At 46.7% G+C, this 72089-nt stretch overlaps 1 protein-coding gene and 2 pseudogenes across 1 annotated transcript; 2 read left to right on the top strand and 1 right to left on the bottom strand.

Annotated features, from left to right (window-relative positions):
• The first annotated feature begins 29029 nt into the window (after window positions 1-29029).
• LOC120653500 lies at window positions 29030-38364 on the top strand (annotated as a pseudogene).
• Window positions 38365-39208: 844 nt separating this feature from the next.
• Window positions 39209-40476, bottom strand: LOC120653499 (F-box protein At1g67340-like). The gene is made up of 3 exons (XM_039931232.1): window positions 40292-40476; window positions 40051-40213; window positions 39209-39958 (listed from the first exon to the last, which is right to left on the bottom strand). The coding sequence occupies exons 1-3, from the start codon at window positions 40474-40476 to the stop codon at window positions 39209-39211; spliced, it is 1098 nt and encodes a 365-aa protein (XP_039787166.1).
• Window positions 40477-47134: 6658 nt separating this feature from the next.
• Window positions 47135-57064, top strand: LOC120653498 (annotated as a pseudogene).
• Window positions 57065-72089: the final 15025 nt, after the last annotated feature.

Below are 72089 nucleotides of genomic sequence, written 5' to 3'. Positions count from 1 at the left end.
AGGTGGTCCACTAGAAAAGGTGGCATTGCACAATTGTTAGCTAGCAATACTCGCAGTTCACTGCATCTACAACCTACACATTCCATAATCTCAAAACGACCAATTGTATCAGGAACCAACGCTTTGAAACAATCGGTTGAAATGACCAAGGCAGTCTTCTGGACTATTCGCCACTACGCAAAAAGGAGGTATTTTCCAAGTAAAATTAGAAAATGTTAGAATATTTAGGAATTGTCTAGAAAGGGTACACTTAGTACCATGGTCTCACTTAGCCTATAAATAGAGACCCCCTCTCTCTTGCCATGGTATTCATCCATGAGCATGGTAGAAAAGAGGTGGTAGTGCTAGATAGGAGTGAGCAAGAGTGAAGGGTGAGTACCATTAACTTTGATAATTTTTATCAGTATATACTAATATTTTAAAAAACACTTTTGAAAGTCCGACGCACAGATTCCTAGACCTATAACACAGAAGTTAAAAGCATGTCGAAAAAATTGGACTAAGTTTCTTCAGATTTTTCTAGCTCTGTGTAAACATGTTTTAGTTGGTAAAGTGAACTGAGGACCACATGACAGATCAAATAAACATGTTTTAGTTGGTAAACTGAACTGAGGACCACATGACATATTAAAAATATTAAATTATATAAGGACACAGCTAAATTATGGTCGATCGTAATTTAAGCCTGTCCTACGGCCTTGCCATTTTTAGTAAAAAGTGTATTATTATATTATCACTTTTTCGGCAACATGCTAATCGCGCCGATCTGGTGGTGAACGGAGGGAAATTTTCCTGCCATATGAAAATGGCTTGTGCAGCGCAGGCCCAAATACACCACGTTTTAGAGGGGAAAAGGCAAATCAGGAAGAAAAGGCAAAATCAGGCCTAGGCAAATACTTTTAGCGATTGCATGTATACGTTCACAAAAATACAATGTATTGAGAAAAAACACATATAAGAAAACAACACATTTTCATCTGTAGTTTTCTAGAGCACAACACTATACATCTAGTCCCTAGAAAAAAACACACATTTCCGCATCTTATTTGTATATGGCTTGCGTCTTGCTTCTCTATGCATGGCATGCATCCTGCATGTTAAAAAGAAGTTAACGTGTGTCATAAATTTAGTGTTGGATGGAGATAAAAAGATGCATATGTTAAAAAACAAAAAACCTTATGTTGCCTATTTAGAATATATTATTGTTGAAAGTAGCAGTCTATTGCTTAATTGAGGTGCCTATGTTACCCAAATATATCCTGTTTTTTATGCTTTGTGTTAAAAACATTATGAACTTGAATAACCCTCCACCAGAATTTGATTATGATTTTCTAGATGCAATGTTTCAAGAACCAACAGATCCAGCTAACCTAATATTTGCATTCAACTACTACCAACCTGTTGACGCCTTTTACGGGCCAACACACGATCGCGCTAGGTCGCGCGACGCGAGGAGGAGCTCCTTGCAGCACCTCCTGCGTGGAGCGGTCAGACCGGTCAGAGGGACCGGTCAGACCGGTCGCCGTGCAGAACGGCGACGATCCTACGAACGCTCGCCCGGGAGGGACCCCGTCGGGGCAAGCGCATGTAGGGTTGCCCTAGGCTCGGCAGGCCAGCTAGGGCGTCCTCAAACGCCATGGAGACGAGAGAAGAACAGCATGTCGAGGTTGGAAAAGTAGGGTAAAGATAAAAAAGATAAAAGATGTGTTTTTGATAGATTCGATTGGGTTCCCTAATCGACCGTGACCCTTTATATTTATAGGGTGGGGTGGACTTATCCCGTAAGAAATCCTATTACAGATCTAAATCTATAAAGAGTTCTAGTTGTACTCTGATTCTAGGTAGACCGGTCTGACCGGTCGGACCTACCGGTCAGACCGGTTGGTCATGCCAGATCGTCTACAGACGCCTAGACCGGTCAGACCGCCTGGACACACCGGTCAAACCGGTTTGTTCAGGTTACTGCCAATTTTGGTCGTCAACATATGCCCCCTGTTCTTTGGCAAAGCTTGCGTGCCAAAGAACACTTCTCTGGACCAAAATTGTCTAAGGGCGACGATTAACAATACGTCGGCCATACATTATATTTAACCATGCTAAATAGCCGAACTAAGAGAACTAGCATGTAACAATTTCTAGCTTACGATAAGCAAACTATTTGGGCTTTATATTCCTTAGCATGTTCAATAACAAAAATCTTGTGACGGCCAATGCGGCCGATTATACAAATCATAGCTCCTTGGTAAAGTATAAAACTGATAATCATAATATGGCAGCCAAGGATTATGACCAAACCATGGATTAAGCAAACCTGAATATGCGGACCATGGTACATGCATCGACGAGATGAATGACGAAGACCAATACGATGACCGTTGATGCTTTCTTGATCTTGGTGATGAAGAATTCCTTTTTCGTTTGCCTTCCAATTGATTGCTTTGTTTTTGCGCAGATATCTTCTTGTATTTATCCAGAAGCTCCTCAAAGGTTGGCTTGATCCTATTTTTTGCACCACCAGACTTTCCAGGTTCAGACCGGTCTGACGAACCGGTCAAACCGGTCCTGTCAGAACCGATATAGATGCTCTTATCTTGCCCCCCAGCCAAACTTGAACATTGTTCGACTATATTGTTTGAAGTATGGTCTCCATTGGGGACAATCTGAGCAACGGAACTAGCCGATGTTTCTTCAACGGTCGGCTTCTCTTTATCTTGTGTCAAATCTGAATTTTTATTCAATCGCCCATCTTTTTTGACACGATAAACTTGCTTGATCACCATGTGTTTCTTTTTCTGCACAGGCCGATTTTTTGGATCAAAACGACTATATTTGTTGGTGGTGGTTTACTAATTGCCGGCTCCCTATAGGTAATATAATTTGGGCACAAATATGTAGGAAGGGACGACATATAGGAATTAAAATACCATGACGGATAAAAACAAGGCATGCCGTATGGTATATGTGTATACGACCTATGTGATGAAAACGGCACTGAATTAGGAAAATTATTTGTCTGCCGATTCCGATCATGGAATTGTTGTCTTGGAGTAGATCTTGAGTGTTTTGGATGTTTTAGCCGACTAGCATCATTATTTCGTTTTCTGAATTTAGCCAGAAGATCTCCAAGAAAGGGCTTCGGCTTTTCCTTTTGATGCTTGTGACGGCCTTTGGATTCAACAATTTTCCAAACACCAATCTCGGGTTTTTTGGGCTTAACCATCTTAGGTTTTGAATTATTTGGTGAAACCCTAGACGAGGCGGTTAGACCGGTCAGACCGGTTGCGGTGCAACCGGAACCTTTGACTATGTTTTGTTCCCCCCGAGCGTAGAAGTACTAAACTTAGTTTCTGTGCTCTTGCTAGGGAAATTTGGCTCAACAATTTCGGCTTGGGACGGCCGAATTGTATCTTGACTAGCAACATTATGCAAAATTTCGCAAGGATTACTAGTCGGCTTTTCAATAGCCGATTTTTGAATAACAGGAATTGCAACTGAACTATCTTTCTTATCAATCAAATGCTTGACAAAACTAGATAGAATGTCAGATAAAGTATCTGAAGATTGCATCTCCATTAATACATCAATGGTAGATTGTGTCTGCAACTCCTTTATCTTAACGACTCCATGCTCTGTTATACGAAAGCAAGACAAAAGTAGACCTTCGACTGCTTTGTCGTATTCTCGCCGATACTCTTCAAGTAGTTCTTCAAATGATGCTGGATTGCTAGGGTTTGACAAATCGGCCATGATAGCCTGATTCTCGTTCCCCAGCGGAGTCGCCAAAATATGTTGACGCCTTTTACGGGCCAACACACGATCACGCTAGGTCGCGCGACGTGAGGAGGAGCTCCTTGCAGCACCTCCTGCGTGGAGTGGTCAGACCGGTCAGAGGGACCGGTCAGACCGGTCGCCGTACAGAACGGCGACGATCCTACGAACGCTCGCCCGGGAGGGACCCCGTCGGGGCAAGCGCGTGTAGGGTTGCCCTAGGCTCGGCAGGCCAGCTAGGGCGTCCTCAAACGCCATGGAGACAAGAGAAGAACAGCATGTCGAGGTTGGAAAAGTAGGGTAAAGATAAAAAAGATAAAAGATGTGTTTTTGATAGATTCGATTGGGTTCCCTAATCGGCCGTGACCCTTTATATTTATAGGGTGGGGTGGACTTATCCCGTAAGAAATCCTATTACAGATCTAAATCTATAAAGAGTTCTAGTTGTACTCGGATTCCAGGTAGACCGGTCGGACCTACCGGTCGGACCGGTCGGACCTACCGGTCGGACCGGTTGGTCATGCCAGATCGTCTACAGACGCCTAGACCGGTCAGACCGCCTGGACACACCAGTCAGACCGGTCTGTTCAGGTTACTGCCAATTTTGGTCGTCAACACAACCCAACATGACGTGCCTACTCAGGCTATCGCTTGAAGAAACAAGAATAAATAATGTTCCTGGAGCCTCTATTGATGATGAGCTGGTTGCTGTTGGTGATGTTTATTGGATTGCATTTTCTTAGGCAATTTAAGTGTCATTCATCAGGAAACAATGTCTTCCTAATAGGCAATCCATGTATTCTGAAAAAGCAAGTGCACCAGTATAGAATGGTAAATAGGAGACGTGTTAAATAGGAGCAGTATTAAATAGAAGCAGTGTTCAGACAAAGGTAAGTAGCAGTGCACCAGTGCAAAATAAAATGCAACCTCAGCTATCAGTAACTTCAAAACTATAGTGCCAATTAACCGGTGCAAAATTACTAAGATACATTAGTTCATCACTCAGGTGTTGAGGTACCTCAAACCTATCAGCTATCAATTCATCACAAATTGCCAGAGGCATAAATCTAGGAGCTTATGTTCATCACATGCTTTCTAAAACATAGATATTTAATCTAAAAAGGATTAAACTATACAACACAATAGCACAAGTGTTATGGATGTTCCTGGTGCCTCTATTGGTGATGAGCAGTTAATGTTGTAGTGGATTGTATTTCTTAGGCAATTTAAGTGTCATAAATTAGGCAACGATGTCTTTCTATATAGGCAACTTGAATTATTCTACCTTGTTAATAACACATTGTTGCCTTATTCTTAACACATTATTGTCTGGATATACATATTGAGTTCCATATATGAAAATTAGAAGGAATACCTAGATATATGCACTGATTTGCCTTGTTCTTAACACATTATTGCCTAGATAAAATGCATTGAGTTGCGCATATGAAATCAGAAAAAATGTGCCTAGACAAATGCACTGAGTTGCATGTGTTCTTAACATATTTGTGCCTGGTGAGATGTATTGAGTTGCCTAATTTTGCTCAAAATAGCAGTAACCACGGGCTGTGCTGTCAATTCGTCGAGTACTTGGTAGCCGTAGCGGAGGGGACCTACCGGTCGTGGTCGTTTTGCACGAGGTAGAGGAACTGCACGAAGTTTGCGAGGATGAGCGAGTTGTTCGGCTCGAGTGCTGGCCTGCTCATCCGTGTCTTGCAATGCTTAGTGTCCCACACGACCAACTCCTCCTTTAGATTCTGGAGCCGCTTGTCAATCTGTCAACCAAAAACCCGAAAACACCATTCCATTAGAGCACACACCAGCATCACCAGGAACCAACCACTCACTCAATTCAGTCGGGTAGGCAGGTGGTTGAACGTAGACGCAGCCAGCATTCAGTGCCACTAACAGAGAGGGGGGGAGCGACGCAATAGACCTGCCTACGGAGGTCGGCAAACTCCTTGCACGAGTGCTTGAACAGCACGAGCAGCTTATCAACGGCGGGGAAGACGGTGGGGCGGGGGTGGCGCGGGCGTAGCGTCATCCTCCCCACCGTTCTCTGGGAGCAGCTCATCCACCAGGCCCCTGAACAGCGCGTCAAACGAGAAGTCCCCCTGTACGGCACAGGTGAGAGTTCGTCACAGCGGAGAATGCCAGAATCGGAGCGGAATCAAAGGGAGGAGGATGGGGAGCAGGAGGGGGACATATATACCTTGAAGTCCTCGAGGTCGAGGGTGAGGAGGAGCGTGGCGGCGAGGTTGGCGCCCATCGGCATGCCAACCCTGCACTCATTGAGGATCATATGTTGTTCGAATTCAGTCCCTTATCTCTGAAAATGTCTTCACATTAGCACCCCACAATGTAAAAATAGATGCAGCAAAAAAAATGACATAGCAATCATTGTTGACAATGTGTACTTGAATCCATAAATCACTCCATTTGAATCAGCCAAAATGCATTTCAGTGCTTCTCTCAACAAGACTTAGATATGATAATTTAGAAACCCCACGGATACTAGTTATTTCACTGTAGCAATATGCATATGATAAGCCATCTCTTCACCAAAGCTTTGCTTAGTCCCTCACTCTAGTCATCTCGGTTGGTTTCTTCACCACTTACCTTTACCTCATTGAGTAAAGTTTTGCACATCAACAATAAATTCACATCTTCATATGATTGTCTTGCTTTGCAACTATAAGCTCAATTCTCATATGTGCCAAGCTGTAGATAGAAACCATCAATTGTCATTGCATGAACACTTGTTTCTGTTCTTCACAATTTGATTCCATATCATATGAGCCAATATCATAGGCTCTTTCACAAATAAATTCCTGCTCACCATTTCTTTAACACATATGCCAGACCTTTAATAATGTTGCCATTCAACTCGCCAAAACCCATTAGGTGCCTAGATGCACTTTCAATGATGACTCTTAATTATTCTACTCTTTATATGCAAAGTTGAGGTATTATGACTGCAAGATATATGCCACCAAAATGACACTCTGTTCTGTTTGGGTCGAAATATGCTAGGTATGGTTTCTTAACATTTTATTTATTTCCTCAATTTTGGCTTGAGTAGAAAATTCAGGTGTCAATATTTTGTTGATTGAAGTTCATATCATGTGGTGCAAGGTATTTTGAATTGAACGCACTGCCACTACTACAAAAAAACATTAACCATGATCTTTAAAAAGGTCCTCAGAAGTGGGCATGATTTTGAACCGCCTCGGTTAATGCCTACGATTAACTGAGGTGGTCATTTTCATTAACTGAGGCGGTTACAACAAACCACCTCGCAAAATTTATTAATAGATGTGGGCGCTTTAAATTGTTCGCCTTGGTTAATAGACATTAACAAGGAGGTCGTTCTAACATAAATGCCTTGATTAATACATTGACCGAGGCCGGCAAACTATAAGGCCCGCCTTGGACAATACTGGCCCATCTCGGAGCCTAGACAACCCATCTCAGCCTGATATATCGCTCGGAGTATATAGGCAGGAGTTAGGGTTTCCCTCCCCCCTCACTCCACCCTCTCCCCTCACTCCACCCTCTCCCAGTCGCGCCTCTCTCCCTCTCCAAACGCCTGATCCTCTTCTGGGCTCCCGGCGCCATGTCCCCCCGGTGGCGGCCGTCGTGCCTGGCGCCTGCTCGTCCCCAGTGGCGACCCTCGTGTGGGCAACACAGCGCAGCCCCCGAGCGGGTGCGTGGCCTTCGTGCAGGCACACACCCCCACCTCCCCCCCAGCGAAGCTGGCATGGCGATGCCCAGCACCTTGGCGTCGAGCTCATCAAGCTTGAGCGCACCATCATCATTCCCTGCCGCAGCTGGAGGTGGCGCACATGAGCGGAAGCACGGCGGCGCCCTCTCTCCCCTCCCCTTCATTTCTGCGGCGTGGCTCCCTCCCCTCCCCTACATCCCAGCGAAGCGGCAACCCGGTAGCAGCACCGGAGGCGGCACATGCGAGCGGATGCAGCAGCAGCATGAGCGGAGGCACGGCGGTGCCCTCTCTCCCTCCGGCGGCCCAGCGCGGTGGCGCTAACTCGAGCTGGCCTGGCGCGTCCTCCTCCGGCACACAGGCGCTCCTCCTCCTCACGGGCTAGATCAGGTGTTGTGGACACTGGATCCGGTGAGCAAGGGCTGGATCCGGCCTCCCTCGGCGGTGGCGGCCTCCCCCGTGGATGGGCATGGTGGGCCCAAGGATGGGCTTGTTGGGCTTGTTCATGGGTGTTATTTTTTTTGTTTCCTTTATCGAATTAACCGAGGCAGGTTGGCAAAACCGCCTTTGTTAATACTTTTGCTCGCCTCCATTAATCATATTGTAGTAGTGTGCTTTTGTTTCACTATTTTGTTGCAAATTTCTGTAATATATTTAGAATTGCTATTCTCTTACGTACATCCTAAATTTCTCAGTTTTTATTTGCTTCTGAAGCAGTACTGTCCATGGACGGAGTAGTATTGGTAGAGCTTCCTTATGCCCAGCATGGTTCATGACCCGAAGGCCCCAATAGTTATTTGCCATGTCCATTAATAGGATTACTTGGTTAGGCTTGAAATTAGCCAACTAAATCTAGCAAAATGCACTAATTTCAGGTGCTCGGCCTGCGCTGAATACACTCCTAAGCTCCTCCACCTGCCATATAGATGACTGGTTCAATATGTTGTTCTGGCAGATATAGATTGTAACAGTTTGATAACCAATTTAGTGCTTAGACTTATGTGTGTAACCAACTAACCTTAGAATTTAGCATAATGATAAATAGTGGTAGCTCTACCATCCAAAATCTATAGGGATGGCCGTTTCATATTAAACAGCATGCACTTTTTTCCCGACCAACTTCTTGCACTTTTTTCTTTCACTGTTCATTTATATCATGAATCTCGTGATGTCACTGACTGTTGCTTCTCAAACAATTAGAACAACCTGTGCAAGTGCTACCTTACAGTGCACAATATGACGTGATTATTTGTATATGAGTGTATGTATATATATATATATATATATATATATATATATATATATATATATGCTCCCATTAGGTGTCTTGGTTTCATGATGCATGGATTCGTTGCTTCTTCAGACAGAGGTGGTGCTGATATTTCACACTCAATTATATGGTGGCCTTGGCATGAGTTCTTCTAATGATTAAGCTCATACTGGCTCAAGGATAGGATGTTAGGGCCCAGGAGCCGGGCCCAGCTCAGGAGCAGCCGCCGGCCCCAGCATGGATCACGTACCCATCGCAGGGGGCGGCGCTCAAGTGGCTAGGGGCCACAATTTTTGCTTTCCTTTTATGTCATTTAATTTCCCTAGACTGAGACAATTGTAAGTTAAATACCCATACTCTGGTTTGGAAAAGGATTAGGCTGAGGATTAATCTCAGTTGGCCTCACGGGCCACCCCAAACCCTTGCACCTCCTCTCTCTGCCCTCACATCACCGCCGCCGCCTCTTCCCTGCGCATCGCCCAGCCACCACGGTGCCTCCTCGCTGGCGCCAGTTCAAGCCTCCCCTTCCTCGCACGCCTATCAACCTGGTAGGATCCCTTGTCCTATCAACCTGGTATCAGCTATGTCAGGCGACGACAAGGCTGCATCACCACCACCGCTGCTGACCATGGAGGGTCTGGCCGCCCTGATGACCAAGTTGCTGGGCAGCATGGCCGACATCGAGACGCGCATGACCTCCATAGAGTTGAGCTTTCTGCCGCCGCCAACGTCGAGCCCCGCAGCGTCCATGCCCTATGGGATGCTAGGGTACGGATCTACAACCCTAGCGGGCTCTTCATCGACGGCTGCCGCCACCCTGTCCACGGCTCCCCCAATGTCTTCGCCGACCCTACCAATCACAAGCATCCCGTTCCCCCACTTGCCATCACCGCTACCCTTGTTCTACGACATCCCCCAGCCCAACCTGTCGGGCGCGCCCGGCGCACAGGGAGCTGCCGGTCCACATGAGCGCCTGGGAGTTCCGCGCTTCAGCAAGCTCGACTTCCCCACCTATGATGGAGCTGAAGATCCGCTGAACTGGCTCCATCGCTGTGAGCAGTTTTTCAGGGGGCAGCGCACGCTGGCCTCCGACCGGGTCTGGCTCGCCTCGTACCACATGACTGGCGTGGCCCAAACCTAGTACTACGCCCTCGAGCAGGACGAGGGCATGCCGTCATGGGAGCGCTTCAAGGAGCTCGCCAACCAGTGCTTCAGGCCGGCCATTCGCTCCAACCGCCTCTCGGAGTTGGCTCGGCTTCCCTGGCATGGCACTGTCGAAGACTTCCAGGAGCGCTTCAATGCCATGGTGTGCCACACCCCAGAGCTCTCACCAAAGTAGAAGGCGGACCTCTTTGTGGGGGGTCTGCCAAATCACATCCGTGTTGACATCGAGCTCCGCACACCCCAGACGCTCCAGGATGCCATGCATCTCGAACGGGCCATCGAGCACCGCGCAGCGGCCACGACGACCACCCCACCACAGCGTGCAGGGCGCCTTCCCCAGCGCCTGCCCCTGCTGCCGCCAGCTGCGCCACACGCGGCCCCTCCAGCGCCGGCGCTGCCACAGCCAGCCGCTCCTGCACCGGCCTTACCGGCGCCGCCGCCCAAACCGTTACGCCGTCTGACACCGGCTGAGATGGTGGAATGCCGCTGTCAGGGCCTCTGCTACAATTGTGACGAGCCCTACATCCGTGGCCACCAATGCCAACGCCTCTTCTACCTGAAGGTGGCCGACTACACATCCGATGGCAAGGACGACGCTGCGGCTAGGGGCGCTGGCGCCCAGCCTGCCGAGGATCCGGACCCGGTCATCTCCTTCCACGCCATCGCTGGAATTCGCACCGAGGACACAATGATGGTCCCTGTCCACATCGGCGGACACCATCTGACAGACCTCCTCGACAGCACAACTTGATCCACACGGATCTGATGAGTCACCTCGGCTTGGCGACATTGAGTGCCAAACTGCGAGTGACAGTGGCCAACGGTGACTGTGTGCCATGCGGGGTAGTGGCTTGCAACGTGGCAATGCATTTTGGCCAGGAGGACTTCACCATCAGCTGCTTCCGCATCGACTTGGGCGGATTCGACCTCGTCCTCGGCGTCGACTACTTGCGGACCTTGGGTCCAATCCTGTGGGACTTCGAGGACCTCTGTATGGCATTCTGGTGTCATGGACGTCGCATTTTCTAGCGCGTGATCAGATTGCCCCGCGTCGACATCTCCCAGCCGCGCCTGCACACGCTCGCGGCCGACCCCGAGTGCCCGCTCCTCGACATTCTCCTCCAGCAGTACGATGATGTCTTCGCCGAGCCGCGCGGCCTCCCTCCGTCTCGCCCTTACGACCATAGGATCCACCTCCTGCCGGGCATGGCGCTAGTCGCGGTCCGGCCGGACCACTACCCGCAGCTGCAGAAGGACGAGCTCGAGAGTCAGTGTGCCACGATGCTTTCCCAGGGCATCATATGACCCAGCACCTCCCCATTCTCGGTGCCAGTGCTGCTGGTCAAGAAGGCCGACGGCACCTGGCGCTTATGCATTGACTACCGTGTGCTAAACGACAAGACCTCCAAGGACAAGTTTCCAATCCCGGTGATCAACAAGCTCCTCGACGAGCTGCACAGCGCCATGTAGTTCACCAAGCTCGACCTGCGCTCAGGCTACCATCAAGTGCTTATGCACTTGGCTGATGTGGTGAAGACCGCGTTCCGCACCCACCACAGCCACTTCGAGTTCCTCGTCATGCCGTTCGGTCTCTCCAACGCGCCGGCCACCTTCCAGGCCCTTATGAACGACGTCCTACAGTCGTTCCTTTGGCGGTTTGTGTTCGTTTTCTTCGATGATATTTTGATATACAGCTCGTCGTTGTCTGAGCACTTGCCGCATGTCTGCCTCGTCCTCAAAGCGCTACGCACCCACGGCCTCCACCTCAAGCGCTCCAAGTGCTCCTTCGGCTCCCGGTTAGTCGCCTACCTCGGCCACATCATCTCGGCCGCGGCAGTCGCGATGGACACTGCCAAGGTGGAGGCGCTTCCATCCTGGCTGGAGCCACGCTCGCCCAGGGGCGTGCGCAGCTTTCTGAGCCTCGCGGGCTACTACCGGAAGTTCATCCGGGACTTCGGGGCGATCGCCGCCCCCTAATACACCTCTTGTGAAAGGACGCCTTCGCCTGGACCGCGGAAGTGGCGGAGGGCTTCACGACACTGAAGAGGGCGCTTTCGACAGGGCTGGTCTTGCAGATGCCGGACTTCGAGCGGCAATTTGTGGTGGACTGTGACGCCTCCGGCACCGGTTTCGGCGCGGTGCTACACCAGGGTTTCGGTCCCCTGGCCTTCTTCAGCTGGCCTTTCGCCGCTCACCACGTCAAGCTGGTGGCCTATGAGAGGGAGCTCATCGGCCTAGTACAGGCTGTGCGGCATTGGCGGCCCTACCTCTGGGGGCACCGCTTCCTGGTCCGCACCGACCACTACAGCCTGAAGTACCTCCTCGACCAGCGGCTGTCCACGATACCGTAGCACCAGTGGCTCAGCAAGATGTTTGGGTTCGACTTCGCTGTGGAGTAACGCCCAGGTCGCCTCAACGCCGCTGTGGATGCCCTCTCCCGCCGTGACAGCGAGTCCAGCTCCGATGATGCTTCGGAGCTCCACGCCATCTTCGGGCCGTCCTTCGACCTCTCGACGACATCCGCACGGCCACATCAACCGACGAGGTGGCCGCACGGCTCCTGGAGGGGGGCCTCGATGAACCCTGGCACACGGACACAGGGCTCCTCCTCCACGGCAAGCACATCTTCTTGCCCGCACGGCACGACCTCCGCCAGCGAGTGCTCTCCGTGGTCCATTCAGCTAGCCACGAGGGCATCCAGAAGACCCTACAACACCTTCGCGCCGACTTCTACATTCCCCATGACAAGAAGCTAGTGTAGGACTACGTCTGTGCTTGCCCGATGTGCCAGAGCAACAAGACACTGACTCAGCGACCAGCAGGGCTGCTACAGCCCCTCGTGTCGGTGTTTACCGCCAAGCCTGCTCAGGGATACCCTTAGCAGTAAGGTTTGTAGGTAGGGATCGACTGCTCTGGAACTCGACGATGCAAGGAACACAAAGATTTAGACAGGTTCGGGCCGCAAGTTGCGTAATACCCTACGTCCTATGTGGTTGTTTGTATTGTCTTAGGCGTTGATGATGTTTTGAGGGGGTCCATGCCTGCCCTTATATATCTGGGGGACAGGGTTATATGGAAAGTCATAGCTGAGTACAGTTGGAGTTCTACTACAACACAATCGAGTAGTTTCCTTTGTACTGCAGCTAGTTCTATGACTATTCGAGTAGTTACAATATAGATAAGGTGTATCCATGAGCTATCCCTTATTCTAGAACATTCTATGTCTATAAGCAGTCCCGCTGCCTTGGATCTGACAAGCCCCCGAGCTCTTCGTAGCCGAGTCCTGCAGGCGTCGAGTACTTGGCTAGGCGTCTTCGAGTACTTAAAGTAGTTAGAACATCCTTCTAGTTGCTTCCAGGTCTTCCTTCAGATACGTCGAGTAGTACTTCAAGTACTTCTGGTTGCTTCGAGGCTGTGAGGTGCTCAAGCCCGAAATCTGGATCGTATATGGTGCGCGAAGTACTCGCGCCCCATATGGAGTAGCCTCCGAGCCTTAGGTTGAATCGCAGAATCAGGCTAAGGGTCACTTCAGTCTTCTTCCTTCATTATTTTTCAAAAAATTTGAAAAATAAATCTCTGATGCACATATCCCACAGCCCCCGAACCTTAAATCAAAATCTCTTATACTGCGGGTAGCCCCCGAGCAAAGATTTGGAATTAAGGATTTAAGACGTGACATCAGATTTTATTCTTCAGAATGTTTGCAGGATTCATCAGATCCGGTATCCGAAAAGACCTCTTTTTTGGGTAATAAATCCTAGAAAAATAATTCGATTGGATATGCCACACTGAATGCACTTGAAATATCTTCAGAAATAAAACCCAGGATGTATATCTTTTTGCTGTGTGCTCACATGGGACTTGTATTGTATGGAGAATCTACATTATTACACTTGTGAGTGCTGCCACTGTAGCATCATGGATTGTCCTCCAGTAAGGTCCCTTGCGGCTATAAAAGGTGGGGGAGAGGCCTTTGCCAGAAGCACCAACATTCAAAAGCTATGGCTTGCATTTGGTGTTCTTGCTCTCGCCCTCCTGAAGTTTGTGTAGTCCTTTCCAGCAAAAGATGCTAGTAGAGAACTTGCAAGTGACAAGAAAAGTCCCTGCTGCCTCATCCAGCATCCCCAATGCTCTCATCGGATCCATTTTGGGCATTATGTCCTTGCATATTCCAATGAGGCAGGTTTTTGGTAGATGGGTTGAGTCTTGTTGTGTCACATCCTTGGGGTTGCCTGTCTCTGGGTGCCCAAGAACTGATATCTTTGGTAAGGAGACTTAATCTTGAAATTTTTCTCCCGGAATACGAGTATCATTATTCCCTTTAATGGGAATAACAAGTTTGTACTTTGTCTTGGCCTCGGGCCGATCTAGCTGCAGCAGGCCTCGACTAGAAGCTCCAAGAGATCCAGGAAGTGTGCGTGCAAGTCCGAGTCATTGTAAAGCTAGTTACGAAAAAGTACTCGAGTTGTAATATCGAGTAGTTGTACTGTGTCGAGTAGATTTCCTTTATTTTGGAATGTAATCCCAGTAGATGAAGTAAAGTCGAGTAGTTGTCAAGGGATGTGAGTGTTTTCTTTTTTTAGAATGTAATCTCAGAAAAAAGAAATATCTCAAAAAATTCCTTTTTTCGCAATTGGCAACTGACTGTTGGCCTTTTGAGTATTTTGCCATGTTGCCACCGTCATTATAAAATGAAATGGTAACTAGGTTTTTACCCCACCGGCCGCCATTCTCCTTTTACTATTTAGATCTGTTCTTGCCCTCAAGCCCCAGATCCAAAAATCCTTTGCTTCCTCTTGCTTCCCGAATCCTCTTAGGGTTTTAATCAGTATATGCGCGTGAAACGCTCCGTTGATTTTCGGATGGCCCCTAAGAAGTCGAGCAAGGGCAAGGGCGCAGCTGCTGAGCCATCCCGTGATGAAGAATGGGTCGCAAGTAAGTGCTCCAAACCTAACTTGGAATCCCTAGTTAAGCAGGGCTTTTTACCAACAAAATCCGTAATCCAATGGCGTGAAGCGCTAGGCGACACTCATTCGTATGAGAATACGGGCGAGATTGTTGGATTTCTTCCCTATTTTGAGCGAGGACTGGGTCTTCCCTGCTCTAATTTCTTTTCTAGACTCCTGTATTATTATGGGATCCAGTTTCATCATCTAAACTCCTTTGTTCATATATTTGTCTTCATACATTTGTGCAAAGATTTTCTAGGAATCGAGCCCCATTTCGACCTTTTCCGCCACCTTTTTCATCTTAAGCCCAGCCAAGCTCGACTAGGCTAGATGTAGTTGGTGGGGGAGGGATTCAGCTGCGACACAAGATGGATAAAGTTTACATCCCTTATAAATTGTCTCAAAAATTAATCGACTGGAAATCAAGATGGTTTTATGTCAAAAATCATGGAAACAGCCTTCCTTCCATCCTGGCTGGACCCCCAATTCACAGAGCTGAGTGGTTGAAGAAACCTCTTGATATGAGCCAAATTCCAGAATTACTGGAAGTAATTGCAAGTTTGAAACAAAAAGGAGTAAGTGGAGAAGCTGTGGCTTTCGACTGGATGAAGCGTAGAATCAAGCCTCTCCAAGCTCGAGTTACTTTTGGCTTCGAGTATCAAGGGAAAAATGATCTATCACGGTGTTCAGAGGAAGAGATCTCTAACGGAGAAGGTCTTCATCGAGTACAATGACTGTTCGAGAAGGTGGAACATGTTCCGCACCTCCCCAACACATTTTCGGTGTTAAATCCTCCCAAGGAGGTAAGTGATAAGTAGTCGATTTGTAATAACGAGTACTTGTTAATATAACTGACAATTTTTAGCCAATCTTTTTGTAGGATGATGTGAATGCATATAGGAGTAGTCCTCCTCTGCCAGGCATATTTCACCCATCCTACCTTGTTCCGAGTGCTCATGCCGAACCTTTGCCTGGTTGTGAAGATTCTTCAAAAATTGAAGGCTTTAGTTCTGATGATGAAACAACTGATGCAGAAGTTGGGGAATCAGCCAACGGTGATGACAGGGCACATAGTCCCAGCCGAATTGAAGATACTCGTGCGGGTCATCCGACGGGTACTCGTTTGACTGTGAGGAAGCGAAGCATCTCCTCGCAGACTACTAGCAATAGGTAAGTAGCTAGTTTATTGCAATCGAGTACTTTCATCTTTGATTTGCTGGTTTTGATTTGTATGTTTGCTTTTTCAAGTCCGGCGGCTAAAATGCCACGGACTTCAGCGTCTGGGGATGATGCTGTGGTGGGACAAACCGTCCCTTCCACCACAGTGGACCCATCAAAGGGGACTAGGACTACTCTACCGGCAAGTAGTTCTAATGTAGATAATGCCGGAGAAGCGGGTAAGCAGACCGTCATCGTGAGGCCTACCCGGAAATTTGGCATCAAGACGCTTGCCGTAAAAAGGGCTCCTACGTAAGTTCCTTGAAAATTATATTTGTAGTATTTGTCTCTGTATCGAGTAGCTAATTTGTTTCTTCAGTGATGCGCTCTTGGAGGCAAGAGGGAAAACTGAAGATGATTCAGCCTCCAAGACAACGGTGGAGAATCTCCCGAGCACTCCAGATATGGATGCTCAACAGGCGGAGGAGATGGCGAATTCCAAGATGCGGAATTCACCACTTCCGAATCCTGAAAGGAGCGAAGAGGAGCTCCCTGAAGGTAATGGAAGCGACAAGCTTCAGGAGGAGGAGGGTGGCGAGAATCTTCCTAAGGGAGGCGATGCGAAGCTGCCTGAGGAGACCCCTACAGGTAAACTTATAAAGCTTTGTACTGAAAAAGTACTTGTTCTTTACTCTTAATTTGATTAAGTAGCACTTTTTTCCCCTAAATTCCGAAAATCCAGGGTATACTGTGGGAAGGATTGAAGATGTGCAAAAAAAAGGCGATTTTTGAAGTGCAGGTGAGTACTTCCCAGATCTCATCAGGAAGTGTCTTGCTGTAGGAGAATTAAAGCTTGCGTTCAAGCTACTGGGGGTAAGTAGTCAAATATTTCAAGTACTCAAGTATAGATCGAGTAGTGCATACTGATCTTTTTTTGTGCTTTTTTGGCAGGAGCTATTGGGGTAGGAGGGTAGCCAGACTCAAGATGATATAGAGCTAAATGCTCTGAAAGAGCAGGTAAAAAATGCTCTCGTCCGAGAAGGCTACCCTTCAAGAGAAGCTTAAGAAGCTCTCCAAACCCAAAAAAGATTAGTCTTTAGCATACATGATGCAATCGACTAGATTATTCTGCCTGGTATTTATAAGCTTTTCTTCTAATCGAGTACACAGCTTGCTCAAAATCGTTAAAGATTGAGGAGAGCTTGGTACTGGATCTAATGATTCTTATGTACCGAAACGCAGATGAAATTGAAAGCTCAAGAGGATCAAGGAGGACTCTGACCGGGAGGCAGTGATAGCTCTGAAGCAACTCAAGGACCTGTCAGAGTCTCGAGACTTGATGCAGCAGGAGTTCGTAGAGCTGAGGCATGTGAGGGTTGCTGCTCAAGAAGTGGCAGAGATTATGGAGACCCCAGAAGGGAATGAAGACGAACCGCTCACTTCGGCAGGGAAGTTTCGAAAAGTACTCGAAAGTTTCGAAAGGTACGTCTACACAACCATCCGACAGTACGTGGGACATGCACTCGGGTTGGTGAAGTCTTACTGGCCACAGACTCGTCTTGATGTGCTTGGGAAGGGCGCAAAGTCTGATTGTACTGATGAACAGTTCAATCTGTATTTGCAAGAAACCTCTCTGGCTGACCAGATAGTGGAGGCTCTGAACAAGCCCGACTCCCCTTGATCTTGTTTGTAATTTGATTTGGTGTGTGGGCCATAAGTACTTTGGAACAAATGTTTAATATTTGTGTAATATCAAGTACTTGCTTTATGTTAGGATTATGCAATCATTTGATGTGTCGAGTAATTGTACTAGAAAGTCATGAGTTTTGGTGACATCGCGCCTGCTCAATCGTGATAGTGGATACAGAGAGTTGTATCCAAGTGTGCCTTAAGAGGTAGAGTATTCTCGAATAGGATCGAGTTATGTGGTTCTAATCAGAACTCTAGTGCTGACCGGTTAGGATTGAATCCCGAAGGATTAACTAAGTGGAAAAAGCACTTTAGGAGAGGGTGTTTTTAAGCCATAGATTAATCCCAATTTCTTTGTAAAAAGAAGTGCCTTAGAGCAATGCTCTTATGGACTTTATTGTCCAACGGGGGAAGCCTCTTATCGAGTACTTGGAGAATTAGGAGCTTAGGAAGTTCTTTTTCAATACATAGGTGAACAGGAGACTCTCGGCAACTAATCAAGGTACCAAGGGAAAACAGAACACTTTTGGTGTCTCGAGCAAGCGAGTAGAACCCGTCAAGTACTCGAGGCATCAAATAGTGTAATTCCCTCAGTGGTCCAAGCAAGTGGGAGGCTCGTGTCAACCTTCTAGAGTATCAAGAACTTATTTCTGCTCCTTGGGGAATTTTCATAGTTGACCAGTTAGGATAGACCTCAATTGGTCACCTAGGTAGAGTACAACTTTTATGAAGATATCCCAGACTACTCAATCCACCGAGTACCATGTCCTATACTAGGATTGGATTGATTTCTAAAATAAAACTGTTAGGATGAACTCCATCGAGTTAACCAAGATGTAAATATTTAAGAAATATCACAAACTTACTCGAGCAAGGCGAGTAAGGTGTCCTACCCAAGGACTGGAGTAATTTTAACGACAGGTCTGTTAGGTTGAACCTCGTCAGGTTACCCAAGATGAAAATGCCAAAAAAATATCCAAGACCTACTCGAGCCAGCGAGTAGGGTGTCTTAACCCAGGACTGGAGTAACTCTTAGGATAAGTCTGTTAGGTATGAACCCCGTCGGGTTATCCAAGACGAAAATGTCGAAAGAGTATCCAAAACCTACTTGAGCCAGCGAGTAGGGTGTCCTTAAACCAAGGACTGGAGTAATCCTTAGACAAGTCTGTTAGGTATGAATCCCGTCGGGTTATCCAAGACGAAAATGTCGAAAGGATATCCAAAACCTACTCGAGCTAGCGAGTAGGGGGTCCTACCCAAGGACTGGAGTAACTCTAACGACAAGTCTGTTAGGATGAACCTCGTCAGGTTACCCAAGGAGAAAATGTCGAAAGAGTATCCAAAAACCTACTCGAGCCAGCGAGTAGGGTGTCCTTAAACCAAGGACTGGAGTAATCCTTAAGACAAGTCTGTTAGGTATGAACCCCGTCGGGTTATCCAAGACGAAAATGTCGAAAGGATATCCAAAACCTACTCGAGCTAGCGAGTAGGGTGTCCTACACAAGGACTGGAGTAACTCTTGGGACAAGTCTGTTAGGATGAGCCCCATCGGGTTACCCAAGACGAAAATGTCAAAAGAGTATCCAAAACTTACTCGAGCGAGGCGAGTAAGGTGTCCTCAACCAAGGACGAGTAATTCTTAGGCCAGGTCTGTTAGGATGAACCCCGTCGGGTTACCCAAAATGAAAATGTTATAAGAACACTTGAAGTAAGCCATAAAACTACTCGATTGCTGCTCTAAAGTTGAGCATAGCCTTCAGAGTGGTGTTTATGATGGGGTATTGGCCAGGTGAGGCGAGAGCCAAGTAGTCGATTTATGGAGGAATCAACTTTTATTGAAGATTTGCAGAAATTACAATGATTGTAAGATGACAGTGTTATGAACGCGATTGGAATTGACATCGTGAGGGAGCGGTGGCGGGCGCACTACAGTACCCGTGGTGCTACAGTCCCACGGGAAATGTTCACAGGAGGAGGGCGAGAGAGCGGCGGCTAGGGTTTTGGGCGCTGGGAACGCCGGTCGCGGGGCTTCGCCCACGGCCAGCAAGAGGGAAGGGATTTCCTTCTAATCTCTTGCTTGATTAGATTGATACATCTCCTCTCTTTATATAGAGAGGTTTACTTGAGCCCTAAGCAAGTGACTAATTAACCCTAATGGGCTAAGGCCCAATAGGCCCTTGACTCATCTAACACTACACCCCACCTGTACATGCAGCTCGTCCTCGAGCTGCAACCTAATGATGACTCCACTAGACGCAAACCAAACACCTAAGAACAAGCCTTTTACATCTCGGCTTATTCTAAATAAACTGCGACTCTTTATTTTTGACTCCTGAAGATACGGCGGACAACCTCCACGTGCCAGACCTACACGTGTGTAGCGACCTGGATCCCATGGAGACCATTGGAACGAGAGGGATGCATTGGTACAGCCACCTGGAATTAGTAGGTACTGTGACCAGCGGAGACGTCCTTGCAGTGGCCAGCAGTGGAAAGCGGTGGCGCTAGGCAATGCATGGACTGGAGGAGCATTAGGCGGCTGAAACTGCACCCATTTGGAAGCTTGGTCACCACTAGGAGGGCCCCATCCACATTCAGCAAGGGGAAGGAGAGTGGCCATCTCAGGAGCTGCACCACCACAGCAATCACGTGAGCAGTGCTGCAGTCCAAACGTTGGGAACCACCATGTGCACAGGGCATTATGGCTCTGTAGCTCTTCTCTCCCACTTCTGGTTCGCTGCCCCCGCCCCCGAGGAGAAGGAACATCAGGCCAGCTCCGTCATGGAGGGGGGTCGCGCTGCCACCCAGGAGATGTGGGAGGTGGAGGCTGAGGTCTTCCCCACCAGCCCCGACCTGTGTGGCGTCCTCCGGCTTGGACGCGGTGGATTCAGCCGCGAAAGCGGCTACGGGCCCGATCTGTACCGACGGCTCGCTCCCCCCTTCGAGAAGTGGCTGGATCGGGCCGCCGCAAGGCGACGGCGACGGTGGGGCCGGCAACTCGTACGAGGTCGCCGCGATGGGGGAAGGCGGCAGGCAATCAACTGGCGCAAGGACCACCGTCGGCGGCCACCCGGGTGTGGATGATGGCGGGCACACGGGCGACGGCAGCGGTGACCAGACGTGCAGCGACGGCGGCGACCAGACGAATGCCGAGGGCGGCCACGCGACCGATGCCAGGGGCGCAGTCGGCGGCCACATCGGCGTGGGTGGCGACCATGGAAGTGGAGGAGGAGGCAAGGGTGGCGGCTGGAACAACCCCGTCCAGGCGGCCTGCAGCGAATCGATGGTGCGGCCGATTCGGTCGACCACGGCGGCCATTGACTCCAAGGTGAGGGGCGTTCCCGACGTAGTGGACGCAGAGGAGATGGTGGACGCGTTGACCGTCGATGATGGAGAAGGAGCTGTCGGCACAGGTGCTGGCAACGGAAGGGTGGATGTGGGAAGGGGGCCTGACATCTCTGATACCAGATGTTATGAACGCGATTGGAATTGAGATTGTGAGGGAGCGGCGGCGGGCGGGCTATAGTACCCGCTGTGCTACAGTACCGCGGGAACTGTTCACAGGAGGAGGGCTGCGATGGCGAGAGTGCGGCGGCTAGGGTTTTGGGCGCTGGGAACACCGGCCGCGGGGCTTCGCCCACGGCCGGCAAGAGGGAAGGGATTTCCTTCTAATCTCTTGCTTGATTAAATTGATACATCTCCTCTCCTTAGATAGAGAGGTTTACTTGACCCCTAAGCAAGTGACTAATTAACCCTAATGGGCTAAGGCCCAATAGGCCCTTGACTCCTCTAATAGATAGACACTAACTCCTAAGACCTACCTCTTGCTCGTAGACGCGAGCAATGGTTTAAATAACTGAATAAAATTATTTGGGGGATAAACTAGTTGATACAGCAGTCGACTAGATTATTGGTAGAGTCTCCTTTAGGAGTGGTGCCCCGAGGGCCTTGCGGAGGGAGTTGCACTCAAAGATTGTGTGAGAGCTCTTTGGGTGCATGAAGCACTTGCGTAGGAGCATCTTGTTGATCTTGTCTCCGTCGAGAGATGTTTCTCCGTGATGATGGGTACACGGTTTACCCTGAGGATGGGTACTTGCCGGCTTGCGCTTCTTGAAAGATGCGGAAGCCTTTGCTGGGATACGGTACTTGGAAGAAGGGCTGTAAGCCTCTATTTCTTCGCGTTCCTTTCTCCTTGAGATGATGACATTGCGCGCGTCGCGACCAACGTTGATCACATTGCAGAGGTCACAATTGGAGTAGTCGTAGTTGTCGCCTTGCTGTTCCTGCTGGCGGTTAGCGAGGCGCTGGTGCCTGAGCGCCCTCTTCTAGTTAAGCAGGCGACGACGCTCGTAAAGATCTTCTGCTGGGTGCTGCTCTTCCAATTGCACAGTGACTGTTACTGCTGGAGGAGGTGCAGGTGGGTCTTGCTTGGTAGTAGCTTGGGCTTCTGTGATTGTGGGAGGAGTGGTTTCCATGTTGTCGGAAAGATACTCGTCGAAATCATCAGAATTGTAGTCGTCGAGGTTGAGACGCTCCGTGGAATCGTCCTCAGGTTCATGGACTTCGGAGATGCGAACCATGAGGATTTTACGGCAAAGATCTTGAACTTCTTGGTCTTGTTTGCTTGAGGACGGGTCTAGTGGAGTGCTCTGCTAGAAGGATAAATCTGTTGGCTGAGAGCCGGAGGTGTTAGGATCTTGTGTCTTCTTCAAGCACACTGTCCGTCCTTGTGGCGTTGCATATATGACCAAGTTAGGGAGGGAGTCCTGATCGGACTTGGAATTATTGGTCGAGTTGGACTCAACTTGTTTGCTGTACTGGATTAGGTCATCCAGCTCGTCCTCCGAGTTGGAGGAGTACTCGGAGTCGGAATCAGTTAGGCCACTGATTTTAGAATATGTGTGCTTTGGGTGAGCAAGATGCGGGATGCCCATCTCTACGCGGAGGGCATTCTCGTTCATCCAATGTAGCCATGATTGCGTGGGAGTCAATCCTTCGGGCTCCTTAATCCAGGGCTTGTCGAAAATCGAGCTGTTGGATTGTTCTGGAACTTTGGATTTACCCTTTTTGAGTTTGGCCAATTCCCATAAGGCATCGGCATGCTGGGGTGGATTGGCCATGGCATCCATGAACAAGTCGATGTTATCTGACCAGTCTTTGAGATCGTCGAATGGTTAAAAGCTATCGAGACTGTTCATGAATTGATCAAAGTCCTGATCGAATAAGGATTCAGTTGATTCAGGAATCCGAATGTGAGCATGTTTCAGTGAAGGGGTCTGAGGTTTCCTGGAGAAAGACAGTCCCATCCGAACAAGCCGGGGGTTTGTCTTTCCAGATCCCCCGCAGATTCCTCCTCCCGATTTCTGCTTCTTGTCTTACAGAGTGCCTTCAGCTATCTTAATGCAGTCGATGAGTTTGGAATCTACTCGATCGATCCCTAAATGTATGTCACCCGACCGTTCCTGTGGTGGGTTCAATGTTTCTGGGTTCTGCTGTGATGTAGATGGACCAAGGGCAGATTCTGCCAGATTGATGCATCCCTTTATTGATCGTGAAACTCGATCTACCCCATCGAGTAGTTTTGAGTAGTTGATCTTTGGGCGTTTAATCGACTTGAGGTAAATCACATATTTTCCAAGGGTTTACGAAAAGTGAGGTTTTCCAGAGTCAGAATTTGTGTCAAACTCGACTAACCCAAGAGTTCGAGTTGGAGTTGACACGCTTTCTATGTTATCCAAACCGAGCTCGAGTAGAGCTCCTTTTTCGTCGAGATCCGTGGTTTCGCGGATGTCGGCGAGTTGAGAGGTGGTTTTCGGTTTAGGCGAGTTGGGCGTGACAAGGTGGCTGGAGAAGCCTCCCGATCCGTCAGCTGTGCAAGCCCAAGAGCCGAAAACGAGAGTTGTGCCCTTAGGCACGCTGTTGGCATCGCTTGATCCGGCCATCGAATTCGCCGATGAACTCGCCGAATCCCCTACCTGGCGCGCCAGCTGTCGGTGTTTACCGCCAAGCCTGCTCAGGGATACCCTTAGTAGTAAGGTTTGTAGGTAGGGATCGATTGCTCTGGAACTCGATGGTGCAAGGAACACAAAGATTTAGATAGGTTCGGACCGCGAGGTGCGTAATACCCTACGTCCTGTGTGGTTGTTTGTATTGCCTTAGGTGTTGATGATGTTTCGAGGGGATCCCTGCCCGCCCATATATATCTGGGGGGACAGGGTTATATGGAAAGTTATAGCTGAGTACAGTTGAAGTTCTACTACAACACAATCGGGTAGTTTCTTTTGTACTACAGCTAGCTCTACGCCTATTCGGGTAGTTACAATATAGATAAGGTACATCCATGAGCTATCTCTTATTCTAGAACATTCTATGCTTATAAGCAGTCCCGCTGCCCCGGGTCTGACACCTCAAGGTCCCCTCGCAGGTGTTGGTGGACATCTCCGTGGACTTTGTCGAGGGCCTATCTAAGGTCCAGGGGAAGTCTGTCATCCTCACAGTGGTTGATCGCTTCTCCAAGTACGCCCACTTCACCGCCCCCAGCCACCCGTACACTGCGTCATCGGTCGCCCGCGCCTTCTTTGCCGGCATCATTCGGCTCCATGGCTTCCCGACGTCCATCGTCAGCGATCGCGACCCGGTCTTCACCAGCCACATGTGGCGCGACCTGTTCAAGATGGCCGGCGTACTACTTTGCTTCAGCACAGCCTTCCACCCCCAGACGGACGGGCAGTCTGAGGTCGTCAACAAGGTGCTGGCCATGTACTTGAGGTGTGCTACGGGCAATCGACCACACACCTGGGTCGACTGGCTGGCTTGGGCGGAGTACTGCTACAACACGTCCTTCCATACAGCTCTCCATGCGACTCCTTTCGAGGTGGTCTACGGTCGGCCCCCGCCGGCACTGCTTCCATATACCTCCGGCGTGGCCCAGATGGAGACGGTCGATACGCTGCTTCATGATCGAGACGCCTTCCTCCCTGACGTCCGCGAGCATCTTCTCCAGGCCCGCCAGCACGCCAAGCACTACTACGATGAGCACCACCGCGAGCTGGAGTTTGTGGTGGGTGATTGGGTCTGGCTCCGCCTCCCCCACAGGCCGACCCACTCGCTGGAGCACCGGCCCAAGGGCGGGCTAGGTCTTCGTTATACAGGACCATTTCAGGAGGCTGAGCACATTGGGCAGGTGGCCTATCGCTTACGGCTTCCTGTGGGCTCGTGCCTCCACGACGTCTTCCATGTGGGTCTGTTGAAGCCCTTCCATGGTGACCGTCCGACGACCATTCCGCCCTTGCCGCCTGTCCATGATGGCAGGGTGGTCCTGACTCCTATGCCGATGCGACGGGCACTCTTCCAGCAGGGCGCCTGGGAGATCCTCATGGAGTGGCAGGGTCTCTCTCCGGATGATGCCACTTGGGAGCCGCGGGAGTCCTTCGCTGAGCGCTACCCCGACTTCCTGCTCGAGGACGAGCTGTTTCCTGAGGACCGGAGAGATGTTAGGGCCCAGGAGCCGGGCCCAGCTCAGGAGCAGCCACCGGCCCCGGCATGGATCACGTATCAGCGCAGGGGCGGTGTTCAAGTGGCTAAGGGCCACAATATTTGCTTTCCTTTTATGTCATTTAATTTCCCAAGTCTGAGACAATTGTAAGTTAAACTAGTTGAATACCCCGCGCGTTGCTGCGGGATATGTAGAGAGAAAAGTTGAAGTTGAGTTTGATGAAAAGAGGTAGTTATAAATCTACATCCAATTTTAGCATTAGAGATATACATGTATATAAGATATAAGATTAAATACTGAAGTCGATGTAAAGATAAGTTCAAGTTGCTGAAACTGATAAAAAGAGGAACCATAATAGGTATGGTAAGGTCGCTTTAATTTTATTCTAGGAGGCAATGGAAATGTCTGCATTATTTTGTGAAGTGATTGGACTTTGTATCAACTATCTTGGATAAGTGAAGTCTCTGCAATTTTTTTAAAAAAATTAAGTTTGAGGGGAAAAAAACAAAGTAGCAGAATAACACTAAGGATAATATTTCATCAAAGGAATCACTGCAGTGTACATGAAGTAGTACTAACCTGATTGCATATGTTTTTTAGTATTTGGGAATGCATAAGACTCAGGTAGGAAATTTTTTGATTAAAATAAAGGAATGTAGCAGCATAATACTAAGCACAATATTTATTCAGAGGAATGACCACAGTGAAAAGGAACTATTACCAACCGGAGGCTTGCCTATCCACGATCAGGAAGAGGTAGTGGGCCTGTCCCAAAATGAGATCTAGAATGGAACAGTAAACTAAATTAGAATGCAGTTAGAAATAATTAGAGGAATCATTAGTACAATAGATGGAGGAAAAATTGGTAGGACGTGGACCGGCGGCCGGGGTGTCGCACCATAAGTATGTAGGAACTCTAATAAAGAACATGAATAACAAAATAAGCAATCAGCTTGTCAAGGTGCCAACTGCTAACATGGTCGCAAGAATGGTTTACTTAAATTTAGGAAAAAATTACATCAGTAATAACCTAAACCAAATAGGAAAATGTTGTATATGCTAGATAAACATTTCAGCAAACATTTAAGAGGCATCAAAGCAAATAGAGAAAAACATTAGCAATTAGTTTGCTCTGGTTGTTTCATTGTAAGAGATTCAAGTAATTTTGGCCCAGTGTGTAAAAAATATGAATCAAGATTCAATGTATCGAGTAAGGCAGGATTCGAAGAGACTGAACAAAAAGAATAGGGGAAGGAGACATGTCCCTGCTAGAGGCTGACGAAACCGAGGGGGTCTGGAGGCGGATAGGAAGATGAAGCCAGCACAGCAGCCAACATTGGAATACTCGTGGGAGCAGCAAGCTGGGCGTCGCGGCAGCGGCATAGAGGAAGAAGAGAATATCAACGGAACAAAGGAAGAAGAGAAGAATTGCAAAAGTACTTGTACCAATTGTTTGGGGGCTGGGTGCTGGGGTTGGAAAAGGGGTCCGGGTTTGGAGGGAGGCCGCGGCTGGCAGTCGGCCCGGCGGAGGCGAGATGGCATGGTTGCCATCCAGCAGGCGCTGGAGGTCGAGGCCGCGGCCGGCAGTCAGCCTGGCGGAGGCGAGACGGCGTGGGTGCCGTCCGGCAGGCGCTGGATGCTGGTGGGGGCGAGGGTGCCATCCGCTAGGCGCTGGATGCCGATGCCGTGGCCGGCAGTGGGCCCAGCGGAGGCGAGATGGTGAGGCAGCCGTCCGCCAGGCGCTGGATGTCGGTGGGGGTAGGGTAGGAGGTGGGGCAAGCAACTGAAGGGTCGGCGAGGAGGTAGCGAGAGCAAGTGGTGGAAGTGGTCGGCCCTGCGCTCGATGACGATGCCGGCGGCAGGGGCATTGGTGGCAAGTGGGCGGTGGAAGTGGTCGGCTGTGACGGCGCCGTCGGCCTGCGATGCCCGGTCACGGTGCCAGCGGCCGAGTGGGCGGTGAGAAAAAAATCAAGGGAATTGAAACAGAGGAAGAATCATCATCTCTTAGGCGGCGTTTAGTTGGTGGGAAAGTTAGAGTTGGGCTACTGTAGCACATTTCATTGTTATTTGGTAATTAATATCTAATTATGGATAACTAGGCTTAAAATATTCGTCTCGTTCTAATTAGTTAAATTGTGTAATTAGTTATTTTTTTCAACTACATTTAATACTCCATGCATGTGTCCAAAAATTCGATGTGACAGGTACTGTAGGAACTTTTTAGGGAACTAAACGCCGCCTTACCTCAACACACAGTAGACGCAGGGGAACTGGAAGGATCCAGATGCGCTGGGGAAGAGAATTAGAGTAGCAAAATGCGTTGGGGAAATAGATGAATCATGATTTCCCATGAACAAATTATTGGGCTCCTGGTAGTTTCTTGCGGCAGTGGGATAAGAAGATGAATGGCCTCGTGTGAATGTGTGAGACGGTGGATGTTGGATCATCGAACGTACAGGAGAGATGATGAAATCTGATGGTTTAGATTTAAGTGATGATGTGGTTTCATGTGATTGTAGGAAAATCATAATTAATGATGTTTAGTGAGTTGTGTCTATATAGGAATATATAGATACCCGTACTCTGGTTTGGAAAAGGATTAGGCCGAGGATTAATCTCAGTTGGCCTCACGGGCCACCCCAAACCCTTGTGCCTCCTCTCTCTGCCCTCACATCGCCGCCGCTGCCGCCTCTTCCCTGCGTATCGCCCAGCCACCACGGCGCCTCCTCGCCGGCGCCAGTTCAAGCCTCCCCTTCCCCCCTCGCACGCCTACAACCTACGCAGTCACGGTAGGATCTCTGGTCCTATCATAGGAAATTGTTGAATTTAATTAAGTCTACAACTTGATACTCTTAACTTTGAATAGCAAAATTCACTGCCTTAGGTATTAATAAGTTTAGCATCTTTGAAATTTCTTGCTTTGTCAAATCTTGTAAATTGTTCATGACATTCCTTTGAAGTTTCTAACTTTCTCATGCTTTCACATGAAACAAAGATATGCCACAAAGAGTACATCAACAGCAAGGCAACATGTATCTTATTATTGGGTGTTCGAGCTGGATTGTCCCTTGTTTTCTCTTATTGGTTAGCCAACCATTTTTTGTGTTGCTTCCTCAAGATCAGTAATTGATGCTCTTAAGAGTGTCTTTGAATCTAGAGATACCGGCTTTTCTTGCATTTCTCCTTATTCTATTTCCAAAAATCATATTTGTGGTGGAACTGCTGTTTGGTGATTAAGCTCTAGACGTTGTACAAACTATGATTTGTATTTCTATTTAAGGAAAAAGTTTGTATTTTTGCTATGACATGGTACAATATTTCATACAATATGACTGATTCTTGAAGAAATTTATTTTTCACTCGTAGCAATGCACGAGCATTAATCTCATATAGTACAAAACTGTAATGCTATAGATACATGGCCATATTGTAATTTTTTGTCAACTCGATGATGAGAACCGTTCTTATAATTTTTCTCCGCTCTGTTTTGCACTTGGATTCTAGGGTATCCTTTTGCAGAGTTCCAGTAAATGTTTTTCATTCTGTTCTCATACTTCAACAAACATACTTCAACAAACATGAGTAAATCACGGAATTAATCTGCTTTATTTAATATGCTTAATTATAATCCATGCATCTCCCTTCGTGTGAGCGTCTGTTGTGCGCTTAGCATTTTCACCCCACCACCCGCCGTCCGGCCGTCGCGAGTCGCAACCCATTTCTTCCTCCTGCCCCTCGCAACTGCACGTCCCTCCCTCCTCCCCTGTCCTTTCTCTCCCACTCCAAAACCCTACCAATCGCCACCGCCGCCAGCCATGGCGCCGCCTCTCACCTGCGGTAAGCGACCCTCAAATCCTAGCTAGCTCCGCTCACGTGGGCTAACCCTAGCCGTAACCCCGACCCCTCTCCTCCACCTGCAGGTCCCGGCGCACCGAAACGGCGGCTCCTCCAGGCGGCGGCCGACGGCGACCTCCAGCGCTTCAAGAGTACGTGCTCGCGCCGTTGCTGGTGCTCGATCACGCGCTGATTTTTTATTTTGGGGGTGTGGGGGTTCCGAATTTTGTTGATCTGTGTCGCCCGCCGGCAGGGATAGCTAGCGTGCTGGACGCTGGGAAGGGCCGCCTCGGGCAGACGGTGGCGGCCGTGGAGGACCGTGGTGCCGGGGCGCTGCACATCGCTGCCTTCCCCGGGAGGACGGCGCTGTGCGCGTACCTGGTCGAGGAGCTCCATCAAGACGTCAACAACGCTGATGAGTCAGGTGGTTTTCCTTTCCCCTCCTTGTAGATATATATGGTCACCTCTCTAGACCAGAAAATTATTTTTTTTGGCATTGTTGGCTTGCGATTGGTGCACTTTGCTGAGGACCTGAGGTGGCATTACCAAGGCACAGCAATTTCAGTGGTAGTTGGTTTCATTAATCGGCATGTGTATATTGTGAATATGTGATGTGATGGATTCGTCGTCTGCTTGTTTGGAGCATGAAGTGGAACTGTTCATCTACTTTCAATCCATTAGCTTGAAGCTGGATATCTGATTGGGTTGAATTTCACCTGGTTTACAAGATGCGGATGCATGATAATGTGAAATGTTGCTTGTATCATTGTGGTTTCCCTATTCCATGTTCTGGTTTGGCAGGCTCTACAACTATGCAGAAATATGTTCTGTAGGATGTTATGAACTTTAGATGAACTCAGATCATGTACCTCTTCTAGTTTCTTAGTTTGCTACTGGGAAGGGAACTTGGGCTAATTCATGCCAAAACGACACACATTTTTAGTCTCTGGATATAACTTGTTATCCTCAAGGCTTAAACTTGGCAATGGACCTGGATATATAACAATTACCTTGTTTGGGTTAATTTTAGAAGTCCATTTGTTCCAGAGGCAGGCAACATATATGTTGGAACAGTTGCATAAATAGAAAGTTTATTGATGCTAGCTTCAGTACAATTTACCCCCGAAAATTCTGCCATTGTTTTTCTTTCCATGCATCAACTTGATGTCTACAAAAAACGACTTTAACTTTTTCTCCTTATGTGCACCTGTACAAGTACCTGGCCTTAGTTTCAGCAGAAACTTCTGGATTTCATTGCGTCAGGCATTTTTATTGTCTACTAATATCTGCTTGTTTTTATTCTCATTAATTAGAGCATCTAACTTTATGGCAATTCACACAGACATGAACATATTGAAGTTGAATAATATGTCGCTTATTTGATTATGTGCACATAGGTACTGTTAGACTAATTTTCTCAGTTCTTGTTAATGTTTTGTCATGGCCTTTGGTGCTATCTGTCTGTTTTCTATGTAAAGTGTCAGTGCCATGTGCCAAGATATGTTTGTGTATGGTACCTGCGACCTAAAAGTCACATCCTTTATGAACTCTGAATATCCTATTGTATATAATAATTTTCTATGTATATTTTTGGCAACAGATGCATGTATAGGTAACTTTTGTTTCTGGTAAGAACTTCATTTTGGAATATTCCTAATTTCTATTGTTTCTTTTATGAGTTTCTTATCTTATGCAGTAGACTTCTACTCTTGATGTTTCCTTGTAGGAGAGACACCTCTGGTCTATGCAGTTCGTGGTGACACTGTGGACACCGTACAATATCTTCTGGATCATGGTGCTAATCCCGATAAGCCTGATGCAAATGGGTCCACCCCTCTCCATTTAGCAGCTGCAGGAGGTCTCTCCCTATGTATACTTATCTCTTTCCTTCGTGTGCGTGACACTATGTCTTAAAGCTCTTTATTTATTTGTTTAGAGTGATGTAATGAAATTTGAACCAGATTATGGCATATAGGTTGTGGGCAATAATAAAAAGGGTAATGAGCTGTGTCTTTATTGGCTATGGTTGTGTGAAAGTGAAACTATAATAATGTCACGTGAGAAGGGATTTCTCTGATGAATGAGCTATTTAATAGCTACCTCTAAGTCTGAAAAACTGTTATTATCAAGATATATGCATTATGCATTTGTAGTCTTCATCTAACAAAATGTGATTTGTACAAAATCCAACTATTTACTTGTCCAGGTGTTGAAGCATAATTATTTAACAAGTTAGTTCCTAGGGTAACTGAATAAACTTCAGATCTGATGTTGAACATGAAAAACGTACCATATTAAGAGGAAACTTTTAACCTTGGGAGTATATTACGCACTAGGTCTATCCATATTGTAAGGCATAGTTTTATTTAAGTCTTCACAAGTACATTTTTTACCATTAACTTCCATTACAATTAATGAATAGTCTATTGCTGTAAAATCAACACCATCTTTAAAATTGAATATGAATTTATCTTGCAACTTTTGTGAACTAAACAAGCAAATATTTAACTGTTGTTGGTCAATATTATGAAGTTTTGCATTTATGAATCAATATATGTCTTGCATTGGTGGATGGAGGGAGCATAATCTTATGTTTAGATATAGGAAAGAGAGACAACAGCAAATAACGTATTGATATTCTGTATTTTGGCTATTTGCAGATAGCCTATGGAATGCTTTGTATTTTTATACTTGTTTAATTATTATCTAATAACCTGCTGTATTCTATATTTCTGATTTAGGAAATTGTGAAATAGTAAAAGCCTTACTCTCAAAAGGAGCTGATATTCATTCATTTTTTGGTATTGGATCGACACCACTGCATATGGCTGCTGCTTGTAAGCAGTATAATGCTATGAAGGTTTTGTTGGACAACCATGCAGATGTATGTGACTAGCTTGTCTATCCCTTATAATAATAAGGTCCACATTATTGATTACAAGTTTTTTTTTGTCTGGTGGAACGGACTACCTTCTTTTGTCCACTTTTTTCATTAAGGTTGGTTAACACGGTATTCTTCTTTTTCAAAATCTGATTGCAAAAACATAAAAAACACCCTGTTTCGGAGACCAAATACTTCTGCTATCTATGGCACTGATTTTTCCAGTCTTTCTTGTCAGTGTAACAAGGTTACAAACAGTGTATACACACCTCTTATGGCCGCTCTCACTTCTGGCTCACTGGAATGTGTGAAGCTTCTGGTTAAGGTATGCATTCATCTCACAGACATTGTTTTTCTTTGAACTCTTGATAAGATCACTAACTATCCCCTCATTGATTTTTTTTATTTGAAATTTGAGCTCTTTGCACATGAATGAATTAAAAATACAAAATAACCACATACCCTTGTTAAACTTGTGCATCTTCCTACCTTAGTGAATTCAATTGTCTCCTCAACCATTTATTTTCAATATTGGTGACCAGAGAGTGAATATAATTCGCCTTTTGGGGCACATATCCGATATTCTCCCCACCCCTCACCGATTAATATTGTTTTGTTTCATCTACCACTATGCTTTAGGCCTGTTTGGTAGTGTGCACACCAGATCTGGCCAACACACTTGCTGCCAGCTTGGAGCCTCCAGGGTGGCTCCTATGCGAGGTTGTGTCGCCTGCTCTCAGTTGTGTCAAATTGGCCAAACAGAGGAATAGACTGTAGGAGATGATGAGTTGTTTGACATGTGTCGAGTTTTTGAAGTGGTGGAACAAAGCAAACTTGAAAACTACATAGTGTTGGTGTGTATAGATTTGGCTCATCTAGAGGCCCATGTAATTGCTACTATATTACCCACTCTATCTAGGGTTTGGAGGAATAGATGGAAATCAACCGCAAACATGGTATCTAGCCTCTTCCCTCTCCTCCCACCCACCCTCTAGCCGCCGCCGGCGCCATGGCCCGCCGGCCGCCGCCGCCCCTCTCCTCCTTCCCTCCCCTCTCCTCTGCTACAGGCGATGCAGGCGCGACCTCCTCTGCTCCACTCTCCTCTGCTCTGGGCTTCTGACCGCCGGCGCAGTGGCCCGCCGCCCCCTGGGCTCCTGCCGCCGCCGCCACGGCCCTCGCCGCCCTGCATGAGCAAGTCGCCGATCCGGCTGCCCTAGTCGCAGGGGGCGCGGACGCGGCGCGCGTCGCCGCCGCAGCTGGCCTGGGCGTGGGCGGCGCGGGCGCGGGGGGCACCGATGCCGCTGCCGCCGCCATGGCCGTGGGTGTGGGCACGGGGGGCGCCGACGCCGCCGCCATGGCCGTGGGCGCGGAGGGCGCGGGCTTTGCCCTCCTCCTCCCTTGCGCGGACTGGGTATTCACCCCATTGACGCGCCGTTCGCCGCCGCTGCCTTCCGCGGGACGCCACCCCCAGTCACCGGAGCTACTCCGGCCAACGCAGCTCTTGCTGCAGCCCTCCTCGCCGCCAAGTCGAAGGCTTCGGCAGCTCGGGAGCGGGTCCGCGTGGCTGCCCTCGCTTGGGTACAACAACTTATGGTGGTCCTCTAACAACTTCTGGAACTTCAACATCTCCGTTTCACTCTCACAGTCTGCCTGCACATTGTGCAATGCCTGCCCCAGATCGTCGCTGGGATCATTTTCTGCTACATCTACTTCGGGCTCTTCCATGGGAATATCGTCATCGAATGCACCGATTCCAGCTTTCCCGGGAAAGTGGTCGTCAAAATCTTCTTCTTCATTGTCTTCCATGGTAACCCCCTGTTCTTCGTGCTTCGTCCAACAAACATACTTCTTCATGAAACCATTTGCGAAAATGTGGCTGTGTAGGATTCTTGAAGATGAGTAATCCTTGTTATTGTTGCAATGAACACACGGGCAGCACATAAAACCATTCTGCTTGTTTGCCTCAGCCACAGACAAAAAATAATGCAGGCCATCAATGAATTCTTTCGAACGTCGGTCAGCATTGTACATCCATTGCTGGTCCATCTGCATTTTAAATAAATCGATTTGAATTCTTTACACGTATCGAATAAATAAAATATATCAAACCTAAATTAAACTAAATGTAACATAACATGAATAATTAAAAGATATGCAATATCCATCATACATCTTGATTAATTAAAAGGAGTACTTAATCCATTACAGAACTTAACAAAGGAGTACTATACATGAAATTTAAAAATTCGGTCAACAACACATAGGTTTTCAACCGTCCTTGCGTTGGAACGCAGAATGCTCTAGCGGATTTCTTGCTGGCGCAGAAGAAGATGGCGGAGCTGAAACCTCCGAGTTTGGTGGTGACGAACTGTAACGCCGCAATAAATCCTCAAGATCAAACGGAGGTTCCTTGCCCCTTGCCATGCATTCTCTATATTCTTTTTCCAAATAACGGAGTGCTGCCCTATGAAAAGCATTCTCTATATTCTTTTTCCAAATTATTTACTATTACAATTACAATGATCAGATTAATAACTCTTGTAAATAACAATGAAATCATATAAAAAAGACGAAATGTATCATTAATCCTCAAGAATTCTCTAATTAATTGAAAGAATTCTCTATAACTTCTAATTACTTTGACACCCTTCAGTTCCAGGAGTACACTCTTTTCAATATCCAGAAACCCTCTAGAAGAAAAATAAACCTTTATTTCTGAAAATGTATATGTCAGTAACCTCAACCCTGCGGTGATGACACAGCCTTTCGGGGGGACACGGTGCGGTACAAGGATGTCACCAATCGGCCAGTCGCAGCACCAACATTTACAATTAATAGGCACAACACTTGGCACAGGCAGCATGCTTGTTGATATGCTCTCAGTACAACAACGGCCATGCTAACTGCGTCAAATGCTGTCTTCTTATCAATCGGAAGTGCTGGTAATGTGACCAACCGATTTGCGACGTCCTTATAGCGCATCGTGTATCCCTGAAAGGTAGTGCCATCACCGTTGGATGGAGATTAACGACGTATACTTGTTTCGAAATAAAGATTTTTTTAGCTTCTAGATGGTTTCAATGTGAGCCTGATTAAATACATCACTAGAGTGTCAAAATAATCCATTCATAATACAAAAAATTCTATAATATACTCATTTCATTAATTCATTCATGAATAAAAAAATCAACTATCCACAATATGGTCATATATACAAGTACATCACATGAAGTGTCTACACTCATTCAAAAAATTTCTACTATCCACATACTCATCTAAATCTAAAAGAAAATCACACCTACATATGCAATCTAGCTAGCTCATTTCCACACATTTTCTCTATTTCTAAAGCATGAAATGAGCTATACAAGCCAAGGAAGAAGAGAAAAACAAGCCCCAAACCTTTAGCGCCGATGGATGGACGAGGAATCAAAGATCTTCACAAATGTGGTGAAGAAATGAGCAAGAACTCCTCTATCCCGAGCCAAGAACAGCAAGAAAACAAGTGAGCTGAATGGCTCGGGCGGGGGGAGAGGGAAGGGGATAAGGGGCCCAAGGCCTTTTGTCCCGGTTGGAGACTCCAACGGGACAAAATGGGGGCCTTTTGTCCAGGTTGGTGGTTCCAACCGGGACAAAAGGCTACGCGGGCCTTTTGTCCCGGTTGGAACCACCAACCGGGACAAAAGGCCCATGTCCCCCCTGCTGGCCCGGCTAGCCGTTGGACCCGGGACAAAAGCCACCTATTGTCCCGGGCCCAAAAGCTGCCGGGACAAATGGCCTGGAACAAAGGCCTGTTCTGTAGTAGTGTTCCTAGTTAGCCAAAGCCACCAGATAGACATGGCCGAAATGACATGCATTATTGCAAACTTTTTGTGACTGAACCATCTACCAGCAACTTCCTTATAATTTTTTTTTCCAACACCTCATATCCTACAAATTCAGAAACATACTCCCACAGAGCTCTAGCTACAATAGACTCGTACCAAAGGTTGCCAGCAGATTCATTCTCTTAGCAATTTGAAGATTTCTCTACTTCTCTTTTCTTCAAATTATCCAGTCATTATTATGTGAGATACTAACCATAAAAAATAAATTCACTTAATTTTCCAAATAGTAGTATTATAAACATGAGCTAAACACCTCAAAAATTTACTACAGCATATTATTACTGGGTCCATCGCTTGCATATGACGGCTAGACTAAAGCATCCATACAGTGTTTATATTAATTTCGATGTCTAGTAAGGTTTATAGTAATATTAAAATGTATGCGCTTTCCTTTATGTAGTTCCATTCTGTTTAATTGTTTCTGGGTAGTTAACTTTTGTGTAGGAAATTAATAATGCTACTCCCGCACGGGCTGCTAATGAAGGAGACCACTGTTGTGACTAAGTGCCAATGCTACTAAGTTTTCTGCATTAGTAACAGGGTTGCATTGTGGAATACTTTTGACAATCTCATCATTGTTAAGAAACTTTGCTAGAATATCGCACTATAGATTTATTACAAAATTTCGATTATAACTACATCATCTTAAAGTATACTCTCTCGTCATAAATAAATGAAGTTTTTGACATTGACATGGTCTCCAGGACATAACGTTGACCAGTAATTTTTGCTATAATATGATTATAACATACATAAAAAGTATAATATTATTTTCTGATTAAAAAAGACTACCTGTGTCATTTTCAAATATCAAAACTTAGCACATAAAAATAATTTATAGTTGAAGTTTGAAATGATTGACTTCAGACAACACAAAAATGTCATTTGTTTGTGATTGGATGGAGTACCTGTAAAAAGCTATTATGATATACTCCCTCCATTATCATATGATGGGCACATTTCAAAAGAAAAAGTTTTCACATATGATTGGCATATATACTGAACAATGCCTCATGGGAGATGCAGCCTTGGTAAGCAGCACCGTCTATCATTTACTCCGTACCACGCGTGGGAACTCGATCGTTCAGCTCTACATGGACTCGTTTGCATCTGTTAGGCCATCGACCTGCACTGGTAGACCATCTTTCTTCTCAGCTCTCCCATTTCCCCGAGGAAAATCTAATGACAGGAGTAAATGGGATGATAAGCTCACTTGTTTGCCTTGGTCATTGAACCAAGAGAAAATGTGCCCATCATATGAGAGCAAGGCTAATGATTTAGCCCGCTGTTGGCTGCAAGAATATTTGCAGCTCATCTCTCAGCCGACTTGTATAGTGGTTTAGCTCTCCACCATTAATATATGGCCCACTTGTCTATCTCACAAAATTTCTTGATTCTTGTGTCGAAGCTGGCTGTAAGCTTACAGACCACTTCTCCTCTCTCTTCTCTTCTCTCTCCTCCATCTCAGCATTTAGCCTGCTTATAGCCTACCATAATACTTGCTCTGAGAATGAAGGGAGTAGCATGGACATTTATCCTAATTTGGATCTAGTAATTAAGATCTAACTTACCACTCCAACTCTAGTAAATGAGCTGCCCTACCTGTTAGAGTGGTTAACTATACTCTTTCTACTTTAATGAAATGTCATGCAGGTTTGAGAAAAGAGAAGTGCAGTGTTAAATATATGTAGGTGGTGGCAATAAGCAATTGTGGTAATTCTCATTATTTTTATGTAGGCAGCAAGGCACTCCCCAGATGATGCAACCCTGCTCTCAAATAGGAGCCTTTGCTGGCTTAAGTTGGGTGAAGGAGACAGGGCTTTGATGGACGCTCAGCTTTGCAGGATGAAGCGCCCTGGTTGGGCAAAAGCCTGTTACCTGCAAGGAGCTGCTCAAATGTTACTGAAGGTATAAAATATATCTACTTTTCCTTATAGCAATTCATCTGCTCTGCCAAATCCTTTTTTTTTATGCATGCTGTAACACTTGTATCTTCAGGACTATGAAAAGGCATGTGATGCATGCATTTCTCGATGGTCTCAAACTGGATCCAGCAAATGTTGAGATTGACAATGCATTGTGGTAAAGTCATCCCTTTCTTTCTCGGAAGACTAATTTTGCAAATATAAGCTTTCTCTGGTGTCCGTAATTCTTTCCGTTGCTAGAATAGATTTCATCCAATTGTGTAGTGACTTATTTGAAAGATTAAGAATCAGCTTACTTAACTATGCTTTTATCTGTTATTTTGTATTCTTGGAATCCCCTGGAGAATCATCTTCGATTAAAACACTTTCAGTAATTGGCGTATTTTGTTTCGCAGGGAGGCTGTTGATTGCATGAAGGCATCTCAAGCCGCCAAACAGTTATCTGCAGTGTCATTGGCTCGGTGAAACCGTGAAAGCTTTGCCCAGGAGTACCAGAACTTTTGTCAGCCCAGTTAAAAACGTTGTCAGTTTATTTTTGGCGACCCCAAATTAGGGTGACTTCAAGATTTAGATGATTCTTTGTGGGCATGGAGGTCAGCATTGCAGGGTTTTTTCTTTTGTCCCTTATTGTTGCATTGCCTGTAAGTTGGCCAAGTAATATCCGCGTGATGATGACGAGTCTAGAGTCTAGACACCAAATGAACTGGCTGTGGCTGGTGCGGCTGGCGTCGGAGCACGAGACTGGAACCTCACTCGACCACCCAAGGTATATAGTCTCGTCGCGCGTGCTCGGATGCCCAGCCGATAGATAGTGTTGTTGCGCGCTCCTTCCTGAACGTGCATCTCCAACTCCAATCCCAAATCAAATTCCAATCGGCCGGGAGGACAAGAGAGCCCAGGGAGAGCACAGCCTGCCTCTCGAGCGCTCTAACTCCAGCGGACCCACATCTAAGCCATCTTCTTACAATTTGTAAGCTCTAAAAAAAACTAGCTAGATCGGCGGGAGGGAGACGCCTCCCTGGCATTCCACTGAAGCATACTCCAGATGTTTTCGATCTAGAAAATCCCCGAATAACCCTAATCTATGGGTAATATACTTCGTGCGGCGGCTTTCACTTTTGGTGCCAGCAGTATCCGAGTCTACATGAGTTAGCGAGAGTATTTTTTTTTTGAAAAAAAAACAGCCCCGTTAATCAGTCGAGCAGTGTACAAAAAAGGCCAACTCTAACCACGGTCAGAGATCCCCTCGCACAATTTGTAGGCTCACACCCAATAACTTGGCGCAAAGCAAAACACCGAATTCTTGTGCGGGCTGAAAGAACTAGTTCCTTTAGGACAAGGATACACAACACTTATGTACAAACTTGAAACACAACGATACAAGTAATTAAGCAACAAAGCACAAGTAACCATTACAGGAACGAAAAGACACACAACAGAAAATGGCCCATATGGCTCCTCTAGAATCTAAGGAAAGCCGCCGGCGACGTTGGCAGGCGCAGCAGCAGCAGCAAGCGCGCCGTCGACATGGGCGGCGGCCTGGTTGGCCATGGCGGCCAGGAGCCACTGGTGCACAGGGATGCACTCCGCCCGGTGCCCCATCCTCCAGTGCAGCGCCTGGCACGCGCGGGAGCAGTAGCGCGCCACGGCGCACGCGGTGCACCGCCGGAACTCGAGCTGCCGCGTCTCGGGCCGCCCGCAGGTGGGCAGCGAGCACAGCAGCCTCAGGCGCGCCGGCGGCGGCGCCTGCGGCCGCGCGGCGAACCACTCGCCCAGGAACCTGTTGGCCGGGTGCGCCCACTCGAGGCGGCGCGGCGCGGCGGCGAAGCACCCGAAGGAGGTGGACAGGCAGCCGGGGGTTCTGCCGACGTGGGCGAGGGCGGCGTCCCGTTCGGGCCCCTCCGGGTGCCTGCCGCGCAGCTCCTGCACGTTGGCCCAGACGGTCAGGCGGCGGCCGGTGGCGGGGTCTGGGGGCACGCCGACGCCGTTGCTCACGCAGAAGGCGAGGTCGCGGAGCGCGCCGATGTGGCCGCTGGTCGCGGCGAGCAGGAACAGGCGTGCGGCGGTGCGGGGGCCTCGGTCGTCGGCCGCGGTGCTGCCGGTGCCGTTGAAGCGGATGACAGCCGCGGCGAAGGTCGCCTCCGCGTGGCCGGACCTCACGGCCGCCTTGATGCGCGACCACCCTTGCCGCAGCCGCCCGAGGCAGTAGAATTCGATCTGTCGGCGTGAGGCCGCAGATCGATGACGCCGAATCTTGGATTAGCGTAGAAACAAAACAAGACCAAGTTATTACTAGTTTAGACGCGCACCATGCCGAGCAGAAAGTTGGCGTCAGCGTTGCCGGCGTCGCCGGCGCGGCGGAGGAAGCTTTCCGCGGCGGGGCACCACCTGCCGGCGCGCACGGACACGCACGCCGCGGACGCCACCTTGAGCACCTGGGGCGTCATCACCAGTTCGCCGAGCTTCTTGCACCTGCGAAGCCATCACACACAACTCGGGCAACCGATCCTTTCCGGGGAGAGGGGGGAAACAAAATCAGAGCGCACTTACACAAGCATGGCCGAGAAGAGGTCCGCCGGCTTGTCTGCCGACGACGACACGGCGGCGAGGATGGAGACCACCAGGTCCTGCGGCAGCACGTCGAAGTCTCCCAGCTGGTTGCCGCCGTCCGGCTGCGCCGCCTCCACCCTAGGCCTCTTCCCCTCTGCCCTCTCCTGCTGACGCACAGCCTCCATAGGCAGGCCTCTCCCTCTCTCTCTAGCTACTAGATCTCTGATCTCCCCGACACTGCGAGTGAAGAATCTCTGATCTCTCCGACACTGGGAGTTCTCACTTGGAAGAAGATTGCTCTGGACCTTGATGGGGACAAGAGCCAAGGCAGCGAGCGCTATTTATAGGAAGCGGGGCCGGGGTTGGTGAAGGCGTGAAGCAGCGGCGGTGACCAGACCGCGCCGCGCTAACGGAGTGAGAGGGCTGCGCCGTTAAGTCCACAGCGGCGTGGCCGACCGTTCTAGTTGTATAGGTGTTTCTTCAAAATCTAATGAGTATGTACTCTCTATTTTTCTATTTTAGTAAATATACACTGAAATGTAATTAATATAAATTCTTGAAAATATCATCATCTCAACAACTACAATCCACAACATATGTCATGGGAACATTACAAAAATTAGAGGAACAATAAAGTTTCACTTTAGAGGGAATGCAATCTATATATGTCACATTAGAATATTAAAAATAACACAATTGAACGCTGAAAAAACAAAAATTTAAACACAAAAATAAATGAAGTTTCATACAATATCAAGAACCTAAAACAAAGAAATGAAAATGCAATATCTCCTAATGATCTTTGATGCAATGGTTGCGCCATGCGGGGCGCCACAGTGGGGTCAGATGCACTTAGGTTCAATTTCCATCATATCCACCAAGGTGGACCAAATTTTTACCATGAATAACACTCTTCACATGGTGTGTGTTATCGTTGTATGGCCCATTGTATTGTGAGTCATTCTAATATTTGGACTTCCTCTCATTGTGGCTAAGTTGTAACCAACAGTAGAAGACTCTAGGAAGATGACCATGCTAATGTAGAACCCTTATTCTCTAACATGCTTGAACATATTGTATTTAATTTTCTTATGTGGTGTCGGTTGTCGCCAAATATGCACAGGGCCGTCACGGCTACTAAGAGACCTACCCTAAGTTGGTGGACCGAGCAGCAACTGGAGCATGTATGTATAAGACTAACATATTTTTATTTGATGAGTAAAATGCACCAGCGGTTCTTGAACTTATCTGGATATGTTATATAAGTCTCTAAACTATTAATTTGTAGTTTTAGGTCCTTGAACTTGTATTTTATTTAAATCTTATAATAGGTATATCTACCTTTAGTCCACCATTGTACTTTATTTAAATCTTATAAGAGGTATCGATGACTCTTATGACCTCGGACTCAATGATTCACAACATGAGACATCAAATTCATAAATCACTGTGATAATTAGATGGAGGGAGTAAGTATGTAGAAATGTCTAAATCTTACCAAGATATAAGGGGTTTCGGAGGTGAGCATGGGCTATCGGCCCATTTTGGTAGGGAGGGTAAAGCGGCTCACATCATGGGCCCTCGCCAACATGTTGGCGGAAAAGAAGAATCCTAGATCAAAATGGGAAGCCGACGAGCGGATGAAGCATCATGAAAGGGGGCCTTTCGGCTATTTGGCCTGATGGATTGTTGGCCCATATGCGAGGCTCAATATATGATTTATTGAGCATGGACTTATTTATGGTGTTTGGCTGCGCGGCGATTGGCTGGGCCGCAGCCACTGCTACAAGGCAGGCAGCCCACCGACGAATGTCTGGGTTCGGAAACCGTCAGCCCTGGCTGCTTTCTAGCCCAGCCGAACAGACGTATTGTTCTTTTTTAGAACAAGCTCAATAAGGAAAGCAATGACGGGTTGCTCATATATGGGCTTGACCTGGAGAAGTATTTGTAGATGTATATGCACCTAGTAGAACTTATATGTCTTTGGCAGTGCTCTTGCTTTGTTTTTCAAAACAAAAGAACTTATATGTCTCATTAGCATATTTTTTGTGGTATAGCGTATATATAGTCGTTCGCCTTATGGAATATAACACAATCCAATTGCAACGAATGGTCGAGGGAATTGGAAGGTAGTCAGGCCTTTGGGCAAATAGATTTGGAGAAGTGAAGGTAGGCTCAATAGTTCTATATATAATCGTCAGAATGGGAAATAGTGGCAGATCCAAAATAGAGCAAGGCTAGCCCCACCTTGCTCTATTTGCCCAAAGGCAGCTAGGCAAATGGTAGTGAACCACCTAGGGTTTGATGAGGGCAAAACGTTGATTCCCAATGGGGATTATGGAGGGCAGACGACCAGCAACAAGGTGAAAAGAAAAACAAAGAGGAGGTGGGGTGCCATTACGTGCGTGCATGTGTTTTTTCCAGACTTATATTGCTAATTAAATAAGAGAACGTATCTAGTGCAAACCCCAGCTTCCGTGAAAACCCGTGCAAACCACGACAAAAAGTCATCTAAATTCACCAAAAAAATCACACATGTAAATGATACGATGATACACAACTTTGTAAAATATATTATCCAAACTCGACTTCGTTTGTGAGATATAAAAATAACAAATTTCAGAAATTTATTATTTTTATATCTCACAAACGAAGTCGAGTTTGGATAATATATTTTACAAGATTGTATATCATTATATCATCTACATGTGTGATTTTTTGATGAATTTAGACGAATTTTTTATTGTAATTTGCACGAGTTTTCATGTAGTTGTGGTTTGCACTAGATATATTCCTATTAAATAAATGCATCCCTTAAATTTATCCTTTCACCTTTTGTGTATACGTTCATCAGTAGATTTAGTGTTCTATTCTTCCTAACTCGCAAGCTATACTATATATCTTCTAATGACTGAGTTTGAAAAGTAAATATGATCCGTTCCAGCCGTAGAAAGACATAAAAATGAACAAAGAATAGAGAAACTAACTCAATATCTGTTGTAGTGCTATACTAATTATCGAATAAAAAATTTAGCAATAACTACTGTGCATAATTATTGAACAAACTATTATCGTTATTTACTCATTTCTATTTAGTTTAGATTCCGTTTAAAGTTTCTGACGGGCCGTGACGGACTGACGGCACCCAAGGGATGCGATGACGCGCGCGGCGCGTCTCGGCGCGCGGGTTTGAGTGCTGGAAAGCCGGGACGGTTGGCAGCTAGAGATGGAGGGTGGCGGGTGGGTGCAGCCCTCACCCTCACCGCGTGCTTGCCTGCTGCGTCATCGCGTCTGCGGCGGCAGGGGTGGGCGCTTTGGCCGCTGGCCTGCAGGCTGCAGCCCTTGGACGACCTCACTTCCCTTTCCGGTGGCTTTTCTCTGAGCGGCGCGCGCGGCAGGGCTCGGTCCGTGTCTGCAAGCGTGACGCGGCGCGTGGTGTGTTCCGTCCCTATCTGTCACTCGAGACAAAAGGTTGTTGAAGCACTACTAGCAAAAGTTTGTAAAGAAAGACTCGGTGCAGTGTAGAGCAAGTGATCCTTGTAAACTGAAAACTGACTTCAGTTCATCGGCGATTTCTCTCTCGATTACACTACTCCCCAGTTGTTCACTACTACTCCAGATATCAACTATGGTCATGTTTGTTTACAGGCAAGATTATATAATCTAGAGATGTAGATTTTATCCTGATGAATAAGCTGGAGTGTCTGTGTTCCTTGTGAGATTATTTTCATTTTTAAGCTGGATTATTTAATCCCGTAGGTAAATAAATAGGACGTGTATCTTCCTTGAAGAAAAAAGATATATATGACAACATGGCCTTGGCCAGTAGCGCCACCAGCAGCCCTTGGACTTCTCCAGTGGCTTTTCGGTGGGCGGTGTTGAGGATTTGTTTGCATGACACAGCTTAGCTGTTACTGCATGAGACAAAAAAAAGGACTCCTTGCCATGTGATCTGGCTACTGTGTTTTGTTATGTGAAGTCCTGAAAAGGTATTACCCCTCCGCCCACTCATTTCTTTCGATAAACAAAATGCTCATCGTGCACGCCCCTAGACATCAAATACGTACTACAGAAACAAGCTTTTGTCCCGGTTCCAAATCCCCCTTTCATCCCGGTTTTGGAACCAGGACAATGAAACCGGGACAAAAGGCCCGGACCCTTTAGTCCCGGGTGAAATAACCGGAACTAAAGGCCATGTGTAACGTAAAAAAATATTCTGTGCAACCCAAAACTCGAACTCGAGATGTTTGTCTCGCGTGTAATTTCTTTACCACCCCACCTACACACCACATGTGACTTTAGAATGAATGCATTCCTGTTAAACTAACACGTGAAGGACCCTTTTGTCCGGGTTGGAGCCACCAACCGGGACAAAAGACCCCTTTTATCCGGGTTGGAGCCACCAACCGGGACAAAAGGGGGTCCTTTTGTCCCGGTTGGTGCCTCCGACAAAAGTCACCTATTGTCCCGGGTCCAAAAGCAGCCGGGACAAATGGCCTGGAACAAAGGCCTATTCTGTAGTAGATATTTTTCTTCAAGGAAGACATTTGATATTTGATATCAAAGCACAGAAGTGTAACTGAATAAGAAGAGGACAATGAAGTCACGCAATACTCAGGAGGAGCACACCCTAGGGCCCATATGCTAGAGGGGGTTAGGTAGGAGTGGTAATGGATTATGGTTCTAATATTTTCTTTACAATTCAACTTGTCCTTATATATTTAGCTTAAAACTGTATAATATAAGAGCTCGGTCTTCTTTAAACTATAGATCCTTAAATTGTCTAAACTAAAATTTATGATCCTTTACGATCTAGAGGTATTTGTTGGCCTAAGAACCAGATACCTAGTCTATGCCATGGACCTCAGTCCCTCACCACCATCATCCCATTCTGGTCACCAGCCTCCAAAGTTCATTTATTATTTTCCATGTGTAGTAACTCAAATACTAGATTGACATTACTTGCCATCCTCCGAACATCATTTTTTTAGTTTCTTGTTGGGAAAAAAGGTTCATAGCTGTAACTTAATTACAACACTTTTAGCAATACAATTCAGAATGTAATAAGGGGCCAACCTAAGCTTGCCAATCAAAAGTGCCTTTAATTGTGTGACAAAAAATTGACTATGTTAAGATGATAAGGCAACATTTTTGACACAGATAGAGACCTGTTTATTTTAGAGAACCTTAAAAAAACCACCACTGGAGTCAAGTGAAAAAAAAAACTAGCTAGAGGCTTGAAAGTATAACATACTAGGTGTGATAACCTTTTAACCAAAGTTAAACGGCTAGCGGCTTTCTTTTGCCTCCCGAGTCCTGACCTGTTTTGCTCCCGTTCTTTCCACCTCCCTTTTCCGCCCCTCATATGTCCTTTCTTGTCTCTGGTGGCATCCCTACCCTTCAGAGCTCGAAATTTTAGTTAATTAAGTCATGAATATTTTAACAAAATTTGATCCAACAGGTGGTGTTTGTTACCTATTATTTTACAGCCGGAATTTATCCTCGGAGTTTCAAATTCCTATCAAAATTTAGCCAACTTTCAAAATTAGCAAGAAAAATAGCGTACTAGTGTTACCGGTCCCTTCCGTTTTTTTTTGTTAAACTAGTGGTTTGGACACTACTACCATTTTTCTGATAAACAATGCTAGTATTAATGGCTTCTCTCTGTCTAATAAAGGGCCTTGTACCTAAAACTAGATTTATATTGAGGCTCTGTTTCAGAAGGCTCTTTGGGTGGCTTGTCGAGTAGCTTCAGGCGAAGCCCTCCCAAACATTGATAGGGAAAACGGTTTCAGTAACCAAGCTCCTTAATTCCCGTTCTCTGAAGCCCTTTGGTGGAGAAGCAGCTCAGAAAACTAGCTCCCCTATGGCTCCTCCTCATCTCTTGCTGCTTTTGATCCTAGAAGAGCTTGCGGGTGGCACAGGAGCCTGAGACGGAGCAGATGGCCGGCGATAGGGGAGGAGGCGAAGCTGTGGCAAGTGACGGGCACTATGCGAGGAGAAAGAAGGCAAGGAGGAGAGAGAATGGGATGGAAAGAAAAAGAAGGAAATGAAATAGCAAGAAAAATAAAAAATAGGAAAAAATATAGGTAATATGGATATTTCATCTTTTCTATAATATGGGCATTTCATTTTTTCCTACATATTTAAAAAAAGAAGCCATTTATCAAACGTTTTGCCAACCAGACAATTCAGAGGCCAAAAAAAGTTGTTTCACAAGCAGAGCCACAGCCGGTCTTCCTAAATTGGCCCTGAGTATCAATCCTTCATATTTGGCTGGTGTGGCCTGCATCTCAAACCCTCTCGCCTTATAAAAAAAAACCTCTTGAAATATGATATCCCGCCAAAAGCCATCAACCATCCACGAAGTAGATACGATTATGGACCGCCCGATCCGATGAATCTGATTTGATCCGCCAAAAAAACCCGATACACGACCAATGTATGGCTAGACTCGGAGCTAAATTTTTTTTACCCAAAATCCAAAAAAACATGATCTGACCCGAAAATTATATTTGAAAATTGAATTTTACCCAACCAAATCGAATCCAACCCAATCCGACCATGTGCGGAGCCAGGCTCGGACGAAGGAAAAAAACCGCAGGTAACTTTTGACCCAACTCCACATATGATTAGGTCTATGCCGTGGAGTACCCCTTTCTCTCGTTTCATGTCGGTGCGTCTAGCAATTTTCCACCTTCCATTCCTGGACGCTCCGTCCCGCAATTCGGTCCCCTTCCTCCATTTTCCCACCTGCGCGCTCTCCATTTCCCTCCAGATTCCAGAACATCCCCTTCCCGCCTCCTCCCACTCCCAAAGCCCTACCAACCTCCACCGCCAGCCATGGCGCCGCCCCTCACCGGCGGTAAGAGGCACCATATCCCAGCCCCGGACCTGCCTAGCTCCTATCCCTAACCCTAGCTAACACGCCCGCACGTTCTGCTGCAGGATCCGGCACGCTGGAGCGGCGGCTCCTCCACGCGGCGGCCGACGGCGACGTCCGCCACTTCAAGCGTACGTGCGCGCGGGCCGCAACCTGCTCCCATTCCCCTCTTGTGGTTTTGTGCTGGCTTGCGTTTGTCTATGCCTGGCAGGGACCTGATTTTGGGCGGTTCGCTGATCTGTGCCGCAGGGATTGCGAGCGCGCTGGACGGCGGGAAGGGCCGCATCGCGCAGGCGGTGGAAGCCGTCAGGGACTGCGGTGCCGGGGCGCCGCACGTCGCTGCGGGTCGCGGGAGGATGGCGGTGTGCACATACTTGGTTGAGGAGAGCTTCACTTGGACGTCGACACCACCGACGATTCAGGTCGTTTGCCCCCCCCCCTAAAAAAAACTAAAATTCCCTTTTGATTTGTTATATTGGCGGATGCCTACTCCTGTGTCTAAAGTAGTCAGTGCAGGTTATCGATTCAACAGCACTGCAAATTGATTTTAGTTTGAGATTGGACAGTGCCTACTCGCACTGTACCGTAGGCCAAATGGCCAATTATGTCAATAGAGGTTTTCAATTCACCAGCCGCACAAGTTGATTTTACTGTTGCGCTGTACTTTGGTTGACTCATGGTGCCTATTTTAGTTGGTAATATTGTGCAGTGGAACTAAACAATCTTATTTTCTGTTTTTCGTGTTAGCAACATTTCAGTTTTGTTCATATTATTCTTGTGTCAAGCACTTATGGAAATGCAAACTTTCTGGGCATTATCATGTAATCAACATATTTCCCATGAATTTTATGTTAAATTCTATTAATTCTAGGAGTAGATCGAGTGGGTATAAAACTGTCTGTGGACAGCGTACCTTGTGCACTTGTCGGTGAAACTATAGCCGGCACCATGGCCGGTGACGAGGTGGCGTTTAGCACATGGCAGCGACGGTCGGTGTAGAACGAATTCGCCATCACTGCACGTGGTCGAAGGGGTGGTGATTGCTGGTGGCGCATCCCGCCGCTGGCAGCCTCTCCCGTAGATCGGCTAGGGTTTGGAGGTGGGGAAATAGTGGCGGCGACGAACCTCGTGTCAAGTGCCACTGGTCCCCACCTCCCCTTTATAGGGCTGTGCGACAGGGCCCACCAGCCTTGGGCTGGAAGCCCCCGATCAGGGCGTGGTCAAGGGTCCAATGGGCCGTTGAGCCCATTGGTGGAGATCAACACTAACATTCTCCCCCTTGATCTCATCTTTCAAACTTTTAACCTTTTTCTATTACATCACAAATTTGTGCATAGAGCATATCCCATCGTCACAGCCAAATCGCTGATAGACATGATAGCTACAATACACATCTCCGTTAAGTAATAGATACTTTAACTTTTGGGCCTTTATAGTCCGGAAATTATAGACTATACCATAAACCCATGTCAACTGTGTGTTCTCTGAACACACTGGGCGGTAAGCCTTTTATACGCAGATCTGCAAACACTTGTCTATTTCTTTTATGCTCCAAGCATTTCAACATAATTCCGGACTTTCTCCTTTACAACGTACAACTTTGTGTCAGTGTGTTTGGCACCACACTCGACTCGTTGTCTTAGGAGCGAAATACATAATGGTTATTGCTGTTGTCAACCATTATTCCGGGTACAGATTTTCGTAACCATTTTGCCTGTCCCTCAGCCTCATATCATGCTATAGCCATGTCGTTTTTATCACATTGATGATAATTGTTTCATTCTTTTGGAGCTTTTCCACACAAAAAACTCCAAGTGTGAAAGTTACCGACAATTGTGGATTTCGCTATACATTTCACAAGTTCTTTCTTTGTACTCACAACCTTTTGAGAGCACTTGTATAGATCTATCTTTGTACTCACAACCCTTTTGTAAGCACCTGTTTCTTTTAGCGTGAGGCCGATATCCTTGACTCCATTCCAGTGATCTATATCTGGATTGGATATTGCCAAAACAACCCGGATACATGAACTGTGTCAGGGTAATGCTATACTTTTGCATTCATAAAGCTTACAACAGCTGAAACATATGGTACCATATTCATTTATCTATTCACATTGACTCTTGTGAAACACTAAAGTTCCCAATTTCATTACCCTTTACTATAAGGACAGGCGTAAGTTTTTCTCGCATGCATACTTTAGAAACTTTTCTTAGCATGCCTATGCGACATTCCTAATACCCCTTTTCTTCTTTCTCGGTAAATCTCGATCCTTAACGAGAAATATTCTGCCGAGAACATTCTTTTGAACTTCGAGGACAAGAATTTATTTTCTCTTCCTGTAGTAAATTGACATCACCACTAGCAAGTAGGACGTCATCCACATGCGCAGGATTGGGAAATGAATTTCCCATTCTATAACTTTGCACAAATACAATTGTCCTCTCATTTTCTTTAAATCAAAATAATATCTGAGACTTTTAACTTTAGATGCCACTGTCTAGAGACTTGCTATAATCCATAAAAGACTTCTTCAAGTAGCATCTCTTATATCCTTTTACTTCCACGACCAAAACCTTTTGGGTGTGTCATGCAATCGCCTTCAAACAAACCCCCATTGAGAGTGTTGTCTTTTCTTTCATCTGATGTAACTCAGATCTTGATGTGCTACTAGCACTCACTATAGTCTATTCATTCCTTTTTTTTATGCAAAATCTTTCGATTTAAATTGTGCTTTACATCTTTACATATTTCCTTTAGAGTCACATTTGCCTTGTAGACCCTTTACAGCCTACTGTTTTGGCTCTATTGGAAATTACCTATGAATCCAGAATATAGACGGGATTCACCAATTTTGTTTCATCTCTCATAGTCCCTTATCATTTAGATAAGTAGGTACTTCTTTCGTATGGGATCTATAATCTTTTATTGCCAAGAGGCAATAGCTCTTCCAGGGTCTTGCATCACAAGATCCCGGATACATCTTTGCATGCTCTCACAGAGCCATACTACTTTATCTGGGCCATTGAACTTTTAGGTACACGATATCTGTATACCATGCTCCCCCAGATTAGTCTATAGTCTTTTGCTTTATCTGGACAGCCAAACAAAATAGCTCCCCCAGATCAGCCCATCTTTATCTTATCTGGATAGCCATCAAACTAGCTCCCCCATATTTCATATTTTGGGTTTGTTCTGTCTAATCTTTCCTCATATGGCGCTTTAAGCACCATCTTTGACTTTCGAAAACCGTCCATTATGAATACCGACTGACTGTGCTATCTTCCAATCGGAATATAACTATCTTTTTACTTTAGGGGTATCGTCATTGTGACTGTCGTACTCCCCCGACAATCATATTCATCATAGATCACTTTAGACGCATCATGTGCATCACATCATATAGGGGAGTTTCATCATTCACATTTCTTTCTCCCCTTCGAAATGTGGCAAGAAACTTTCTGCCACAATTTCAAAAACCATTCAGAACTCTTGTGAATTGAGGAAACTTTTGATCATCTACTTCATTCACTTGATTACATCATGCAAAATGAAGTTATCTGTTAAATCTCATGGGAGTACTTTTTCCTCATTCCATTTCAGAAACTCAACGGAGTTCTTTATCATTCGTACTTTTGCAAGTTGTACTTGCATCTTTAGGTTCGTTTGTAACTTTTATTCTCTTTAGACTCATTGAGTGCTTACCAAGTATTACACATAAAGTGTACCGTTAATATTAGGAAAACATAAGAGCTACTCCACATTTTTCTCCCAGGTGGGATACATTAAAGCACATGGGTCTTCATCACTTTCTCATGTCATACAAGATAAGTGATTTGCCAATATTTTTCCCGTCATACGAGATTTTCTTGACATAAACATTATATAAACTTTACCCCGCCATACGGATATTTTCCCAGACTCTTCCCACGATACGGGTATTAACACAAACTTTTCCCGCCATGCGAGTAATCTCCTATAAGGGACATAAATGCCAGAACTGGCTCTTTTGACTGCATATGCAATCACCAACATTCAGAAATAAATCCGAATACACTTTAGTACACATGCTTAATCTGATGTTGGTCAAATTAAACATGCATATCACTTATCGCATCTCATAGAATATGAGAATCCCTTTTCATTGAGAGTACATGGAAGACATTCATCGAACAAGACTCTCAATGATATATCTCTTTCTTGGATTAACATCCAAGAATTCTTTCTTTGAAGCAATTCTTTAGAGAGAGCATACTCTCTCACGTTATGACCCTTCTTGGTCATCTTTCGGGTCACAAGTACCCAACCTTTTGCTTTCACGAATGAAAGCATGGCAACTTTTAGTCTGAGAAAATCAGCCAATAATCAACAATAATGAGCATAAAAATAACCCTACGTTGGTCTGGTTAAAAAAATATGCACATCAAACTTTTAAACCATCCTTTTATATTCTAAAACACCGTTGGGCAGAATTAGAATAAAACATCAATTTCCACATCACCGTTGGGCAGAAATGAAAATAATGCATATAATTCATAAAAGAATATGATGATATTTCCATTAAACAACTTTGCTAAGAAAATAACCATCATCATCATCTTTATCGCAGCGGAAACATGAGAAACATTTTCTCAATCTTTATCATATTCTTTGAAAAAATTATCGCTTTGATACAAAATTCATCAGAGATTTGAACTTTTACAATAAAATTCATGGAATTATAATATTGCTATCATCAACGTTGGTCAGAAGATAACAATACCATAATTTAACTTTAAACCAATATCTTTCTTTTTCCTCTAATTAAACTTTCCCGTTGGTTCCAGTTTAATTGGAGGACAAGACATTTTCTTTGCAGCGGAAACTTGAACAAGCACTTATTCCGATGCATTTTTGTACTCTTTTGCTCTCTAAACTATTTATCCCGTTGAATCAAAATTGAATAGAGATGCAAGTATGCACAAAATCAGCAAACTTTGCAGCCCATACTGCAAATTTGGCCCGCGGCCCAGCTCGGTCCGCGGAGTGCCTCCACGCACGGCCCACGCGCGCACTCGCGCGGCCTAAAAAACCTAGCACCAAAAGCAGCCCGCTGCCTGCTAAAACTTCTCTTCCCTCACGGGCCACAACCCGGCCCACAAGGATCCGGCCGCTCCCGAGCCGTCGGATCGAATCTGACGGCCGGCCTCGCTTTTCGCGGATCAAAACCGCGGCGGCCTGCTCACCCATAACCCTAGCTCCATTCTCCCTCATCCCCCTTTCTCTCTCTTGCTAGAGGCGGCGGCCAGGAGTGGTTCCGGTCCGAGTCGCCGGCGGTGGCGGCCCTTGGTGGCGCCGGAGGTGGCGGCGCCGCCGCTGCACGCCACCCCCTGCGCCGGCCGCGCGCTCGCCCGTGGCTCAGTGGGTGCGGGGCCCCTTCTCTTTTTCCCCTTGCTTCCCTGGACCCGAGCCGAGCGTAGGAATGGTGGCCGGCGGCGCCACTATGGCGCCCCTCGCCGGTGCATGCGTGCGGCCGGAGCCGTGCGCGGCGCCGTCGAGCGGCACCTCGGTGGTGCCCTTTGGGTCCCGTGCGCACGCGCTCAGAGGAGCGCCGGGTGGTGTGCGGGGCGTCATGGAGCCTGTCCCACGCCGGCGAGCCGGCACGGTCGTCTCTACCACTTCCGGCGAGCCGGCGGTGGCACAATGATGGCGAGGTCCCGGTAAGTACCTCCGCTCATCCGTTTTCTTTCTTTTCCCTTGCGGGTCCGATCTAGGGTTAGGGTTTGGGTCTTTCATTTCTTTTCCTTTTCCTTCTCTGTTCATCGATCCAAGATCGATCCTTTCCCCAAACTCAAATCTACTCGCTAAACCTGGCTCTTGATGCCAATGTTAAATTCTATTAATTCTAGGAGTAGATCGAGTGGGTATAAAACTGTCTGTGGACGGCGTACCTTGTGCACTTGTCGGTGAAACTATAGCCGGCACCATGGCCGGTGACGAGGTGGCGTTTAGCACATGGCAGCGACGGTCGGTGTAGAACGAATTCGCCATTCACTGCACGTGGTCGAAGGGGTGGTGATTGCTGGTGGCGCATCCCGCCGCTGGCAGCCTCTCCCGTAGATCGGCTAGGGTTTGGAGGTGGGGAAATAGTGGCGGCGACGAACCTCGTGTCAAGTGCCACTGGTCCCCACCTCCCCTTTATAGGGCTGTGCGACGGGGCCCACCAGCCTTGGGCTGGAAGCCCCCGATCAGGGCGTGGTCAAGGGTCCAATGGGCCGTTGAGCCCATTGGTGGAGATCAACACTAACATTTTATACTTCACGAAAGCAACATGTTAACACTGCAATTATTTGGCCTTAATGTAATTTTACTTTGAATGTGTACTCGGAGGCAGAGGCATGTTTTGGTAGCAAACAGGGAAACTCTTCTATGAAGACTATTTTATTTGTTATGACTTGTGAGAACATATGATTTGATAAGCTGCTCCTATTGATGATTTTGATAGGTGAGACGCCTTTGGCTTATGCAGTTCGAGGTGGGACTGTGGAAACTGTGAGGTTTCTTCTTGACCATGGCGCTGATCCAAACAAACCTGGCGAACATGGGTGTACCGTTCTCCATGTGGCAGCTGGAGCAGGTTCCTCTCTGTTGCATGTATATGTTTTATTCCTATTTTATTTCACTCTATGTGCGCATGCAATCACTTTTGCTAGTATTATTAGCCATTGCATTGTGGTAGGATGCAGATAATAAAATTTACAGCTGGTTATGCGGAAATCAATTATAGATGCGAAGATAGGGAATTCCAATCCTGAATCCCGTGTCCTACTCCTAGTTAGGTTGTATATAGTTATGCTTGCAGTTCTTCAATTATTTGGAGAGATTTATATGGTCAGTGGATTGAATGGTGCACTATTTCTGATCTCCCCCAATTAGTGAAACAATATGATGTGTATGGGACTAGGGGTCAAAATCCATTGGATAATGCTCATGTTCATTATACCAAATCCAGCTAGATACATTCTGTCAGAAGGGTGCCATATATGTATCACCCATCATAGTCATTCAAGCCGAGAAAATGATGTCATTGCTTATTATGATGTGATAGTCAGAAACTAGCATAGTAACTAAGCAGATAACATAGCAGAACTTAGGAGGGAGAGGATCTCAAATAATTGTTCTTGCTAAGTGACAATTGAAGTATCAGACAGTTCTATTCATTTTACTGTTGAGTATGTCTCCATTAACCTGCCTTAACATAATACAATTGTCTTTTGTGTTTCCATTGAGTGTGTCAGGCACTTGGATATCCAAATATGATTGTAATATTAAATGTCCGTTCTGAATTAGCATTCGGTGAACATCTAATTGGTATCCGAGTATGGCTTGTAATATATGTATGCAAATATAGTTTATCTACTATCCCACTCGAAATCAACTCTTTATACCTCTAAAATTCCATGTTTTTAATTCAGGAATGTGTGGAATGATAGAAGCTTTGCTCTCAAGCGGAGCTGATGTTGATTCCTTTTCTTATTGTGGAACACCACTGCATGCTGCTGTTGTTGGAAAGCATGATGCTGCTGTGAAGATTTTGTTGGACCACCACGCTGATGTGAGTATCATCACATGATTCTTTTATGCCTATATCTTTGTTGTAAGATTGGTTGGTGTTATTTGATTGGCTATATTTGTGACATGCTTATAGTTGTTGTAGCAAGGTTTCATTTGTTATTTTTCCATATTCCTTCACCCTTTTGGAAAAATCAGTTCTGTTTCGTTAAAAGGGACACTTTTTTTAATAAATACTACTTTCTCCGTTCCAAATTATAGGTTGTTTTAGTATTTCTAGGTGCATAATTTTTGCTATGTATCTAAACTATGCATCTAGAAACGCCAAAATGATCTATAATTTGAAACGGAGGGAGTACCAATTACTGAATGATTTTGGTACTTTACTGTTATTTAACTTTTCCACACCAAATTTCAGTGCTTGCTGCATGCCTGCAAACTTTAATCATTTAAGTGTTACTATTTGTGTTTTATTGACAGTGTAACAAGGCAATGTCCATTCATTATACACCTATGATCGCTGCTCTCCATGTTCGCTCACTGAAATGTGTGATGCTTCTGATTAAAGTAATATACATTCTTATTTAATCCAATTGGTATTTGTTTTATCACTCTTGGGAAGGAAACATATAAAATATTTGAGATTATGCAAATTATGACACACTTATTTTGGATATGCTTCTGTAAACTTCTTTTGTATCAGGCGGGTGCTGATGTGAAGGGTGTTGGTCAACTAACCCCATTAATTGTCGCTGCAAATGAGGGCTTAACTGATTTCTACAAGTGCTTACTGGATGCTGGTGCTGATCCTGATGTTCGTGATGATGTAACTATTGGTTTCTCTTGTTCCTCTTTGCTTCTATGTGCATGTTTTTCACACTGTGGAATGATTGTTTAGACAGGATGTTTACTCTAGGTATTCAGGCTTGACAAAAGGCTTGTATCTTGGTGTCCTACATATTGTTGTATCTTGGTGTATTGACAAAAGGCTTGTATAGGGGAAGCTTATGATATATAATCTCGATAATGTTCTACACTATCCTGCATGCTCTTATTTTTCTATTTCTTTGTCTTGAAAAAAAAAACTTATATATAGTTTTGGTCACAAACATGTTAATCTTCTTAAATCTTTCCTAAGTTCCTTTGGTTTCACGGAGGGGCACAATGGGTTTATCAAACCTTGTGTTCCGATTACAATGCACATATATTGAAATGTGTCTTTGCTTATTCTTAACAGGGGGGTCACCTGCCAATAGAGATTGCTGCACACAACAATAGACGAAAAGATGTGGAGATCCTTTTTCCAGTAACATCTCGTATTCCATATGTTCATGACTGGAGTGTTGACGGGATACTTGCTTATGTAAAATCAGTGCCAAAGGAGGAGGTAAGAGCTTGAGCATCGATGACATATTTAGGAATTAATGGTATGCTCAAATATTTGCACTAGATCATTTTCTGTTTTTTTTTAATCTTCAATGTATTCCCTGACTGGGAAGCAAGTATATGGATATTTAAAACCCATGCCCGCCCCTTCCTAATGCAGCAATTAAATTAATTGACTGAAATATGAAGTAGTAAATTATGCTGATTTATAAGGGTTTAGTAGCATAGTAGGAATGGTGGATGAGTAGATGAATGCCAATCTGACATGATTTGTCTCTTGTTGGATTTATTTCTTTAATTCTGTAATTTTAATTCTTTGCTATTTGGAAGGGTTTCATTTCGCAGTCAAATTTTGTTTGTTTCTGCACTTATAATTCACTTCGAGTAACCTGGCAATACCAAATTGATATGCATACAAAGAGCATTGCAAGTCATTTGGTTTGGGCCTTTACAACACCCCACCCACCCCTGGGTCAAATTCTTTTTCTTTCTTCACCATATGATGTGCTATTCATAATTTTTTTTCCGCCTATATGACCTCAATTTTCCCTCAAATTGAGTATATTTATCTTTCTTCCTGCTGTTCAGTTGGGAGATTTGTGTTTGCATGTACTTAATAGTGTTAAATGTTTCAGGATGACCCGCTGTACAAAATGGGCCCAGCTTATCTGAAATCAGAAGGAAGCAAGGCATACAAGAGAAAAGATTATGTTTCTGCCGTAAATTTCTACTCCATGGTATATTTTGTACTTTCCTCATTTACCAAACTCCTAATTTATCATTGCCTGAATTATGTTTCCTTATATGCTGTTGTGGTTTGTCAACTTACAATTGAGTGACCTGCACCATTTCGAGTGTTTTGGAAGGATACATACAATAATATGATTCATGCGATCAGTTTATGTCTCTTCTGAAATTTTAGTTTCTCTCATGCGTTCACATTTAAGATGTAAAGAAAAGTGTTACAAATCGGGTTTTGCCTTTTTGACAAAGGTTATAGTCATTGATGGAGAGAATAATTGTGTCTCTATTCCTCCAAATCCTATAAGGGTGGGATATATAGTTTCTATACATGGACCTCTAGATGGGCCTCTATACATGGGATCACATATACACCAACACCCCCCGCAGTCTGAACTACCGGCGCAGCGGTGTTCAAGACTGGACAACAAGAAAGCTAACACCCCCCGCAGTCTGAACTACTGACGCAGCGGTGTTCAAGACTGGATAGAAAAAAGTACAAAGGGCAAATACCCCCTCCCCCCGTAGCCACAACTAGCCACCGGCTATGTTGAGGCTGGAGCGAAACTCCGAGAACGTTGAGGAGGGTAGACCCTTGGTGAAGATGTCGGCAAACTGGGAGGTGGTCGGAACATGGAGAACCTGAACATCGCCGACGGCGACCCTGTCGTGCACGAAGTGCAAGTCGATCTCCACATGCTTCGTCCGCAGATGCTGGACGGAGTTAGTGGAGAGATACACGACGCTGATGTTGTCGCAGTAGACGAGCGTGCTCTTGGCGAGCGGGTTGTGGAGCTCCGCCAAGAGCTGCCGTAGCCAGGACGCCTCCGCCACTCCATTAGCGACAGCCCAGTACTCTGCCTCGGCACTGGAGCGGGAGACAACCGGCTGCCGCTTGGACGACCAAGAGACCAGGTTGCCGCCTAGGAAGACGGCGTAGCCAGAAGTGGAGCGGCGAGTGTCCAGACAGCCTGCCCAGTCAGCGTCGGTGTAGACAACCAGCTCAGTAGAGGACGAGCGGTGAAGAACCAGGCCGAGGTCCACAGTGCCACAGACGTAGCGGAGGAGACGCTTCAGCGCAGCAAGGTGTAACTCCCGGGGATCATGCATATGGAGACAGAAATGCTGAACAGCGTAGGTGAGGTCCGGCCTGGTGAAGGTGAGGTAATGCAAGGCACCGGCCAGACTCCGGTAGGCAGTAGGATCAGCTACTGGATCCCCCAGGTCAGCAGACAGCTTCGCCTGAGTGTCGACAGGAGTGGAGCAGGGCTTGCAATCAGTCATCCCAGCCCGCTTCAGAATGTCAAGTGCGTACTGCCGCTGGTGAAGGAGAAGACCAGACGGGCGAGGCTCAACAGTGACGCCCAAGAAGTGGTGGAGCTGACCATGATCCTACATAGCAAACTCCTGCTGTAGAGAGGAGATGACACGCTAAAGCAACTGCTGCCTGGAGGTTGTGAGCATAATGCCATCGACATAGAGCAGCAAATAGGCAGTCTCATCTCCACGGCGGTAGATGAAGAGAGATGTGTTAGACTTGCCCTTGGTGAACCCCAATGTCAGCAAGAACGTGGGGAACCGAGAATACCAAGCCCGAGGAGCTTGCTTCAGACCATAGAGAGACTTGTTGAGCCGGCAGACCATGTCCGTACGACTGGAGTCCACAAATCCCGCTGGCTGAGAGCAGTATACTGTCTCGGACAGAGTGCCGTGAAGAAACACATTCTTCACATCTAGCTAGTGCACAGGCCAAGAGCGAGAGAGCGCAAGCGAGAGGACCATACACACAGTAGCAGGCTTCACCACTGGACTGAAAGTTTCATCATAGTCCACACTAGGCCGCTGGGTGAAACCCCAGAGAACCCAGCGAGCCTTGTAGCGCTCCAGGGTGCCGTCAGCCCGACGCTTATGCATCCAGATCCACTTGCCTGTGACCACATTGCCACCAGACGGACGCGGTACGAGGTCCCACGTCTGGTTAGCAAGAAGATCCGCGTACTCATCTTCCATCGCGCGACGCCAGTGAGGATCCGCCAAGGCGTCGCGGACAGAGGAGGGTACCGAAGAGACCCGCGGCGGAGAGAGTCGCGGCCTGAGATGCCATTCACCGAGTCACCATGGGATGGATATGCCGAGGATCCCGATGGACGACTAGCGAGTGGAACACCGTCGGCTCGACCCGAGAGTGAGGAGGTGGCGGCGGCGGCGGCGACGGCACTGGTGTAGGCGTCGCAGGAGCCTCCGGAGCCGGAGTCGGCGCCGGTGTCGGCGCCGAACAACGCCGGTACACATGCACCGGCTGAGCGTACCGCGCAGGTGCAGGGGGAGGCACCGGGGCCATGCGTGGCACAGCAGGAGACCCCGGGGCCGCGCTCGGCGCAGCAGGGGTCACCGGAAGCGGTGCCGGTGTACCGGGAAAACCTACAGGGAAAGGACAGACAGGTAACGGTGGCTGAACTACCGGGTCAGTCGAAAACAGTGAATCCAGCTCGGGGTCAGGAAAAGGTGTGGAGGAGGTGGAGTAGGGAAAATCCGACTCGTCAAACATGACGTGTCAGGAGATCAGGACACGGCGAGAAGTGAGGTCAAAGCATCGGTACCCCTTATGGTCATGGGAGTACCCAAGGAACACACAACGAGTCGAGCGGGGCGCCAGCTTGTGAGAAGCGGTGGCAGAGGTGTTAGGGTAACCCGCACACCTGAAGACCCGAAGGTGGTCGTAGCTAGGAGGGGTACCGAAAAGAGCGTGGTGTGGAGTGGGAGCAGGAGAAGCAGTGGACGGAAGACGGTTAAGCAAGTAGGTGGCGGTGTGGAGGCTCTCAGCCCAGAAGCGCGGGGGCAGTGCGGCCTGGATCAGAAGAGTGCGCACGATGTCGTTCGTCGTGCGAATCATCCGCTCAGCCTTGCCGTTCTGAGGAGAGGTAAACGGACAAGACATACGCAGCTGAACACCCCGAGAGAGGAAGAAGGAACGGGAGGTGGAGTTATCGAACTCCTGCCCGTTGTCACACTGGACGACCTTAATGGTGAGGCCGAACTGAGTGGACACCCAGGCAAAGAAGTGAAGGAGGGTGGGGAAGGTCTCAGACTTGGCGCGCAAAGGAAAAGTCCAAGAGTAGTGAGAAAAATCATCAACCACCACCAGATAATATTTATAACCCGACATGCTGAGTATAGGAGATGTCCGTAGATCACAGTGAACAAGATCAAAGGCATGCGCAGCATGCGAAGAAGAAGAAAAAGGAAGTCTGACATGACGACCTAACTAGCACGCATGACAAAAGTGCTCAGCAGGAGTCCGAGTACATGGAACATCAGTATTACAACCGAGCTGAGCCAAAACGTCGCGACCGGGGTGACCAAGCCAGCGATGCCAGGTGGTGGAAGACGGCGTCGCGGCAAAAGCAGTAGACGAAGAAGTCGAAGGTGGAGCAACTGAAGTAGGAAGACGAAGGGTGTAAAGGGGCCCCGAGCTGTCACATCGGAGGAGCGGACGCCGGGAAGCCGAATCCTTCACAGTAAGACCAGAAGAGTCAAATTCAGTGGAACAAGAATTGTCAACAGTAAACTGGCGAATGGAAAGAAGGTTGTGAACCATCTGAGGGGCAACAAGGACATTAGGAAGGCGAAAAGAGCCAGGAGCAGAATCCACGGCGGTGACAGGAAGGCAAGACCCATTACCAACCATGATGGAAGAAGGACAAGAGGGGTGTGGGCGTCGGACAGAAGAGAGGATACCGGCATCTGGGGTGGTGTGGAAGGAGGCACCCGAATCGGCGATCCACTCGGTGCTGACCGGCGACGTCAGTCCCATGGTGCTGAAGGACTGCGCCAGAGCGGTCTGGTCCCACCCCCCAGGCCAGGTCGGCTGCTGGCTGGGCTGAGCGGGCGGGGTCCAGGGCGGCGCGACGAGTGGAGCAGCACCGGTGAACATGGCCTCCTGCTGGAGCTGAGGACGAGGCCTCCCTCGGACCCTGGAACGACCACATTGAGATGCGCCCTAACCACGGGTTGCTGAGGGATGGCCAGGGCGCACCTCCAGGGGTAGGAGCGGGAGCCGGAGCCGGAGTCGGCACGCCCCGACGGCCTCCACCGGCACCGGAACCCCTAGAAGTAGGGCCACCAGTGCCACCACCACCCTGTCCACCCCCGCCGACGACGTCCACGCCCCCCCACCTCCGGTCTGCCTGGCGGGAGCAGCACAAGGAGGTGGCAGGAGCGGCGGAGGAGGCCGGAGGAGCAGCGACGAGCGCGGTGGGGGTAGGCGAGGACGATCCGGGAGCGAGACCCCTGGTGATCTCCTCGAGGGCGAGGTCGTCCCGGACCTGCAGGAAGGAGGGGAAGGGCCTGGTGGGTGATCTGGGTCTTCAGGTGGTCATAGGTGCTGCTCAGGCCGCGCACGACATTGAGCACCAAGACCCGATCGGACACCGGACACCCGAGGTCGTGAAGAGCATCAGCCATGCCCTTCATCCGCCGGCAGAACTCACCGACGGAGAGGTCCCCCTGCTTGAAGGTGCGGAAGCTGGCGTCGAGCTGGAGGGCGCGGAACTCGGCGTTGCCGAGGAACTGCCCCTCGAGCGCCAGCCAAGCCTGTCGCGCAGTGCCGCCGTGGGTCCTGACGAGGTCCTGAAGATCTAGGGAGATGGTCCCAAAGATCCAGGACATGGCGACGCTGTCGAGGCGCAACCACACCACGTCCCGCGCTTCAATCGGCGTGTCGAGGAGGACGTGGTCGTCGAGGGCGTAGCGGCGGAGGGTGAGGAGGACCTGGTCCCGCCAGCGTCCGTAGGAGGAGAATGTGGGGTCGAGGAGGACGGTGACCAGGGCCCTGATGTTCTGGACGCCGGCGGCCTGGAGGTGGAGCTGGGCGACCATGGGGTCGGTCGCGTCGTGCTGTGGTCCAGATCCAGGGGGCGGGGCCTGGTGGGACGAGGAGGCGCCGTGCTCGGGGACGACAGGCAGCTGGCCGGAGGAGACACGAAGGTGGTGCTCCGCTTCGGCGACCCGGAGAGCGAGGGCGTCGGCCGTGGCGCGCTCGTGCTCCCAAGCGAGGGCAGCCACGCGGACTCGCTCCTGGGCCGCCGAAGCCTCCGACTTGGCGGCGAGGAGGCCCGCGGCGAGAGCGGCGCCGGCCTGCTGCCCACGGAGGGAGGGAGGGTGGGAGGGAGGGCTGTGTTAATAATTCAGAAACATATTAGACATGCATTTTGGGAACACAAGCAGAATTGATTTTGGTGTGGAACACGTAGACCTTTCAGATATATATATATATATATATATATATATATATATATATATATATGTGTGTGTGTGTGTGTGTGTGTGTGTGTGTGTGTGTGGCTAGGTTGGCTGCTATTTTCGGTTTGCTCAAAATACTAGGCATGCATTTTGATAACTGGTGGAAGATGTTTTTTTTTGCTTTTCACACCTAAAATTTGATTTTAGGAAAGGTGTACGTCGTCACAATGATATTGGTCAGTGGAGTGTTGGGTACTTGGGATGGAGTAGTCCAAATTATAAACCGTGTAGTGTAATACAAAGTATAGTATCATCCGAAAGTGCAGAACCTATCAAGATAAACAGAACAGAGGTTTGCCTGACGCCAAATCCAGCAGCTTACGACGGAAAGGGCGTTAGCTGAGTTATTTTTTCATGTAAAAATTAAATTTCAGAAAAGATGGATTGGTTAGCATACCAATAAGATTTACGTTGTTTTAGAAAAAAGGCGCCAAGAGGAGACAAAATGAACTGACCTACAGCTGCTTCTAGTAGTTCACAGAAGCCTAACAAAACTGGCCCGGGCGATATTAAAGCACCAAAGCCCAAGCGCCATAAAAGAATACGCACCACTAGTTAATCAACTCACATGGGAAATTCCACAGCACTACGAATTAATTAAAGAGACATGCATATAGAGCATGCACAATACTCAAACTTTGAAACAGCGAATGCAAATTAATTAAACAATCTGCGTTACTCAACAGCTCCAGTCTAGAGAGGCAGCACAGCTGAGCAGATTGATGGGAACCGACGCAGCTTAAGACCCTGTTGAGGCCCGATGATGATGCCTAGTTTGAGAGCCACACCATGATCTCCGACACCGCCAGCTTGTATATGTCCTCCGCCGATCGGTTTTCACCACCAGCTGCGTTCACCTGTATTTTTAAGAATGCACAAATGTTAGTGTGCTAGCTTAAAAATTTCCTGATGCAAACAAGATCGGTGCTACAAAATTGTTATAAAAGGATAAATTATCAAGAAAGCACTTATGTATGGTGACTTGCTGTCATTGTTCTACAAACATATATAAGTAAATATGTGGTGCTCCAATTCTAGGCTGTGTAGGATGTCTACAGTGGCACTTAATTATTTGTGATTAGCATAGTTTGTGATATCCACTATACTACTACTACCCAACAGATCAGCTCTAGAAGTTAGTTTCCCATGAAAATACAAACTGCGACAAAAATAGACATCTAACGTCGGAGTATTTTCTACTGTTACAAAACCGTGCAACCTCAATCTATGCCAATATTGGCAAACTGACATCTTTTGTCAAAAGGATTAGACAACAAGACAGAGTAATGGTATCCATTGATTAGTTTAGCTGGATTCATTTTGATTGGTATGATGATCACCTTCCCCGTTAAAATACGACCGAATAGATCTTTAATGTACTACTGTCTTACCATTACCAAAAACAGCATGCGACCTCAACTCGTGGAAGCCGTTTGTTTACCAACCTCTTTTGCGAAAAGGTTAAGATAAAATAAGGTAGAGTAATGGTATGTCAGTATTATAGCTTATCAAGATCTATTGTTATCTGTATTTGGATCAACATTTATTGAAAACTGACATCCATTCATCAACACGTGCCAACTAGTTTAGCTAGATTCAGTTCAGTTATTACTAATTCCAATCTAGATCCCTTTTTGTCGGATTTACCTTCCCGCCTCGACCTCCGATTCAACGGTGAAAAGGTCATTTTCAAGTTCAAATATTTGAAAAGATGTGTGCTCTTTTTTTAAAAAAAAAAAGAAAAGTCACACTAGCAGCCCTACCACCAATTCATGTGAAATATATCCTATTGGGTTTGTTTATATAGTTGAGGATAAAATCCAATAATCCCTTCATATCAGGATAGAAAACAAAAGTGATTTTAGTGGTCACTCGAGTGTGATGGCCTGATGGTGAGGGTGTGAGTTCCTGCCTATCCAAATAAGCCCACACACAGAAATAGCTGATTTGCTATAACATCACGCGAAGAAGAGACTGTCCTCAATGGATACTGATCGACCGATTCCCCACTGGTCATGGTTTATCATCAGAACGTGCGAGCTGCAACCGCGCTGCCCGAACAATGAAACCCAACATCATGAGCTAGCAGGGAGGGTCGTCGTACTTACACGGGTATAGATGTTGAAGAAGCTCTGGGCGTCGTCGGCCCCAACCTGAATCGAGATCACGTCGATCCCATGCTTGCTCAGCACGGACACCACCATTGTCAGCAGGCCGCGCTGCCGCGGCACGCACACGTTGATGACCGCCTCGTCGTTCAACACACTCAGCATGACATTCGGTGTGGACCAGGTCTGGAACCCGACCGGCCCCGCCGCCGCAGGTCGCTGCGGAGGCACGGGTCCCAGCCGTCCGACAGGGCCGCCATCCCATGCGCGGTGCGCGCCACCGAGAAGGAGGACGCCCCGCCGGCGGTGGCCTCAGCGGCGGCCTGCCGCGCAAGTGCTTGCTCCAGCTTCTTCTTCTCCAGCTGGGCTTTGGTCTCCTCCAGGATCTTGATGAAGTTGACCGTCTCTCCGATCAGGGTCGCCTTGTCAACCTGACAGAACAATTAACAGATCACATCACACGATCTCCTCCCAGGCTAGCAAGATCCAAGCCCTAGCAAACGCACAGGATCGAGCCTCACCTTATTGGAGACGTGGGGCATCAGCTCATGCATGTGTTGAACATATCCTTCATCCGCCTCCGGCGCTCTCGCTCCATGATGATGTGCACCTTGAGCTCGCCGTCGTCGACAGCAGCCAAGGTGCTCTTACCCTTGTTGGAGGTGGAGCCGTCTCCAGCAGCGTCGGCGGTAGCTGCGCCAGTTGCCAAGTGCTTACCTTCGGATGTGCCGGAGTCGGCCTTGCCGCCACCGGCCGAGCCATCTCCACCTTGGATGGCAGCATTCGGGACGGCGTCCTTCCCCTCGCAGCCATCCATGCCCACCGGGCTGCCGATCCTGGATCCATGGTTGTCGTCGCCGTTCTCGTTCTTAGCAGGACCCAGGCAGGTCAAGGTCGTCGGTGGCACGAAGCTGCGCTCGTCGGTGGAGGCGGTGCCCTGGTGGTCATGGGGACCGTCTTGAGCCATATGCAACAGGGTTGGAGGATTTTGGATGAGATGGGGAGGGGAGGCGAAATGTGATTTTGGGAGAGGAATACAGGAGTGTAGGATGGGAGCGAAACTTACCTCGTCACGTGGTGTTTTCTGATTTTTTTTAAATTCACTTTCACTGGTCAGAGATATCTGCAGAACAGACAAATTACAGTGCAAAAACATGTGTAACGTCTCCGACTAGCTGTAAGTGTGCAACTCTAAAAAAATGATTTACACAGCAAGAAAACTATGGGGCCAAATGGAGTGTTTTCTGCGTGACGACCTCAACTCCAAATGCTCACTCAGTACTAGATAAATCAGCAATATTGATTGCTACCCCACAATACTCGACTATATGTTTTTAAGTACTACTTCCTTTCACACCTAATAATATCATATAATTTACTCTACTCAGTTATTACTTGCCAAAGTTTCTATGAACTTCCTATATAATCTCAAGATGTGACGATTCTTCGGCTAAATTTTTTCATGTATGTGGTTTCCAACAAATTTCTTTTTTCGTGAAGTTGCTATGTAGTTCTCCTTCCGAGAGATCATCAGGTACCAACATACCATGTATCCATAGGAAAAAAAATATATATACGTGCACCCTACACTTCAGAAACTGGCTGCCAAAAATCGGTGCATGAATCCAAGCAAAACCGCGTCCTCATCCTTCAGATCTATACACAAAAAGATTCAGGAAAAAAGGGTAAAAAAAAGTACCCCATCCCACAGAACCAAAGTGTTGTTTTGCTTGTGCAAATACAAATTCAGTTTTCCCTTTACAGTGAGCAGGTCACATTTTCACGCAATGGTGTCTCGTCGTCACCCTTGGCTATGCCAGCAAACACCCACTACTAGAAAAACTGCCTTCGGCACCGGTTGGAGAATGCCTTTGGTACCGGTTTTTATCCTTTGGTACCGGGTAAAACAATCGGTGCCTAAACCTTCAAAATTCACGCAAAATATTCTCTTTGGTTGAGACTTGAAATCGCGACCTCTAGCCTCGCACGTTGCTCCTTTACCATCTCAGCTACACAGTTGTTCTGATTGAGTAGGAGATATTTTCCTTTTAAAATAACCAATGGATGAGCCTAAGGTACCGGTTGGTAATACCAACCGGTACCTAAGGCTCATCTATAGGTACCAGTTAGTGGTAACACCCGGTACTAATATAAAAATTACCACCCGGTACCTATGGAGAGCCTTGTACCAACCGGTACTTAAGACTCATTCATAAATTCCATCCACCCCAAAAATACTGGTATGGAGATAAACCGGTACCTATGCTATGGAGATAAAGCATAGGTATCGGTTCATCTCCATACCGGTACTTTTGGGGTGGACCTAAGGCTGTTTTCTAATAGTGACCTGGCCGCTGGTCACACAAGGCCACAAGCGGCGACGCCGTTCGTTCTCCTCATGAGCTTGCGCCGGATACAGCTTAGTGCACTTGGCCCCAAGCGCATGCAACAAGAAGCTGCCTTTGCATGCCGGTGTATCTGTGCTTCCGTTTCGATTCTAGCGTCTCGGAAAGCTCAAGCTTACAGCCTAAGCAACGGTGGTTATCCATAGGAGCAAGGCAAGGCAATGCAAAACAGTACAGCCTGGGAGCTTTAGGAATGGCGGCAGTCGCTAGCCGTCCTCGTAACCACTCTTTTGCTGTATTTCTTGGCCTCTATCTGCCGCTTTTGATCCGCCTTGTTGGCTCACTACTACGGCCTTGTTTAGTTGCAAAATTCAAAATTTCAAAACTATCACTTCGAAATAGAATCTTATATGCATGGAGTATTAAATCTAGACGAAATAAGAAATAAATTGCATAGTTTGCTTATAAAATGCAAGGTGAATCTAATGAGACTAATCAGGCTATGATTACTAAATTGCTACAATAACTGCTACAATACACATGTGCTAATAACGGATTAATTAGTTTTAATAAATTGGTCTCGTAGTTTAAAGATGAGTTTTGTAATTAGTCTATGTTTAATACTTCAAATGTGCAAAAATTCTATTTCAAAAATTTTACACATGCAACTAAACGAGGCCGCCACCGACCGGTATCAAAAGTGGTGCTTTTATCTCGGTTGTAGTCTGTCGCCAGTAGGGAAAATTGCTACTCGTCTTTTCTTTCTTTCGAGTTCGTGTCTCTGTATATATCTCTATATCTCTCTCGTCTCGGTCTCTACTGTTCTCTCATCTCCATCTTAGACCTCCTCCAGTGGTTGCAATCAGCACTGGCGAGGTCGTTGGACGGCACAGCACCAGCACCACCTCGAGTTATGTGCATGTGAGGGGGGTGAGGGTTCTTGCTAGCGAGGACTGCATCGCTAGTTAGAGGGATTTTACACTGTTCACTGATTACAAAACTATTTTAGCTGGCGACATCGCTGACCTATGGAGGAGGCCTTATCCTCTTCCCTCCCTCCCTTTTCTTCATGCAGCAGCAGCCGGAGAGATTGAGCGGCGCGGCGAGTCCGCCCCGAGTGGCGCGCAGCGGGCGGCAGAGCATCCCGGGGCGGCCTCTGGACGCGGCGGTGGTTCAGCTCGCGTCGCGAGCGAGCGGCGCGAGAGGCGAGAGGCGGGCGGCAGAGCCTGATTAAAGGGCGGGGCCGGCCAGATCGGAGCAGCTTGCGGCGGGAGGGAGGTGCGGCCGGCTGGAGCTGCAGGCCAGGCCGAGCGCTCGGACGGCGGGGGCTCGGGAAGTCGGGATGTGGCGCCCGCTTAAGCAGCGAGCGAGCAGCGCTCGCAGCATGCGGAGTGCGGACAGGCGGAGCCAGAGGGAGGTGCGCCACGGCGAGCTACGAAGCTGGAGGGCAAGGCGCGCGGCAGCTGGAGCGGTGGGCTAGGCCAAGCACTCGAGCGGCAAGCAGAGACGGCAGCCCTTGCTGGTCTGGTGTTTTTTTTTCATCAAATAATTTGATTTTCTTGTTCTTTTCTCTCGATTGTGGGAGGAATTGCAGTGGAGATTGGATATTTGCAGTATTGTTGTAGTGTTGTAGATAGTTTAAGTTTAAAATTATGTGAGAACAGAGAAGCATTTGTATTATCTTGATGATGAAAATGGCAACATTATATTTGTATGATTTCTTGTTTTTGGGTTGAGTTTTGTGTTGAATGTTTGTCTGTGGTGGTGCCATGGCGCCATGGTGGTGCTGTTTGCAGGATGTACGGGCACGCAGGACCAGAGCGAAACATCTATTTTTTTATCAGTGTTTGGTCCTGATTGGTAGTACCAATTGGGATCAAAAGTTTTTAGTTCCAGTTGTACCAATCGGGATTAAAGATATGGACATTTAGTTCCGGAACGGTGATCTTGATAAGAAAACTGGGACTATTCCATGTTTTGAACAGGGACAAATGACCCTTTATGTATTTGTAACTTGACTAAACAACAGTAAATGACAATTGAAAAAAATCTGATTGCAACATATAGATTGATTTTGAACATAAAAATGCATACTATCCGTCTCAGCAGTTACGAAGATGATAGTGTCCTGAAAATTACCTTCGATTCAAGGCACACAACGCCCCTGCCCATTTGTGCTGCACCACTAGATTTCATTCACGATGATTCGAAACACCTCAAAACCATCAATTAAGAAATGCACATCACCCACCATAAAGTTTTTGGGTGGCTCACAGAAGATAAACACGAAGATCAGAAACTGCTCGGTCTCACTAAGCACATACAAGTTTTTGCTAGTGAACATGTACATGAGAATAGAAGCGACTTTCACTGCTACAAAAACGATTTGTTGGAACGCCCCGACTTTTTCAGGGGCGGATTAAAATTCTATCTGTTGCTACAAATAGAGTGTGATTACTATAGCATCCGACCCGCTCCTAAAAAAGCATTTTTAGGGGCAGGTCACCCCCTCACCCGCTCCTAAAAATTAGCACCATTTTTAGGCGTGGTTCATGGCTTCACCCGCCCCTGATAAGAGCATTTTTAGAGGCAGGTGATGCCATGAACCGCTCTAAAAATGGTGGTGTTGGTAGGGGCGGGTCATGGCCTCACCCGTTCCTACAAATCCATTTTTAGGGACGGGTGATGGCATGACCCGCCCCTACAAATGGTTCCACGCAAAAAAATCATAACTTTTCATATGATCTCGGATGAAGTCAAACTTTATACCAAAATTGTAAAGAATTACGAGATCCAAAATTTGTAGTTCATAACTTTTTCATTTAAGGTAATTTAATGGTCCAAAAAATTATTACAAGTTCTCTAATAGCTATAACTATATATTATCTCATATAACTCAAGTCATACTTTGAAGTTTCCACAATTTTAACATTTATAAACACTGAAACATACTTGGCATATTTTTTTTATGTTTCTATAGTTCACAATGGTTATTAGTGTAGAAGTTTTATATTTTTTTAAATTTGTTTTGCTATATGTAAATAATTAAATACATTTTCAGATAAAATAGAAAAATATTTTTAGGGGCGGGTGGTGGCATGACCCGCCCTTACAAATGATTTGTAGGGACAGGTGATGGCGTCGCCCGCCCCTACAAATCAGTTTCAGAATTATTATAAAACAATAGCAATACCCTAAAGAGTCACAATTGATTGTATAGTATGGTGGTAAGGAAGGTATACGCGATACTTGAGATAGGTGGTTTGAATCCTAGTTTACACAAGTGTGCATATCTTTTTTAAAAAAATTGTAAGGCTGGATAGTACGGATATTTTTTTCTTTTTTCTTTTGCTGTTTTTGAGTTTTTTTTCTATTTTTTCATATTCTGGAAAATGATTTGTAGGGGCGGTCATATTACCTGTCCCTACAAATTCGATTTTTAGCTGTGAAAACTAGGGGCGGGTATCACGTCCGCCCCTAAAAATAGGTTTTTACCCGCCCCTAAAAATTATTTTTGTAGTAGTGTTTGTGTGAGCTTGTGATTCTATGCAAACCAAAAATGTCACCATTTATATGAGGTAAATTCAAAACAATTACACTACTGTTGAACGGATCAACAGGCATTGTTGATCCAAGACTCCTCTGAGCCACATGATTCCTCCATTAAAGTGTGTAGTTCACCATCCTTGAATCTAGTTTATGCATATCTTTTATAACTGTGTATTTATTTCCAAAACATTGAACAGCACGATCCTGCCATTTTGCAGATACAAAAAGACAAGTAATAATGATTGTCCGGACTTGCAAATATCACCTATAGGCAATTATCGGGCATTGTGTTGACCACCCAAGTTCAAGTCCTCATCAACGCCAATTTAGATGCACAATTCTTCTTAATTATATTATAAAGGCCACCTAATTCCTCCAAGGTTGGTCGAATTCTTTTTTCTTTTGATGAAGTATAGATACATTATGTTTATAAAGATGCACTTTTAGCAGATTTGTTTCAAACAAAAAGTTTGAGTTCAGCAGAAATTGGGTTGACTAAAGTCATTATTTACATTCAGTGACCGAAGTGGGAAACTACTGTAAACAGAAGTGCAAGGAGTCAGCAAGGAAGAAAATTAACTCAAATAACTTTGAAATTGGCAGTGCTGTTAAAGAGCAGCTTGATCTGAGCTCTTCCCAACACACCCTCTTGTCTTTGTATCCTATCGAAGTTGATAAGGAACAAAATATATCACGTTGATATTGGCACTAGTTATGCACGAGGATTGAAAGCCTCCAGTGGATTGCAATGTGAATATATAACAGATGGCTAAGATGAGGCCGTGTCACACCTTGACTATAGATCCCTGAATCAATGGCCCAGAGTAAAATAACAAAATCACGTACCCAGATCCAGTGCTGCTGTTTATTGGATCATACATGATTGTAGACCTACAAATGCTAAAATTGGTCATCAACACAAGTGGAATCCACCACATCGAAAGCAACAGATATCAGGAACATCATCATGTCTCCAAGGCAAATTAAACTTCATAATTACAAATCCAACACGATGCTAAAGCGTTCGTCTAACAGAAGAACTAACAGATAAAGTGATAAGTATGCATATCTTAGATATACAAATAGAATGTAACATCAAGTCAAAGAAAACGGTCGTAAGAAATTATTGACCAAGTAACCTTCAAACGCATCTTGATGGAACCACAAGTAACTTCATTTTCATCTCCACCATTGACTCTTGGAGTAAACTTTATGGTGCTCTTAACACCAGTCCGGGCAGCAATTGTTACTACCAGCTTCTCCTTCAAACAGACTGATACAACACGTCGCAACAGTTGGATTGCTCCTTTAGCATCAGAGGCCATAGCTTTAGTCACTTTGCTGTCATGAAGTACAATGCTATCCTTGATACTGGTGGTGCAAGCAGTGATTAATCCAGAAAATCTTCCCTGGAGAACTTCAATTGCTATAGTTGCCTCGATTGCACGTTTCACAACTGCATACGTAATCACAACCTTACTGAGTCTAGTGTCCAAGGAGCCCCTTCCAACCACTCTGTCCTCCAATATAGCTGGCCGGTCATCCAATGTTAGTAGTCCTTTACTAAATTGTTTGTCCTTCTGCCCTCGACCACCCTTGATCTTCAAATCAACCTCAAAATATATACCATCTATTAGTGCAAGCCCTCGCTTTGGCCCAGTCAAGATCAACAAATTATCCTGTGAAACAGTTCGCATAACAGGTTAGTGGTATCTTTATCTTGCAATGGAAGTACAAGAAATTTCAGCCACAGCATATGGAGGCTGTTAGATGAACTGTTACATGCGTGTATTAGTAAAAGTATATCACTATAGGTCTCAAAATGCTAGTATCAGGAAGACTGTTTAGAATCCAGATGACGAATTGAAGCTGTGATATGCCTATGCTATATTGATATCATGGCGTAATGCATTGGGTGATTTCCTCTTACATGA

Source organism: Panicum virgatum, chromosome 1N, assembly GCF_016808335.1.
Source record: "Panicum virgatum strain AP13 chromosome 1N, P.virgatum_v5, whole genome shotgun sequence".
NCBI lineage: Eukaryota > Viridiplantae > Streptophyta > Magnoliopsida > Poales > Poaceae > Panicum > Panicum virgatum.
This window is presented reverse-complemented; position numbering and strand designations above follow the sequence as displayed.

Coding starts and splice junctions, on each gene's coding strand:
- LOC120653499 (XM_039931232.1), bottom strand. CDS start 40,476: ATGGAGGCTGTGCGTCAGCAGGAGAGGGCAGAGGGGAAGAGGCCTAGG. Junction 40,214..40,291: donor CTCTTCTCGGCCATGCTTGT/GTAAGTGCGCTC, acceptor ATGGCTTCGCAG/GTGCAAGAAGCTCGGCGAAC. Junction 39,959..40,050: donor CCAACTTTCTGCTCGGCATG/GTGCGCGTCTAA, acceptor TCACGCCGACAG/ATCGAATTCTACTGCCTCGG.